We start from the raw sequence: 67,329 nt of genomic DNA, 5'->3' as shown, positions 1-67,329 counted from the left end.
GCCTCCGCTTGCCTGCCTTGTGTGACAGGGAGCTCTCTCTCTGCAAAGGCAGCCTGTGTCTCTGTTAGCTGTTTCTCACGTTGAGAAGAGTGTCCTTGAGTGGTTTTCTACTTGGGTGAAATAATCATAAACACAGGAGAATGATGACTCACCAAGACGTTCTTTGCTATTAGTATCATGGTGAAAAAATCTAACGGGAAATGATCTGAAATACTCGAAAGTAGGGGATTGGTTAGATGATGAAAAAGCCCGTCCAGCTCATGGAACAATGAATAAATAGGATAACTGGAGAATTTATAATAATGTGGAAAGGTGATGCAATGTCAAAGTAAAACAGGATTCAAAATTGCATCTGCAGAATGAGCTTGTTTGTATAAAAATAGATCTTGTGACACAGAAGAAAACTAGAAGGGCATACGTAGCACAAGCTGTTAACAAACTGCAGGTGTCAGGGATTCATCAGACCCTCTCCCAATGATATCTTTCCATGAAGTCTTCTCTTGAATCCTACTTGGCCCCGAGGCCATCAAGAACATTATGGTCAGGTGCAGTGGCTCAGGCCTGTAATCCTAGCACTCTGGAAGCTGAGATGGGCAGATCACCTGAGGTCAGGAGTTCAAGACCAGCCTGGCCAACATGGTGAACCCCCCCCACCCACTAAAAATACAAAATTAGCTGGGCATGGTGGCGGGGAGGCGGAGCTTGCAGTGAGACGAGATCACGCCACTGCACTCCAGCCTGGGTGACAGAGCGAGACTCCGTCTCAAAAAAAAAAAAAGAAACAGCTAAGGTAGGCAAGGGCTTAGTTCACAGCACCTGCCCTGTGGGCTTTGAGGAGGGAGGAGAGGGGCACCCCCACCAGCTAGGGTATTGAGATCCAGCCTTCAGCCCCATTCCTGGGAACACCCCCCTGCCTTCCATGGGGAAATGTATTTCCATGTGGTTTAGGTAGAGCTGGCCTGCCTAGGCCTAGCCAGTCAGAACGCCCCATCCCGGGCCAGGGGATTGCCTCAGAAATGTGCACGTGACCACAATCAGATTAACCAGCATTTCCCCTAGAAACTGTTCTGCTACCGCAGACACAGGTGACTGCCCTTCCTTGGAGGTCACTGTGCAGGGAGGCTGGGGCTGTGGGTACCTGGTGCCCACTGTAGTGAGAGATGGAGCCTCTCTAATAAATGGTATCGCCTGGGTCCAGCTGTATCTCTTGCCTTCCCACTTACCTAAGCCAGAAACATTGTTCCTTTTTGTTCAAGCTAATTTCTGTCTTATAGAAATTAGATTTTTTTTCACTTACAACCGCAAAGAACCCCCACTGATGCAGGAGGACAGTATTGATGTCTTTGTGTTGGGGACCAAGGTGAGGTGGTCGTAGGTAGGGACTGGAGGGACTTTTTAAATTTTTATTGTTGTTTTTGAGACGGAATCTCTCTGTCACCCAGGCTGGAGTGCAGTGGCGCGATCTCGGCTCACTGCAACCTCCACCCCCAGGTTCAAGCAATTCTCCTGCCTCAGCCTCCTGAGTAGCTGGGATTACAGGCATGCGCCACCATGCCCGGCTAATTTTTGTATTTTTAGTAGAGATGGAGTTTCACCATGTTGCCCCAGGCTGGTCTCAAACTCCTGGCCTCATGTGATCCCCTAACCTTGGCTTCTTTTTTTTTTTGAGACGGAGTCTCGCTCTGTTGCCCAGGCTGGAGTGCAATGGCGCAATCTCGGCTCACTGCAAACTCCACCTTCCGGGTTCATGCCATTCTCCTGCCTCAGCCTCCCGAGTAGCTGGGACTACGGGCGCCTGCTCCCAGGCCCGGCTAATTTTTTGTATTTTTAGTAGAGACAGGGTTTCTCTGTGTTAGCCAGGATGGTCTTGATCTGCTGACTTCGTGGTCCACCCGCCTTGGCCTCCCAAAGTGCTGGGATTACAGGTGCAAGCCACCATGCCCGGCCTGCGTTGGCCATTTCTGGGCAGCCTCAGACATGACACTGGCACAAGGTGTCCGTCTGTTTGATGACCATGTTCTCTACCCACCCCCTTTCTTCATTTATCGTGTTTTTTCTCTCACAGAGATTAAAATGCACATTGCAAAATAGAGCCAGGCTGGCATGGTGGCTCACACCTATAATCCCAGCACTTTGGGAGGCTGAGGTGGGGGGATTGCTTGAGTTTAGGAGTTCAAGACCAGCCCATCATGAGACCCGTGTCTCTGTAAACTAAAAAAAATTAGCCAGGCCTGGTGGCATGCACTTGTAGTCCCGGCTACTTAGGAGGCTGAGGTGGGAGGATTGCTTGAGCCCAGGAGGTGGAGGCTGTAGTAAGCCTTGATCATGCCACTGCACTCCAGCCTAGATGACAGTGCGAGACCCTATCTCTTAAAAAAAAAATTCAAACTTTACAAAACTGTGTTTAAAAGGAAAACTCCACAGCAATGCTCCCCTCTGGAGCAAGCTGCTTTAAAGTCTGATTTTGTTGCTTCCAGCAGTACTAAGAAGATTTTACTGAGGACAGTAAATGTCCCTAAATCCTCAAATCTAAAATCTGGTACTCTCACTGTGTGGCTGATGTGCCTTTTTTGACTAAAAAAAAATTTTTTTTGCTGATTATAAAAATAATTCGCTCATTATATAACGTTTTGAAAATACAAGGACACAGACACACGAGAAGATAAAAATCACCCATACTCCCATTACCCAGAGATAAACACTGTTTACATTTTGACCTAGTTCTTCTTGTGATCCTTTCTGGATTTATACAATCTTTAAAAATAAAAATCGGAATCATGCTACATGACAACACAAACACTTTCTGTCTCTAAGCAGCCCTCCCCAGCAGAACTCTTACAGGGCTTCAGTGGACATGTGTCCCCTAAAATTTATGAAAAATTGTGTATTTGCGGCCAGGCGCGGTGGCTCACGCTTGTAATCCCAGCACTTTGGGAGGCCGAGGCAGGCGGATCATGAGGTCAGGAGATTGAGACCACGATGAAACCCCATCTCTACTAAAAATACAAAAAATTAGCCGGGCGTGGTGGCGGGTGCCTGTAGTCCCATCTACTCGGAGAGGCTGAGGCAGGAGAATGGCGTGAACCCGGGAGGAAGGAATTGCCAAGGACACCCCTGACAAGAACTCAAAAAAAAAAAAAGTAAAGAAAAATTGTGTATATGCATATTTTATAGAGTCCTTATTTTCGCTGATTCAGACACTTTTTTTTTTTTTTTTAAATGGAGTCTGGCTCTGTTGCCCAGGCTGGATGTCTGGCATTGGCTCACATCCCTCCCATTCAACAATCTCCAGGGATTACAGGTGCCTGCCACAACGCCCGGATGATTTTTTTGTGTTTTTAGTAGAGACAGGGTTTCACCATGTTGGTCAGACTGGTCTTGAACTCCTGACCTCAGTGAGCCACCGTGCCTGGCCAGGGTTTTACATGTATTTGGCTTTTCTTTTTTCTTTTTTTTTTTTTTTGAGACAGTGTCTCACTCTGTCACCCAGGCTGGAGTGTAGTGGCATGATCACAGCTCAATGCAGCCTCAAAACTCCTGAGCTCAAGGAACCCTCCTCCCAAAGTGCTGGGATTACAGGCGTGAACCAGTGGTATGCCCCAGCCTTGGTTTAGGAAGCTGCCTACATAAAGGATACACTCTGGCCAGTGATAGCACAGCCCTTATCATTGACATTTGTTTGCTTTTTAATTTTCTTATATCTTTCAACATGTAGAAGTTTTAAAATTTTTATGCAATCGGATCTATCAGTTTTTTCCTTTATGATTTCTGGCTTTGATGTTATATGTTGCAATGATCTTTCCCAACCCAAGATTAAATAGTTGCTCTCCCCTTGTAAAATAAATATTATTTTATTTATTTATTTATTTATTTATTTTCTGAGATGGAGTCTTGCTTTTTTGCCCAGGCTGGAGTGCAGTGGTGTGATCTTGGCTCATTGCAACCTCCACCTCCTGGGTTCAAGCAATTCTCCTGCCTCAGCCTTCCAAGTAGCTGGGATTACAGGTGTGTGCCACCACACCCGGCTAATTTTTTTTTTTTTGTATTCTTAGTAGAGATGAGGTTTCACCATGTTGGTCAGGCTGGTCTTGAACTCTTGACCTTGTGATGTGCCTGCCTTGGCCTCCCAAAGTGCTGGGATTACAGGCGTGAGTCACCACGCCCGGCCCTATTTTATTTTATTTTTTGAGACCGGGTCTCTCTCTGTCACCCAGGCTGGAGGGCAATGGTGATCTTGGCTCACTGCAACCTTAACCTCCTGGGCTCAAGGAATTCTCCCACCTCAGCTTTCCAAGTAACTAGGACTATAGGTGCATACCACCATGCCTGGCTAATTTTATTTTATATAGAGACAAGATCTCACTATGTTGCCTAGGCTGGTCTTAGACTTCTAGGCTCAAGTGATCCTCCTGCCTCAGCCTCCCAAAGTGCTGGGATTATAGGCATGAGCCACTGCGCCTGGCCCCCTTTTTATTTATTTATTTATTTATTTATTTTTTTTTTTTTTTTTTTTTTGAGACGGAGTCTCGCTCTGTCACCCAGGCTGGAGTGCAGTGGCGTGATCTCGGCTCACTGCAAGCTCTGCCTCCCGGGTTCATGCCATTCTTCTGCCTCAGCCTCTCTGAGTAGCTGGGACTACAGGCGCCCGCCACCACGCCCGGCTAATTTTTTTTTGTATTTTTAGTAGAGACGGGGTTTCACCGTGGTCTCGATCTCCTGACCTCGTGATCCGCCCGCCTTGGCCTCCCAAAGTGCTGGGATTACAAGCGTGAGCCGCCGCGCCCGGCCTATTATTTATTTTTGAGACAGCATCTTGTGTTGCCCCAACTGGAGTGCAGTGGCACAGTCATGGTTCACTGCAGCCTCGACCTCCTGGGCTCAAGCAATCTTCCCACCTCAGCTTCTGAGCAGCTAGGACTACGGGCATGTGCCACCAAACCCAGCTAATGTTTTTTATGTTTTGTAGAGATGGGGTCTTGCTGTATTGCTCAAGTTGGTCTCAAACTCCTGGGCTCAAGCAGTCCTCCTGCCTTGAGGACTGGGATTACAGGTGTGAGCCACTGGGCCTGGCCTCCCTTTTTAAAGTATATGTTTTTTATTTTTATGCCTAAATCTCTGGTAGTTCAGTTAGAATTCATTTTCAAGTAAGGTAGAAGGTGGAAGCAGAAGGCGTTTCTTCTCCAAGTAGACAACAAATTGTTCTGACATAACTTGTTGTATAATCTATGCTTTTCAATACCAATTTATCAGAAGCGGAATTCTTTTTTTTTGAGATAGGGGTCTCACTCTGTCACCCAGGTGGGGTGCAGTGGCGCTATCTTGGTTCACTGCAACTTCTGCCTCCCAGGCTCAAGTGATCCTCCCACCCCAGCCTCCTGAGTATCTGGGACCACAGGTGCATGAGCCACCATGCCTGGCTAATTTTTTGTATTTTTGCTAGAGATGGGGTCTCCCCATGTTGCCCAGGCTGGCGAAGCTGTGTTACCAATATTTGAACCTGTTTAGGACTTTCCATTCTTTCCCACTGATACACTGTCAGGATGTACATGATACTACACAGTTTTATCTATTGTAGCTTGTGGTTTTCATTTTAAAGGTTGGTATCCCCAGTGCTGCATTTCCCCTTCCCCCTAAAGTTTCCTGGGTTATTTCTGCTTAAGTACTCATTCAGATGAACTTCAGAACCATTTTGTTAAGCTTCCCTAAGAGATCCTGTGGGAATTGCTACTGGAATGGATTATACTTATGGAGCACTCTCGGATAGCTGCTGTCTTTCTGGCATCACATTGTACTTGCTTTGACTGTTGTCATTCAGGGAGCCTCCACCAAGGCGCTGGTGCAACACCTGCCAACTCTACTACATGGGGGACCTGATCCAACACCGCAGGACACAGGACCACAAGGTAGGAGGGCCTGCACGCTGCAGAGGCACCCGCACTGCCGTCTCCAAGTGGAGGCCAGGCAACACAGAGCCCCAGTTGGAAAGTAAACGTTCCTCTTTGCCCCTGCACACCCATAACCCACAATGCAGTTTCTGGATGAGTCAGTCTTGTTTCTTCTTCGGGCTTCAGGTTCCCCATCTGTCCAGTGTAGGCCAGGCCCCATCTCACCTGCCATTCAGCCATGGGGCTCACAGGGGTTATTTGGGCAGCTGCCCTCTCTCTCGTCTTCTCTCTGTGTCTGTCCTGTCTCTGTGTTGCCATCTGTCATCCCATCTCTCAGCCACCCACACCACGAAGAGATGTGTTTGCCCATGTTCCAGTGCAGGGGTGGAGCACAGCCCGGCTTGTTACAGATATGGTGGGCCTGCCCGGGGGAGGTGAGCTGTTGCTGGGCCCCGCCTGGGTGCTAGTCAGGGGGCTTGCACCTGGGGACACTGCTTGGTTGGCCTGCCTTTTTCCAGATTGCCAAACAATCCTTGCGACCCTTCTGCACTGTTTGCAACCGCTACTTCAAAACCCCTCGCAAGTTTGTGGAGCACGTGAAGTCCCAGGGGCATAAGGACAAAGCCAAGGAGGTAACCTGAGCTCCCTCAGAGGACATGGGCCCAGAGAGGTACAGAGCCTTGGCCAAGGTCGTGCAGCAAGTTGAGGTTTATCCCAGCCCAAACTCACAGCGGGTCTGGAGGGATTGGGACTCTTGTGGGGTGGGGGGGGGCGGGGAGTGGCGTGGGTAGGGCATGGCCCCTTGGCTGTTCAGAGCTGACCTGAGCCCCTTGCCTACTCCCTGGGCAGCTGAAGTCGCTTGAGAAAGAGATTGCTGGCCAAGATGAGGACCACTTCATTACAGTGGATGCTGTGGGTTGCTTCGAGGGTGATGAAGAAGAGGAAGAGGATGATGAGGATGAAGAAGAGATCGAGGTTGAGGAGGAACTCTGCAAGCAGGTGCTGGGGGGAGGGTGTGGGAGGCGGGCTCGGTGCTGGATTCCCAGCCCAGGACAGACCTCATCCCACCTCCCGGAGGCCAGACACTGGGCTGGCATCTGTGAGCACTAATGCTTGCCAAAACTGATTATTACTGTCAACTGCCTTCTGCATGACTATGTAATTATGCATGATGACTAGAGAGTGGCAGTTAAAATATGCAAAGCCTGACTGAAATTTGGACCTGTGTGGAGGAAGGGAAACGGAACAGCATCAGTAAAGGCACGGAGATGGGAAACTATGTAGTGTGCAAAGGAAAAGTCAGATGATGGTGATGATAATGGTGAGACTGACAGCAGCAGACGTCTTTTTGAGCACTTAGTGTGTTCCAGGCGTGTGTACCAAGCACTATCCTGGCTGAATCTCATCAGATTAGATGGCAGGAAGTAAAACTTCAGAGTCCACGTTTCCAATGCCACAGCTACCCTGTCTCCCATGAATGAGGAGCTGGAGGAGCTTGGATTCTTTGCAGTTTTTTTTTTTTTTCGAGACGGAGTCTCGCTCTGTCGCCCAGGCTAGAGTGCAATGGTGCGATCTCGGCTCACTGAAACCTCCACCTCCTGAGTTCATGCGATTCTCATGCCTCAGCCTCCCAAGTAGCTGGGATCACAGGTGCCTGCCACCACGCCCGGCTAATTTTTGTATTTTTAGTAGAGACAGGGTTTCACCGTGTTGGCCAGGCTGGTCTCGAACTCCTGACCTCAGGTGATCCACCCACCTCAGCCTCCCAAAGTGCTGGGATTACAGGCGTGAGCCACCATGCCCAGCCAGATTCTTTGCAGTTTAACACGTTTCCACAGAGTGTGTTCTAGGTCAGGCCCTGGTGCTGGACGCAGGGACCCATGAGGGCCAAGGCCTGGTCCTTGCCCTCAAAGGCTGACCCAGTTATAGTTCAGGGTGGTGAGGGGCCAACTGGGGCTGCCCATAGCCTCTGGCAGCCAAAGTGGGGTATTGAGGGGCTGGGGAAGAAGCGTTGTGGGGGTGGCCTGCAGTCCTAGGCAGGGTAGAATGAGGCCCAGCTTCGTTGCTCAGTAGTTACATCATCTCAGGCAAGCCACTTGGCCTCTCTGAGCCTCAGTCACCTCTGCTCAGAAGTAACAATCTGAACTTGGACTATAAGGGAAGCCCAGGGCCCACAGCTTGGTCCTAGGAAGGGCTTAGCAAACTGGGGTGGTTGTCCTTCTTGGAAGCCACATTTGTTTGCCTGGCGAGTGGTGGAGGGCACTGCTAGGCCTGCTAGGGCTGACACAGCCAGTGTCAGATGACCTCATCTAACATCCAGCAGGTGAAATGCAGAGTCTTTGATCCCTTGAAACCCACCCCCTAGGACCAAGGTCACGCAGTATTGGATAGGACCTCAGGGAGTTAGCAGGGGGCTCATGGTTGAGTGTGAACTATGGCTTAGACCTACAGGGTTCCCTGCCCAGCTCCTCCACAAACCAGCTGTGCAACCCTAGACAAGTGAGTTAATGTCCCTGGGCCTCAGTTTCTTCTTAGTAAAATGTGTGTAGCCATAGAGGGCTGTTATGAGGATTCAGTCAGATGACACATGATGTCTTGGGCACACCTGGTGTGGATTATGGTGCCTGTAGGAGCAGGAGGGCTTCCTGGAGGAGGGGGCTAGTTGAACAGAGTCTAGAAAGTATAGATTGGGAAGAGCACTCTGGGAGGCAGGATCACCACATGCAAAGGCTCAGAGAACGCCACCCACTACCTCCTGGAAATCAAGGGGATTCTGTATGTCCAAGGGCATTGGTGGTCTCTAGGCCCCTGACCTGTGTCTGGGAGGTGTCAAGGGGAAGCCAGATCCAAGGCCCACACTTGCGTGTTTTCAGGTGAGGTCCAGAGATATATCCAGAGAGGAGTGGAAGGGCTCGGAGACCTACAGCCCCAATACTGCATATGGTAAGGCCCCAGCTCTGAGCTCACCTGCAGGAGCTTCGGCCCTTGGGCCCAGCCTCCACATGACCCTCCCATATCCCAGCCTTGGCATTCTAGCTGGGAAGCCTTCTCTTCTGCTCCTGCCTAGAGGGTCAGGGAGCACACGGGCCCCTAGAGAGGGAGGGACACCTCGCTGGTACAGGGATGTGAGTGCAGACCCTGCTGTCCCGTCCTACAGGTGTGGACTTCCTGGTGCCCGTGATGGGCTACGTCTGCCGCATCTGCCACAAGTTCTATCACAGCAACTCAGGGGCACAGCTCTCCCACTGCAAGTCCCTGGGCCACTTTGAGAACCTGCAGGTGAGCCGGACATCCTGCCCTGTCCTCCCCTGGCCACAGACTTAGTCTTAATCCAAGCTGATCCGGGTGGCTAGTGGCCACCCCGTCTTGTGCTGGGCCTCAACCCCCAGTCACCAACCCCTGCACCAACAGGGAGAGAATTAGAGCTGGGGTGGGGTTGGGCTCTTATTGTTCAAGGGGATGTTGAGTGCCAGGCTGTTAGCTCCAGAGCCTTGGCCCAGAGAGGCCGAGTGCATCCCGCAGGGTCACAGAGCACACTAATACTGTCTCAGCCAGAGCTGGGGAAGTAGCTGCTGGCCAGGAGCATACCATGTAGGGAGGAGACCCTGACCTTACCTGCACCTTCTGTATCCAGAAATACAAGGCGGCCAAGAACCCCAGCCCCACCGCCCGACCTGTGAGCCGCCGGTGCGCAATCAACGCCCGGAACGCTTTGACAGCCCTGTTCACCTCCAGCGGCCGCGCACCCTCCCAGCCCAACACCCAGGACAAAACACCCAGCAAGGTGATGGCTCGGCCCTCCCAGCCCCCACTACCTCGGCGCTCAACCCGCCTCAAAACCTGATAGAGGGACCTCCCTGTCCCCGGCCTGCCTGGGTCCAGATCTGCTAATGCTTTTTAGGAGTCTGCCTGGAAACTTTGACATGGTTCATGTTTTTACTCAAAATCCAATAAAACAAGGTAGTTTGGCTGTGCAGTTCCCACCAGTACTTCTGTCTGGGTGGATAGGGGAAGGGGAGCACCCCAGCCAGCATTCAGCCAGCACCCAGCCTCTCTGGGCCATGTGGTGGCAGAACCAGAAGGCCAGACAGGCTCCCTGGGAACCAGGGACTCTGGATCACGAGGCACTTCACCTGTCTGAACTTCGGTTTCCCTCTTTTAAAAAAATGTTTAGGCCGGGCGCAGTGGCTCACACCTGTAATCCCAGCACTTTGGGAGGCTGAGGCGGGTGGATCACCTGAGGTCAGGAGTTCAAAACCGGCCTGGCCAACATGGCGAAACCGTCTCCACTAAAAAATACAAAAATTAGCTGGGTGTTGTGGCAGGCGCCTGTAATCCCAGCTACTCGGGAGGCTGAGGCAGGGAGAATTGCTTGAACCCAGGAGGTGGGGGTTGTAGTGAGCCGAGATCATGCCTGTGCACTCCAGCTTGGGCAAAAGAGTGAGACTCCATCTCAAAAAAAAAATTTAATTTTTGAGCCAGGCGTGTTGGCTCATGCCTATAATCCCAGCACTTTGGGAGGCTGAGGTGGGCGGATCACCTGAGGTCAGGAGTTTGAGATCAGCCTGGCTAACATGGAGAAATCCCGTCTCTACTAAAAATACAATTAGCCGGGCATGGTGGCGCACACCTGTAATCCCAGCTACCCGGGAGGCTGAGACAGTGAGGCAGGAGAATCGCTTCAACCTGGGAGGCAGAGGTTGCAGTGAGCCAAGATCATGCCATTGCACTCCAGCCTAGGTGACTCCATCTCAAAAAAAAAAAATTAATTTTAATTTTTATTTATTTTTTGAGATGGAGTCTCGCTGTGTCTCTCAGGGTGGAGTGCAATGACCCGATCTCAGCTCACTGAAACCTCCACCTCCCAGGTTCAAGTGATTCTCCTACCTCAGCCTCCTGAGTAGCTGGGATTACAGGCACACGCCACCATGCCCAACTTTTTGTATTTTTAGTATAGACAGGGTTTCACCATGTTGGCGAGGCTGGTCTTGAACTCCTGACCTTAAATGATCTGCCTGCCTTGGCCTCCCAAAGTGCTGAGATTACAGGCGTGAGCCACCGCACATGGCTAATTTTTATTTTTTTGAGGCAGGGTCTGGCTCTGTTGCTCAAACTGGAGTACAGTGGTGCCAATCTCGGCTCACTGCAATCTCTGCCTCCCAGGCTTAAGCCATCCTCCCACCTCAACTTCCCAAGTAGCTGGGACCACAGGCGTGTGCCATGACGCCCGGGTAATTTTTCTTATGTTTTTGGCAGAGATGGTGTTTCGCCATGTTGCCCAGGCTGGTCTCAAATTCCTGGGCTTGAGCAATCCGCCCACCGTGGCATTCCAAACTGCTGGGATTATAGGTGTGAGCCACTGTGCATGGCCGTTTCCCTCTTAATAACGTATCAGAACTGGGGAAGTTCCTTTGGCTGGAGGCCTAGCAAGGTCAAGTGACTTGCTGAAGGCCACGCAGTTGGTAAGTGGTTGGGATTTGACCTGGGCCTGAGCTCTCTGACCCGTGCTGGCCTGTCTCTCCAGCTGCACCCTTTGGAGTGCAGGAGTGGGGTCCTTGCTGCTCAGGCCCTCTGGTTCTCTTCTTGGTTCACTAGTAGGCCCCCGCCCTCCTGGTCAGGCGACCCTAAGATGAATCATGGGTGGATGGGGCCTGGGCTGAGTTGACCCTCTACTTCTGCTATTTCCTCATTAGAAAGACCCATAGAGATAAACGACCAGACCAACTCTGTTATTAGGGAGATAGGCCAAGAGTGGGAGGGCAATGCTGAGGCTGCATAGCATGTATAGCATGTCTTAGCATGTTGGCTATCTTGGTGAAAGGCCCTAGTACCCAGAGAGGCTGAGAGCATCACATAAGGTCACACAGCATGTCCAACAGTCTCAACCGGGCTTCTGGGCTAGGAAGCAGCTGCTGGCCAGGAATGTACCAGGTAGGGAGGAAGCTCTGCCCTCACCTGCACATTCTGTGTCCGGAAGTACAGGTGACCAAGAACCCCAGCCCCACCACCTGGCCTCTGAGCTGCCAGGACGTGATCAACACCTGAACACCTAGACGGTCCTGTTCGCCTCCAGCAGCTGCTGGGGTTCTCGTCCTGGGATACAGAGGAGAGAGGCACAGCGGTGTGGGAGACCCATTTAATGTGGACACTCAAGGCCTGGGCAGAGTGGGGAGTGCCCAGGAGTTGGGTGGGCAGGCAAGTGGGTAGGTTGCAGGCCCACTCTTGGCCCCAGGAGGGCATGCCAGGCGGTAGGGGCTGGCTCAGGTAGGCCAAGGGGAGGCCCAGGCAGGAAGGGTGGCCCAGGCAGGCAGACCCACCAGGGGGCCCTGAAGGCCAGCCCTTGAGAAGGTGTCTAAGCCAGGGGGTGAGTGCCCAGGCCAGAGCCTAGCCCAGGGAGGCAGGGTTGGGTCCCAGTTGGGGGCTCTTGGAGCCTAGGGGCTGGCATCACTGGGGGCCTCCCCGAGCTGCTGCTGGAACTCCAGGCGTGTCTGCCGGTTGGACTCCAGCAGCTCCTGGAGGCGGGCGTGGAGGTGGTCGTTCTTCTCCTCCAGGTGGTCCAGACAGGAGTTGATCTGGTCCAGCATGGAGTTGATGGCAGCGTATTCTGGGAGGAAGGCGAAAGACAGAGCCCAGATCCTGTGTCTCCTTGGGGCTAATGGACACCCTCCCTCCACCGTTTCCCAGCCTGCTTCCCAAAGGGCTTTGTGCAAGTCCCTACTGCTTCCTGAGCCTCAGTGTCACCGTCTGGAAAATGGGTGGATACCAAAAGAGGAATGGCTTTGAATGAATGACACCTTAGTACTGCATCCTTTTTTCTAGGGTTAGGGTGGTCACAGGGTGGCGAGCCAGTGTCCTACATGGGAAGTCCTGCCAGGTGCCAAGTCTCTGCACTTCCTGCAGCAGGTGCTTAGTGGCCAGAGCCCACATTCCTGAGTTGGGCATTCAAGGCCTCTGTCCCCAGATGGGCCCTGTTCTCTAGCCCTTCTGTGGCTCCCTCAGGATAAAACACCCAGTGGAGTCTCCAGCCCCTGCCTCCTAGCTAGCCCTGCCTCCCTGCCTCTTCCTTTCCTCTCTCACACCTGCCTTTACCTACCTCAGGCCCTTTGAACATGCTGCTGTCTCTGCCTGGAATGTGCTGGGTCCTCCCATCTTCCTTCCCTCTTCTCCTCCTGGATGAGTCCCACTCATCCTTCAAGTCTCAGTATGGATGTCACCACCGGGAGCCCACCCAATGCCCCAGACTGGATCAGGCCTCTATGCTGAGCCCATAGCCCTCCTCAGCCCTCCACGACCCTCTCTCCAGGATTGACTGCTGTGCTTATCTGAGTGCTGTTCTGTTTCCCCATGAAAGGTGAACGGTCTTGTGTTCGCTGCTGGCTCCCTGGTGCCCTCACAGTTTTGCGATAAGCATTTGTTGAATGACTGAGTGAGTGAATGAATGAAGCCTCTGACTTTCCAGCCTCTCCGCCATTGCTCAACTATCCCTGCAACCTAGAATGCCTCAACCACAACAGCCCTTCAAGGACCAGCTCAAAATGCCTCCTCCAAGAAGTCTTCCCTGGTCTCCACTAGAAACCATCACTCCCGCCGAGCGTGGTGGCTCACGCTTGTAATCCCAGCACTTTGGGAGGCCGAGGCGGGCGGATCACGAGGTCAGGAGATCGAGACCACGGTGAAACCCCGTCTCTACTAAAAATACAAAAAAATTAGCCAGGCGTGGTGGCGGGCGCCTGTAGTCCCAGCTACTCAGAGAGGCTGAGGCAGGAGAATGGCGTGAACCCGGGAGGCGGAGCTTGCAGTGAGCCGAGATTGCGCCACTGCACTCCAGCCTGGGCGACAGAGCGAGACTCCGTCTCAAAAAAAAAAAAAAAAAAAAAAAGAAACCATCACTCCCTCCCCTCCACGCCTCCACGGCCACTCCAGAGCTGCCTTGCTCAGCAACACAGTGTCCCTGAGGACTTAAGGTCTGGGCCTGTGCCCACTGCGGGACCCAGTTCTGAGCCAGCCCATGACTCAGATACACTCGGCTGCCAGCTTGAGACCAAGGGGGAAGCAGCCGGTGGAGGAGCTGGAGGAGCGTATCTGGGTTATGGGTGCACATGTGCCTGTGTTCTGGGAAAGGGCACCCGTTGCCTAGAGTCAGCCACCCTCACAGACGACAGAGTCCTGGGAAATCGGCTGCATCTTAAAGTCCAACCCCCTCATGGTATATAGCTACGGAAACCGAGGCCTCAGAAGGAAGGAGCCTGCCCAGGGTCCTCCAGGTTGGTAACAGCCAAAACTCAGGATTGAACTTGGGGGTCAGGGGCACTTGGGTTTGAATTCCAGCTCTGCTTTACCCCAGCAAGTTGTACCTTTCTGGAAAAAAGGGAAAATAACTGGGTGGTTGTGAGGATTCAAACATATCAAGAGTTCAGACAGTGGCCGGCGTAGTGGCTCACGCCTGTAATCCCAGTACTTTGGGAAGCCAAGGCGGGTGGATCACCTGAGGTCAGGAGTTCTAGACCAGCCTGGCCAACATGGTGAAACACTCTCTACTAAAAATGTATAAAAATTAGCCAGGCGTGGTGGCAGGCACCTGTAGTCCCCACTACTCGGGAGGCTGAGGCATGAGAATCGTTTGAACCCGGAAGGCGGAGGTTGCAGTGAGCCAAGATTACGCCACTGTACTCCAGCCTGGGCAACAGAGCAAGACTCCGACTCAAAAGAAAAAACAGGATCTGGCCACAGCAAGTACTTAGTGGATGGTCATTATTATCAATATTTCGAATTCTGTGTCCATACAGGCTGGGAGGAGGAATTGGGGAGGCAGGTGCCCCATACGCCTCCAGGCCAGGCTTTATCTGTGTCAAGGGTACTTCCCAGTTCCAAGCCTTTGCTTCTGCCTGGGACACCACCCTCCTCCCCACTGTTCTAAGTACTGTCTGCCAACATCCACTCAATGTGGCCTCCTGGGAAGCTCTTCCTGATGCTCCCAACAGCATTGCCCAATGCAGAGCTACCTAAAACTATTGTGGTGATGGATGCACAACCCTGGGAATACACAAAAGCCCACTGAACTGTACAGTTTAAATGGGTAAGTTGTATAGCTCAATAAAGCTGTTACCCCAAACAAAACAAAGAGCATGCGCCATACTTACACCACATTTACTAAATCCTCAGTGTATGTTAACATGCCAATCTTTACTATACCAAAGAGAATAATGACAATAACTATTTACTGAACTCTTGCATGCTAGAACCTGCTAAGGATTTTCCTTTTTTTTTTTTTTTTTTTTTTTGCATTTAATTCTGACACATCCCAGTGCAGGAGACACTAATGGTTATTCCTATTTTATAGAGGGGGAAACTGAGGCTGAAGAAGGTGAGAAGGGAGCTGATGGTTCTCTCTCCACACCCCACCCCTGCACTCGTAAGCACGCAAAAGGCTGCTCTGTAAGCTGCTTACATTTGGCAAGGCCGCGAGGCTACACCAGCAAAGCCAGGTGGCTAGGGATGCTGAATCCGCAGAGCGACGCCCCCGCGCCCCCCACTCCACGCCCGGGCCCGGCCCCTCCGCTAAGCTCAACCCTGCCTCCCTCAGGTGCCTCGGTCTCCCCCAGGACTTAAGGAAGTAGTGGAGCAAGGCCCACAAGGGCGAGTGTCCCCGAAGCTGCCTTAGTTTCCCCATCTGTAAAACGGGACTGGTGACCTGCAGCTCTCACGAGGCTGGCGACCGGCTCGCGGGTGCTCGCGCTGCATCCGAGACAGCACCTACAACTCCGGATCCACTCGGGACGGAATGGGGTGGGCTCTTTGTTCCCTTCTGAGACCCCATCCCGATTCCCCTTCCCGGTAGGGCAGCCCTGAAAATGCAAGGTTGCTCCAGCAGCCCCCTCGGGTCACCTGCTTCCCCGAAGCCGTCCTCCTCGCCTTCCGCTCCCGCCTCCACCGGCATCCCCAGGTCTCCATTGGGGCCCGACATTGCGGGCTCGGGCGCCCGAAGGGCCGCGCGACGATGGAACGCGGCGACCGTCGCGCCGAAAGCCGGCGCCGAATGGAAGGTGGAGGCGGCGGATAGAACACCGGGCCGGAAGGGTAGAACGCGGCAGCAGATCTCCGCCCAGAGGCCGGTGCCCCGCCCCTGAAGCCGGAATCCCGCAGCTCCCGCTCCGCCCCGCCCCGCCCCCAGCCGGAACTCCGCCCCCGTCCCGTTCTGGCCCCGCCCCACCTCCAGACTCCGCCCCCACCGCCGGACTCCCGTCTCCACCTCCCTCACAGTCGAACTCCGCCCATTCCGCCGCCGGCCTCGGCCCTCTCCCGGGCGCTGGGCGGGGCCGCCACGGGGCTGCCCCTGGAAAAGCCCAGAAGTAGGGAGGTCCAGGAGGAGGGGCGGGAGACCGTCCAAGCCCATCTGCTGCTTCGGCCCCTCCGCGTGGGCGAAATCGAAAACGGGATTTCCTTGATATTTTTTGAGATTAGGGTCTGGCCCTGTCTTCCAGGCTGGAATGCAGTGGGGTGATCTCGGCCCACTGCAACCTCCGCCTCCCAGCCTGAAGCGATCCTCCCACTTCAGCCTCCAGAGTAGCTGGGACTACAGGCTGGCTATTGTATTTTTTGGAGACGGGAGGTTTCGCCATGTTGCCCAAGCTGCTCTCGAACTCCTGAGCTCGAGCCATCCACCCGCCTCAGCCTCCCAAAATGCTGGGATTACAGGCACGAGCTACTGGGCCCAGCCTTGGAAACGGGGTTTCCACACCTCTTGTGGCTTCCGGATATACCTCTTCACAGCCTCGCTGAGAGTCACGAAGGGTCTCCTTCCTCCTCGCCTCTCTGCCTGCACCCCATTGAAGAGGACCCAACACCCCTACCCCTGGATCTGGCCCTTCCTGGTCTTCAGCGCTTCTCTTAGGGCTCATTGGTTACAACCTGTGGGTGGGAATCAGGCTGGACTCCAGCTCTAGACAAGAGAAACAGGAACATTAGCTAGGAGGGGTGGCTCCCACCTGTAATCCCAGCGCTACGGGAGGCCGAGGTGGGAGGATTGCTTGAGCCTAGGAGTTGGAGACCAGCCTGGGAAAAATAGTGAGACACCCCACTCCCACCCCGGCCCACTCAGCTCCCCCCACCCCCGTCTCTACAGAAAGTACAAAAAAAACTAGCTAGACCTGGTGGCATGCACCTTAGTCGCAGCTGCTTGGGAGGCTAAGGCAGGAGGATCACTTGGGCCCAGGAGTTCGAGGCTGTAGTGAGCTATGACTGCACCACTGCACTACAGCCTGGGCAAGAGTGAGACCCTGTCTTTAAAAATAATAATAATAAATTAATTAATTAATTAAAAATAAAATGTTTAATTAGCCAGGTGTGGTGGTACATGCCTGTAGTCCCAGCTACTCGGGAGGCTGAGGCAGGAGAATCACTTGAACTGGGAGGCAGAAGTTGCAGTGAGCAGAGATTGTGCCCTTGCACTACAGCCTGAGTGACAGAGTGAGACTTCATCTCAAAAAATAAAAATAAAAAAAATTAAATGTGAGGCCGGGCGCGGTGGCTCATGCCTATAATCTCAGCACTTTGGGAGGCTCAGGCGGGCAGATCACGAGGTCAGGAGTTTGAGACCAGCCTGACCAACATGGTGAAAACCCGTCTCTACTAAAAATACAAAAATAAGCCGGGTGTGGTGGTGTGCGCCTGTAATCCCAGCTACTCAGGGGGCTGAGGCGGGAGAATCACTTGAACCTGGGAGGCAGAGGTTGCAGTGAGCTGAGATTGCACCACTGCACTCCAGCCTGGACAACAGAGTGAAACTCCGTCTCAAAAAATAAATAAATAAATAAAAAGTTTGGCCTGGAGCAGATCTACCTTTGTTTGTTTGTTTGTTTGTTTGTTTTGAGACAGAGTCTCGCTCTGTTGCCCAGGCTGGAGTGCAGTGGCATGATCTCAGCTCACTGCAACCTCTCCTTCCCGGGTTCAAGCAATTCTTGTGCCTTGGCCTCCTGAGTAGCTGGGATTACGGGTGCATGCCACCACACCCGGCTAATTTTTTTTATTTTTAGTAGAGATGGGGTTTCACCATGTTGCCCCAGCTGGTCTCAAACTCCTGACTTCAGGTGATCCACCTGCCTTGGCTTCCGAAAATGCTGGGATTACAGGTGTGAGCCAGCCACCATGCCCGGCCTGGACCTACCTCTTTTTTTTTTTTTTTTGAGACGGAGGCTCGCACTGTCGCCAGGCTGGAGTGCAATGGTGCGATCTTGGCTGACTGCAACCTCCACATCCTGGGTTCAAGCGATTCTCCTGCCTCAGCCTCCCGAGTAGCTGGGACTACAGGCACGCGCCACCATGCTCAGCTAATTTTTGTATTTTTAGTAGAGACGGGGTTTCACAATGTTTGTCAGAATGGTCTCGATCTCTTGACCTCGTGATCCGCCCACCTTGGCCTCCCAAAGTGCTGAGATTATAGGTATGAGCCACTGCGCCTGGCCCCTGGAGCTAACTTTTTAAGTTGAACTTTGAGAAGCCAAAGAGAAAAAAAATTAAATAAAAATTTAATTTTTTTTTTTTTTTGAGACAGTCTCACTCTGTCACCCAGGCTGGAGTGCAGTGGTGCAATCTTGGCTCACTGCAACCTCTGCCTCCTGGGTTCAAGTAATTCTCCTGCCTCAGCCTCCCGAGTAGCTGGGATTACAGGTGTATGCCACCATGCCCGGCTAATTTTTGTATTTTTAGTTTCACCATATTGGCCAGGCTTGTCTCGAACTCCTGACCTCAGGTGATCCACCCGCCTTGGCCTCCCAAAGTGCTGGGGTTACAGGTGTAAACCACCATTCCTGGCTAGATTTAATTTTTTTTTAATAAAGAGAAGTAGGAATAGTTCATTTTAGGGAGAGCCCCTTAACTGGGACAGGGGCAGGACAGAGGTGAGGCTGCCCTTAGTTCAAGCTCACCTCAAACCCACCCAGGACTGTGTGTCACATTCTCCAGTAAAGGAAAGGTTTGTTGCCCCCGCCTGTGGGTGCTGCAGTGGAGGATGGAGGGCCGTGGGCAGAGTGCTTCATGGACTGCTCATCAAGAAAGGCTTCATGATAATCAGCCCAGCTGCTGTCATCCCACATTCTACTTCCCAGCTAGGAGAGGGCGGCTTGCCCACAGTCACCCAGCCGGCAAGTGTCACCCCTGGGTTGGACCCAGAGCTATGATCTTGCCCAGGGGTCCAGCTGAGAATCAGGCCCGAGTTCTAGGCAGAGGGGCCCACCTACTGGGATGCCAGTGGCTGTAGTGCATGGAGGCCTCATGGCTGCAGCAGCCTGGACCTGGTCTCACACTGGCTGTCCCTGTGGGCAGGCCATCCTCAATGCTGGGTCAGGCCCAAGCATGTATCCCAGACAGTGACAATGGGGTGGAATCCTCTCTTGTCCCAGAAGCCACCCTCACTGTTCTACCTGAGGAAGGCAGGGGCATGGTGGAGTCTGAAGCCTGCTGTGAGGGTCTCCACCGACTTGCACATGGTCAGCCCTGTCTTCTCCTCCCTGAACTAGATTGAGCGAGAGCAAGAAGGACACTGAACCAGCACCCAAAGAATTTTGGGGAACAGCCTCTCATCCAGGTCAGGCTCATCTCCTTTTTAAAATTTAATTTTTTTTTTTTTTTTTAGGGACAGGGTCTTACTGTGTGGCCCAGGCCGTAGTGCAGTTGCACAATCATAGTTCACTGCAGCCTCAAACTCCCCACCTCAGCCTCTGGATTAGCTGAGACTACAGGTGCACCACCACACCCAGCTAATATTTTTATTTTTGTAGAGAGAGGGTTTCACCATTTTGCCCAGGCTGGTCTCAAATTCCTGGGCTCAAGTGATCCTCCCACCTCAGCTTCCGGATTAGCTGAGACTACAGGCATACTACCACCACGCCTGGCTAACATTTTCAATTTTGTAGAGACAGGGTTTCACCATCTTGCCCAGGCTGGTCTCAAACTCCTGGACTCAAGTGATCTTCCCACCTCAGCCTCCCCACATGCTCAGATTACAGATGTGAGCCATGGTGCCCAGCCCAGCCTGCCCTCCTTGGCTGAGAGTGAGGCCTCAGCAGAGAAAGAGATTTGCTGATGCTCCACTGCCTTTGAAGGAGGAAGGAGCCACAGGCTAAGGGGTGCAAGGAAGATAGCATGAGAAGCTGGGAAAGGCAGGGAGCAGCTTCCCTGAGAGCCTCTAGAGGGAGCACAGCTCTGTGGACACTCATTGCTGCCCAGTGAAACTGATTTCAAACTTCTGACCTCCAGAACTGAAAGCGAATATATAGGTCTTGTTTTAAACCCACAGTTTCTGGTGATTTGTGATAGTGACACAGGATTTTTCTTGGTCATTCTGCCAACCGGAGAACCCCAGCCAGTGACACCCCTGCCCAGGCATGATGTCAGCCCTGTTACCCACTCTGGCCTGTGGCTCCAGAGCTGGCTCGACCCTATCACTGTTACAGCTTTCTTTGTACCCTCACTTGGTGGGTCCCAAGCTCTTGTCTGGAGTCCAAGAAGAATGAGGATACGCTGACAATCAAAGGATGAGGAGGATAGAGAATAATTTTGTTGAGTGATGGAACAGCTCTCAGCAAAGAGGGGATGTGAGGGTGGTCCCGCACCCCAAATTGGGCAGTCTCTCCCTCAGTGTGGCTGGGTCTTTTCTGGCTGGGTCTTTTTCAGTGGGCTTTTCTGGACTCAGAATGGGGAGTGCATGCTGATTGGCTTGTGAGTATGCCAAAAAAAGGCTAAAACAAAGGCACCACTCAAAGGTGGGCGTGACAGTGTAAAAAACCAATTAGGTACTTTGGGATGCCAAGGCGGGCAAATCACGAGGTCAGGAGTTTGAGACCAGCCTGGCCAACATGGTAAAACCCCGTCTCTACTAAAAGTACAAAAAAAAAAAAAATTAGCTGGGCATGGTGATGGGCACATGTAATCCCAGCTGCTTGGGAGGCTGAGGCAGGAGAATCTCTTGAACCCAGGAAGTGGAGGTTGCAGTGAGCCAAGATCATGCTACTTCACTCCAGCCCGGGTGACAGTGCAAGACTCCATGTCAAAAAACAAAAAAAAACAACAACAATTACGAATGGGGAGGTATATGTAAAATAGGTGAAGGGTGAGGATCAATCAGAGGAAAGTGTGCCAAATCTGGTCCATGGATTTGAGTTGTAGCGCGGCTTTCAGGCTTTAAACTGTCTTTGGCTTGGAGGTGGGGTTTCACTGGGGACTTGCCCCTACCTGTCAAGATATTTGTCTGCCTCCTCCTGCCACTTTTCACTTTTTTCTTTTTCTTTTTTATTTGAGATGGAGTCTTGCTCTCTCTGTTGCCCAGGCTGGAGTGCAGTGGTGCAATCTCAGCTCACTGCAACCTCTGCCTCCAGGGTTCAAGCGATTCTCCTGCCTCAGCCTCCTGAGCAGCTGGGACTACAGGCGCACGCTGCGACGCTGAACAATTTTTTTTTGTATTTTTAGTAGAGACGGGGTTTCACCATGTTGGCCAGGCTGGTCTCGATATCCTGACCTGGTGATCCGCCTGCCTCGGCTTCCCAAAGTGCTGGGATTACAGGCGTGAACCACTGCGCCTGGCTATCCTGCCTCTTTCAATAGTGGCAATAAGAAACTCAAACCTATGGCGACCTGGAAGGAAACACAAAGCCATTCTAGGCCCTAGGATTTGATCCTCAAAGGCTTAGCAGGCCCAGGGAGTGACAGGAAGCTGCCTTGCTTGGGCCAAGCTAGGAAGCTGGATCTGCTGCCCCACTTGGAGCCCAAGGGCCAGGCGTGCTGGGTGCACTTTCCACCCCCTCGGCCAGCTAGCAGTCCCTGGGTGCCTTTCTCAGCCTAGAGCCTCTCTGGGCTTGGGAACAGTCCCATCCCTCTCTCAAAGCCCAGGCTGCACCAAGCTGGCCTCTTCCAGGAGTCTGGACCAGACTTCCGAGGCTTTGGCAGCATTTGGTGGGCCTGGGTCTCAGGCCTCTCCTGCTCCTTGGGGTCCGAGGCTGGAGCCGGTTCACAGTGGCAGCATCTCTCCTTGGCGCAGCCGAGGGTGAACGGGGTGGTGTGTCTGTCCATGGTGTTTCCTCAGAACCCCACCCACTCTGGCCTCTGACTTTGCAGATGGAGAAGGGCCTGGGGAGGGAGTGCCTGTGCGTGACGCGGACCTGGAGAGGTTGCCTCTGCGGCCAGTGGGGGACCAGGGGCTTGTCAGGCCTGACACAGGCAGCCAAGTGATGAGTGCAGGCCTGGAGCCCTCTGAGTCCTGGGGAATTGGATTCTTGGTGGCACAGCCCCTCCTCACTTCCCCCTGGCACTGCCCCTGGCATCAGAATGCACCCCAAGGTGGCCTGGATGTCATCAGGCGGGGAGGTGTGGGGTAAGGGGCAGCGCGCTCTGAAACGGCGTTAGCATGGACATGGCCCCTCACCCACGGGGCCCACAGTGGGCTGGCAGAGGGGCAGGGGACCACCCCCGCCGAGCCGATCCTCTGCCTGGAACGGCCTCCAGCTGTGCATACCCCTGTCACACTCTGATGGGGTGTGGCCCACCGTGTCTGCGATGGACTGGGCACCCTCCTGGGCAGGGGAATGTGAGAACTGCTGCTGCTCTGGGGCTGGGCTCCATGTCACAGCAGGAGGGAGTACAGTGTTACACCACATGGGAAGGACTCAGGGCAGTCAGCCACAAAGCTGCTGGTGATGACTGGGGGCTTGTGTCTTCACTCTGCAGCCCTAACACCCAGGCTGGGTTCGCTGGGCTCCATTCTGGGGGTGCAGACCCTGAGAGTGACGCCAGTGGGAGCTCCCCCACCCCTTCCCTTCCTTGAAGGCCCAGGGGTCAAAGAGTGTAGACTCAGAGGCCTGGGGGCACATGTTTATTTAGCAGACAAGGTGGGGCTCCATCAGCGGGGTGGCCTGGGGAGCAGCTGGGTGGGTGGCACTGTGGGGAGGGTCTCCCAGCTCCCTCAATGGTGTTCGGGCTGGTGCGGCAGCTGGTGGCACCCTGGACAGAGGTGGATATGAGGGTGATGGGCAGGGAAATGGGAGGCACCCGAGACGGGGACAGCAGAATAAAGACAGCAGCAGTGCTGGGGAGCAGGGGGAAGAGCAAAGGCAGGCCCAAGACCCCCAGCTCACTGCACCCTGGCCTCCCACAAGCCCCCTCGCAGTCTCCCAGCCACACTCACTGTGCACTCAGCCGTCGATACACTGGTCTGTTGGGGAGAAAGTCCGTCAGAACAGGCAGCTGTGTGTGTGCGTGCGTGTATGAGTGTGTGTGTGTGATCCCTGACTGCCAGGTCCTCTGCACTGCCCCTGGGCAGCCCCTGCCCCACCTGGCCCAGCTGCAGAAGATGTGGGGGTTCCTTTCAGAGATGGGGCAAGAGAGGGGCGGATGGCAGGGCAGGGGATGTGGGAGAAAGTCCTGGGGAGGGGCTGCCCTGAGTGAGGCCCAGCTCCCAGGCTCCTCGGGCACCCAGGTCTCCTGCCTGTTTACCAGTCCAGGCAGCCTCTCAGCCTGGGGGAGGCCAGTGGCTCTCTGAATGGTGTGGCTGGAGCCTCCTGCCCAAGCCAGGCTCCCTGGAGTCAAGGACAGCTCCCAAGTCAGTGGTGAGCAAGTCCCCAGGGGAGAGAGGACAGCCAGGACAGCAAAACCCAGGGTGATGAGGCCTGGGAGGGTGGGGGGAGATGGCCCAGAACAAGGGGGCCTGGGAGGGTGGCCAGAGGTGTCAGGCCAGTGAAACTGAGAAATGGATACTCGGGCCTGGGTCTGGAATCCTCGTCTGGGCAGACCCCGGCTAAACTGCCAGGAAAGAGCACTTGCGGCCCAGGTCCCTGGGAGTCCCGTAGACCCTGGGGTGGGGCACAGTCTTCCTGGGCCCAGAGTGGCTTCCAAGGAGCTCCTGGACCGTCCACTGCTCCAGTGACTGAAGCTGAGGACGGAGTCTCTCCTCTCCCTGAACCCTGGTAGGGAAGCATCCCGCCTGAACAGTCCCCATGTCCCCGTCCCCTCATCCAGACTGGCCATTACCGATTGGGACAGGGAAGACGATGTGGTTTTCAGGGAGGCCCAGAGATTTGGAGAAGCGGCTGAAGTTCTCCTTTAGTTCCGAAGTCAGCTCCTTGGTTCTCCCTGTGACCAAGATGGCCAGTGAATGGCCGGCAGACACCACATAAATATTGTTGAATGAGTGGATGAGGCCTCAGATCCCTTCCTCATGGGAGACCGGCCTCCCCTCCCGCTAAGTGTGATCAGGAGCCAGTCCCCTAGGGGATGGGAGAGGACCCACCGTAGAGGGTGATCTTGAAGTACTCCGTGTTTTGAGAAACTTTCTTGAAGAACACCATGGCATACTGGTTGTAGTTGGTGCTCACCACTCGGACGAGGTAACTCGTTAATCCAGGGTAACCTGCAGGCGTGGACGGTGAGGGGTCAGCCCTGCCCTGGATGGGAGGAGGGAGCTGTCCCCTCCCTCCCCAGCCCATCAGCATGGGCTTCTCCCCATACAACACATCTGTGTGGAGGGGCAGGAAGGTCTGTGCCCCTACCCAGCCCCCCGGAGCCCCAACTCAGTGCCCCACCTCACTCAGGACTCACTCTTAGCGTTGCCCAGTGTGAACTCGCCGGGCTGGGAACCTGGAACAAAAGTCCTGATCCAGTAGTCACACTTCTTTTTCCTTGGGAGGGAGAGATGGGTGGGTGAGAGGGGAGACAACCCAGGCTTGGGCCTTCTGTGCTGGACAAGGTGGGGCCAGGGCAGCAGTAGGGTTCTGATGCTCTCAGTCAGGCCTAACCCGTGACGGCTCATCCCCCACTACCTGGAGGGGCCCTACCCCACCCAGCCAAGATGGGCCTGGGCCTTGTCCCTGAGCCGACCCCAGGCTGTCCCTCCTGGTCTGCTGCCTGGGGCCCCTGGACCCCGCTCAGACCCTCCAGCACCCGATGTCCTTCTTTGCTTTGGCTGCCTCCCTGGGTGGCTTTCCCCCTACCCACAGCAACCCCACATTTCTCCCCTGCGCTCAGCTTGCTGCTTCCCTTCCTATACCCTCTCCCGGGGATCCACCTCTGTACTTCCAGTCTGCTCCATGCCAACTGTTCCCCTAGCTCTCGGGTCAAACCTGACCTCATCCTTGAGTCCTCCCACTTCCCATCCCCTGGCACCCCAGGGCTGAGCTCCCCAACCTGTCTGTATTCTGCTCCTTGCTCCACAAATGCCCTAATCCCAATCCACTCAGCTGCCAGAGTCAGAAACCCACTGGGGGCGGCTGATCCCTGGCTCCCTGCCCCTTCACCCTGCGCCTGTTCTCTCACACCAGTGACGGCCCCGCTTCGCTTTCGCTGGTCTCCCGACCTCCCAGGCTGCACCCCACCAAGTCTCCCCACCCTGCAGCCCAGGGGCCCTGCTCTAAGCCACTCCGCAGCAGATCCGCTGGGGCGAGGCCTGAAGACCGTGCTAGATGCTAGCGTGGCCGCCTGTCCCTCCAGGCTGTTCAGCAGCTCTGCTCAGGGTGACCCTGCGACGGCTTGCTCCTTCCTGAAGGGGGGGCTCTGACTCCAGCCCCTGCTGGGAACACCCCACACTTCCTTTTGAAGCAGTTTGGCTCTTTTAAGGCCACTTCCATGAAGGCACTGGGTGGGGTTCCAGGCTGGATCCAGTGTCCCCTCCTCCCGCTCTGGGGCAACCCTCCTCTCTCCATCTTGTTTTCTAATGACTGTGCGTGTCCATCCCCACCCTGTCTGTGTGTCTGCACAGAAATGCGCTATAAACGTTGCTCTAAGGAACAGAGGAAGGATGAACACAGATGAATTCCGGGCAGAACAGTGAGGTGAACGACAGGATCCCTCAGCTTTGGCCTGGCCATCCCTTGCCTATGATATCAGTCTGACTCTCACACCCTCAGGAGATGTCAGCCCTCACCTGAACAGGATGGAGGTGACGTTGTAGCTCTTGTCTTCTTTCAGCTCATAGATGGTGGCATACATCGGGTCTTTGTCTTCTCTGCGAATTGCATTCCCTGCCAGGCCTACCACATACCACTTCCCCTGGAACTGCAGGGGACTGATGAGAGGCACAGCCCAGGAATGGCCCTAGGAGCCACCCCTCCAGCTCTGTCCCTGTGGCACCTCTGGGCAGCCCAGCCTGGAACCATGAGCCCCTCTAGCTGGGCAGCAGGGCCCAGGCTGGGCCTGCACTGGTGAAGGGGCAGGAGCAGGAGGCCATCAGTCTAGAAGGGAGGCCTGGGGGAAGAGGCGGTGCTGAGTCTGGCAGGGAAGAGGGTGACCTTCTCACTGGAGGAGGCACGTGGCTGGTGGGCCTTTCTGAGCCTCAGTTTCCTCATCTGTGCAGGGGGACTAAAAGTGTTCCCATGTTCCTTGGACAATGGGGGTTATGAGGAAGGGGATGTGGACCTGGGGGAGTCTGTTCAGGCTGAGATGGGGTGGGGATGGGGGGAAGGGTCATGGTTTCCATCAGGGGACACTGGTGGCACAGAGTGAGCTGAAACCTGGACCCTGGACTCCTACAGTCCTGCCCAACGTTCTTCCTGAGTCTCTTCACCTCTCCTCCCCTCTGCTCCCACTATTCCCCGGGCCCTGCCTGCAGGTGCACTTCTTGGCCCCTTACCTGGTTGTCCTGGAAGTTCTGCTGCAGAGGGACCTTGCTCAGAGGTGGGGCCGGGATCAGGTCTGAGGTGGAGTCCTGGGCCTGGGCATGCAGAGCCCCCAACAGGGCTAGGCCCAGCCACAGGAGACCTAGGGGCATGATTTCAGGGCTGAGGAAGCAGGCGCTGTGGTGGCTGCTGGGCCTGGCAGGGGTGGAAGAGGAGGTGGCGAGTGAGAGGCTCACGTGGGTGGCCCTATTTATGGGATCTAGGGTGGGCTGATTCATTCTTTGCCAAGACCAGGAAGGTGAGGCAATTGCCAGCAACTCCTGCGGAAACACTTGGCAAGATTTCTGCACCTGGTCAGGATTGGGCAAGACAGAGGGACGGGGAGAGTTAGGGACATTCCCGGAGTGCTGCACCTCTGGCAGGGACAATGACTCCCTCTGTGCCCTCCTTGTGCCATTCCCTTCTTCTGATTGCCCTGTATGTGGGCCGGTGGCCTGTGAGCCGGAAGAGCTGTCATCTCTGACCCCCCTGCTCAGCTGGATCCCCGGGTGGGGTATGTGCCCTGTGGTCCCCTCCCCATCCCCACAGAAAGGAAAGAATGAATACCTCCTTCCCACAGATCATGTGCTGTTTCCTGGTTCTTTTAAGGGCCAGGGAAGGGTGGGGTGGCTGACAGTGGACAAGGAAAAACAAGGCATCTGCTCTGAACTCATGGAGCCCAGAATCATGGCCCTCCCAGGAGCCCCAGGCCAGTACCTGCATGTGCTCCAGAGGCCTTGAGACAGCTCCTTGCTCCTCTCCTTGCCCCATTTGCAGGAGGGGACCACAGCGGACCCCTGAGGGACCCTGTCTCTCCTGTGAGTGCAGTGGGAGGAGACCCCACGCAGGGCACATGGGTTGAGTGCTGAGGCTATAGTCCCTGTCCTGGGTGAGTTGGACTGATGGGTGGGGGCGTGAAGGCGCCACACTGCTCCTCTGGATACCTGTTGCTTGGGGTCACTGAGAGTGCAAGGATCTGGCCTTATCCTTGAGGTCACTGAGACCATTCCCCTGACTCTAGTCACAGCCTTTGTCCATTGAACCCAGCAGCCCAGGCCAGAGGTTCCGGAACTGTCACTGAGATGGCTGGTCCCAGCCTTGTCCAGCAGGGAAGCAATTATCTCAACGGGGGCCTGGCTGGCATCCTTGGGAGGCAGTGATGGATCATAGGCCCTGCGCAGTGTCCACAGAGGTGGGTCACCCACGAGGGCTGAGGCCGTCCTGGATGCCTGACCTGAGGCTGGACTGAGGGTTCGCTGGTTTTAGAGCTTTCAATGGGACTAACGGGGACCTCACTGGCTCTGCCTATGTGCTGCTTGGGATCCCCAATCTGGGCTCGGGGGCAGCAGGGCCTCAGGGAAGGGGCTCTGGGAGTCCTGAGCTGGGGTTAGTCTAGAGAGGCCCCCACTTGATCCCTGCCCCCTCAGGCCCTGTCCTGCCTGCCCGATTGGATGATGAAAGGGCAGGAAGCAAAGATGAGCAAAACTGCAAGGGAACGATGTTGCACCAAAGCCTTCCCTCTCTAGAGGTAGCCAGTGGCTACTCCCTCCCTCCGAACCCCCTCTTCCCCTCATGACCCTGTTCCCAGGAACTCCACCTCTGCTACTGTCTTTGACCTTAAAAAGCATCCTCGGCCAGCCGGGCGTGGTGGCTCACGCCTGTAATCCCAGCACTTCGGGAGGCCGAGGCGGGCAGATCACGAGGTCAGGAGATCGAGACCATCCTGGCTAACACAGTGAGACCCCGTCTCTACTAAAAATACAAAAAAATAGCCGGGCGAGGTGGCGGGCGCCTGTAGTCCCAGCTACTCAGGAGGCTGAGGCAGGAGAATGGCGTGAACCCTGGGGGGGCGGAGCCTGCAGTGAGCCGAGAACGCGCCACTGCACTCCAGCCTGGGCGACAGCGAGACTCCATCTCAAAAAAAAAAAAAAAGTATCCTCGGCCAGGCCGGGTGCGGTGGCTCACACCTGTAATCCCAGCACTTTGGGAGGCCGAGGCGGGTGGATCACGAGGTCAGGAGTTCGAGACCAGTCCGGCCAACATGGCGAAACCCTGTCTCTACTAAAAATACAAAAATTAGCAGGGCATGGTGGCAGGCGCCTGTAATCCCAGCTACTCAGGAGGCTGAGGCAGGAGAATAGCATGAACCTGGGAGGTGGAGGTTGCAGTGAGCCGAGATCACGCCTTTGCACTTTAGCCTGGAACAGAGAGAGATTTTGTCTAAAAAAAAAAAAAAGTATCCTCGGCTGGGCGCAGTGGCTCACGCCTGTAATCCCAGCACTTTGGGAGACTGAGGCGGGTGGATAACCTGAGGTCAGGTGTTCAAGATGAGCCTGACCAACACGGTGAAACCCTGTCTCTAGTAAAAATACAAAAATTAGTTGGGCATGGTGGCACATGCCTGTAATCCCAGCTACTCGGGAAGCTGAGGCAGAAGAATTGCTTGAACCTGGGAGGTGGAGGTTGCAGTGGGCCAAGATTGCACCATTGCACTCCAGCCTGGGCGACAGAGGGAGACTCCATCTTGGGGAAAAAAAAAATGTATCCTCAGGGACCAGCCTGGCCAACATAGCAAAACGCTGTCTCTACTAAAAATACAAAAATTAGCCAGGTGGGGTGATGCACGCCTATGATCCCAACTACTCAGGAGGCTGAGGCAGGAGAATGGCTTGAACCCGGGAGGTGGAGGCTGCAGTGAGCCAAGATCGCACCACTGCACTCCAGCCTGGGCGACAGAGTGAGACCCTGTCTAAAACAAAAAACAAAAACAAAAAAACACGTATCCTCGGGGAGGCTGAGGTGGGAGGATCACTTGGGCCCAGGAGGCCGAGGCTGCAGTGAGCTATGATTGTGCCACTGCACTCCAGCCTGGACGATAGAGTGACCTGACTCTAAAAAGTACCCTCTAGTCTATAGTGACTGCTTCATGTAGCTGAGGCCAGTGGGTGGAGCCCCAGAGAATTTGAAGTCGGGGGTGGGGCAGCGTCATGGATCTCTGAGGACCCAGGACTCCAGGTATGAATGTGGTGGGTGAGCAGGGCACTGGGTCCACAGCGGAAAGACACCAGAGCCAGGTGCAGAAGGGGAGATGACCCCGCTCGGGGGTCCCCCAGGCCGTCTTGAAGCCTGGCTCTTCCACATGCATGCAGATCTCTGCCTAGCTCCCACCCAAATCAGGCGCTCCTCCGAAGAGAGCGGCTCTGCGCTTCTGTGAGGTCGTGCACGGACAGCACCGGGCCCCAGGGTGTCCCTACACAAGGCTGAGTTTCTGATCAAACCCATGTAGGGCTCATTCCTCTCTCTGCACCAGCTCCAGACCTGTCTCCTACCCACTGGCCTTGGCTTTCTTCAGGGTCCAGCAGGACTGCAGGAAGGAGGTCAGCTCTACACACACCCACCACACAAGCTTCAGGACTCAGCACTAGGAAGGCTGGGTAAGGACCGTGGTGTAGACCTCCTATTCAGATTTGACTGACTCCAAGGGCTCCAGGGTCGACAGGACACTGGAGCCCCATTCCTCACCCGCCCCCTTCCCACTGGGCCCCATTCATTGGGTCCTGGCCAATGAGGGTACACAAGGGTTCACACTGCTCAGCGCTTGGGGCAGTCCCTGGGCCCCGGGGCTCTTGGGACAATCTCCACAACACATGTGGCACCATGCATGGCATGCCAGGCACCCACCCGCCTCCCCTCGGCCCTTCCTATGGTTTCCACCGTGGCCCCTGGACTGGTCCTGCCTTCTCTCAAGGAGCTGCAGGTGCCTCTAGTGAGCCCTCAATGAGCCACACAGAAGCATTGGGGCCAAGCCTCTCCTGAGAGGAGCTGGGCCGGGCTCCCAAGTTCTGCTGTGCAGGTCGGTTTAGCAACAGCAGGAGCTTAAAGACAGGTCCCTGCCTGGGTTTCCTGTGGCCAGAGACCAGAAGTACTCCGGCTGCTCCCGACCCTCCCGCAGTCTCTGGCAGGCAGCTGTCCCCACTCTCCATGCCCAAGAGTGGGTGCTCCCTGGAGACTGCAGCAGCCTGTCCTCCCACGGAGAGGCCCAGGTCTCATCCATGCATGAAGGCAGCAAGACGCTTCCTGGCAGTCCTTGCATCTCAGGAATCCAATCTGACACCCCGTTCTGGTTTCCGGATCTTGTGAGTAGTGTTCAACGTGGCCATGAATGGTTAGCCCTCTGACGTGTTTGAAGGCTGGGCAGGAGGTGACTGGCTGGGCTTCTAGGAGCCAGGTAGCACACCTGGAAGGAGTCTACAGTCAAGATGCCCCCAGGAGGCCCAGTCACGGACGCAGGAAGTCTTGGTGTCTGCAGATCAGCCCTCCTCGGTCACGGCAGGTCCAGGCTGGGCACCCGACTCTCAAACACCCAGGAACGGGAGGGGCTGTTTAGTGTGAGGAGCTTGCCCTGCCAGGGCCTTGGGCTGAGTCTCCTCTTTCCAGAAACAGTTTTCCAACCCCCATCCTCTCTCATGCCAAGGCTCACCAAGGGGCCTTGAGGCCCTCCTGCCCCTTCTACCTGACAGGGACCCTGCCCGCCTGTGAAAATCCCCTCCCAACCCTCCCCCAAGTACACCCACTGGATTCCTCCCTCTGATGAACCCCTGGGGTCTGCCAGACATGGGGAAGCAGGCCCTGCTGCTTGAGGTCTGGGCCCAGGGCCCTTGCTGGTTCCATCCCTAGGTGCCTGGCCCAGGCATGCTGCTTAGATGGGTGCTCTGCCTTTTACTCCACAGCCTGGACTCCCATGCGGGTGAGAGGGCCCACAATGATCATAGGTGGCAGCGGAGTGGATGTCAAGGCTCTAAGCAGGGTCTAGGGTGGACACAGGCAGCGGCAGATAGTGGTGGATGCCAGCCTCCCGTGGAGCTGGGCCGAAGTCCCTCTGTCATAGGCCTCTGTCCCACATGGCCCTGGTGCTGCTCAAGACCAATGCTCCTCCCAGCTCTGCACCCCTCCTGCCTGGACTGCAGCCCCCAGCACCCCAGGAAAGGGGCATCTCCACGGCGGCCACCCCTGCGTTACCCCACATGCTCCCGTGCTCCCTGCTCTCCAGGCCCTTGGCTGGGCCTCCGCTGGCACCATCAGAGGTGGCTGGGTGAGAGGACCAGTCTGGCTCTCCTGAAAGCTGATTCTCCCGAAAGCCAGGACAGGCCAGGAGCGTGCCCAGCCCAGGGGGCAGGGTAGTAGGTTCCGGAAGGGTCAAATGAGACCAAATGTCCTTGAAGACATCCCTAGCTCCAGAAGCACAATGCACAGCTTCCTGCCTGGGGCCCCTCTGGTGCCCTGCGGGGGCTGAGGATGGAGTGGGCTGCAGCCTCTTACGCCCTCTGCTTCATCCCAGTGGTGGAGGGAGATCGCAGACAGGGCCCCACTCCTCCCTGGCAGCACGTGTTTATTTCAGCTGAGGGGATGGGTTCTGTGGCTGAGCCTCCCCCTCCGGGGGAGGGGGACATGAACAAGGCTGTGACAGGCAGTGAGGACCAGGTCTGGCTCCAAAGGGAGAGCGTGTCCAGCTTCAAAAGAAGAGGCCAACTTGGACCAGTGCAGAGTGGGGTGAGGGGCAGGAAGGGCAGTGCCAGTGGCAGAACAGCAGGAGACGCCAAGAACACCCAGAGACCTTGGCCTTCACCTGGCCACTGTCCTTCTCAGCCCGATTCTCAGAGGGCCCAGGTCAGAGGTCTGGGGGGGAAGTGTAAGTTTCTGGGTACAAAGCTTGGTGCCCCAGACCTTGGGCCAGAGAGAGGACCACTCCCTGCCCCCTCCTGTGACTCTCAGAATCACCTGTCAGGAGGGGGAGCCCTCTGCGTTGCCACGACGGGCAGACCCAAGGCCGCAGGGCACAGGTCTGGGTGCCTTTCCCGGGACCCAGACTCCCTCAGGCCTTGGGTGGGCACTGGCCTCTCCCAGGTCACTGCAGTCCCAAGCGCCCCTCCCTGGGAGCTCAGCCTGGGTCTGCCCCAACTGGAGTGTCTCATGGTTCTCCAGGTTCTGCCTACAATCCGAGGTCCCCCTGTCCTCGGCCACCTCCCCACACCGCTGGGTCCCACCTCCTCCTGACACTCTTGGGTCCCCTGTCCTGAACTACCTCATCCCACACTGCTGGGTTCCCTTGATTCAGGTCCCTTCCTTCTCATACCTCTGGGGCCCCCGGCTTGGCCGCCTCTTCCCCACTCCACAGGCCACACCCTTGGCTTTCTCTCAAGAGTTTGCTTTCTTAACAGTGAATTTCCTATTGTTAGCATCTTCTGCAATCTAGAGAAGCTGAGAATTTCCCAAATCATCAAATTACTACAGCAAATTACCACAAAGTTGCAATGAGCTGTTATCACACCACTGCACTCCAGCCTGAGCGACAGAGCGAGACCCTGTCTCAAACAAACAAACAAACAAAATCCAAAAGGAATGAGAACATTGCTGCTCTTCAGGAAAGGAAAAACATCTGGGCCACACCACCACCACTACCACCAAAAAATAGCTTATGTGTCATTTGCCTTTGAGTAATGTACGTACGTCATTCATTCTCCTTAAAAATCAGGCATTAGGTACTGTAACAAATGTGCACCAAGAAAAGAACAGGCATTAGGATATTAACCATTATGAAATTTAAAAAATAATAATAAAGAATAAGATCCTTAATCATTTGCAAATACTTTTTTTTTTTTGAGACAGAGTCTCGCCGTCAGCTAGGCTGCAACGGCGCGATCTTGCCTCACTGCAATCTCCGCTTCCTGGTTCAAGCGATTCTCCCACCTCAGCCTCCCGAGTAGCTGGGACTACAGGTGTGTGCCACCATGCTTGGCTAATTTCTGTGTTTTTAGTAGAGACGCACTTTCACCATGTTGGCCAGGCTGGTCTCGAACTCCTGGCCTCAAGTGATCTGCCCACCTCAGCCTCCCAAACAAAGTGCTGGGATTACAGGTATGAGCCACCACGCCCAGACTTTGAAACTTTTTTTCTACATAAAGTTACATTTACATTATTCATTTACATGGATATATTTTGGGGGACCATTTTCCAGCCAGCATAGTCTCCTTGACCCCATAGACCCCTTCTCCCCACACCCCAGATTCCTCTTGTCCTGGGCCACCTGCACTACAGACCTCTTCACAAAGGGACTTGGACTCCCTTCAGGAGGGGACCCGGGTCGTGGGCAGCCCCGCCTGTGTAGAGAGCTGCAGCTGGGCTGCTCAGAGAGCCCCCAGCCCAGGGCTGAGGAGCTTCAGGGCTCAGCTGTGTCCCAGGCAGGTGCTGGGGCTGGGGGGGTGGGAGCCTGGCCCTTCTCCTACCGTCTCCTGCTCTTCCTTTTTTTTTTTTTTTTTTTTTTTGAGACTGAGTCTAGCTGTGTTGCCCAGGCTGGAGTGCAATGGCATGATCTCAGCTCACTGCAACTTCCGCCCAGATTCAAGCAATTCTCGTGCCTCAGCCTTCCTGAGTAGCTGGGATTACAGGTGCGTTCCACCACGCCCGGCTAATTTTTGTGTTTTTGGAAGAGACGGGTGTTGCACCATGTTGGCCAGGCTGGTCTCCAACTCCTGACCTCAAGTGATCCTCCTTCCTCCACCTCCCAAAGTGCTGGGATTATAGGCATGAGCCACCACACCCAGCCTGTCTCCTCCTCTTCCTGCCTCCCCCCACCCTGCCTCATCCCCTTCCTGTGTAGCTCAGGGTATGTACAGGCTCCGAAGTGCACACCCAATGTGTCCCCCGCTACTAAATGTGCTGTGAGCATTACAATCCACCCAGAGGGCCTTGCCTCCTATGCAAAGGGCTCAAAGGTCCTTCCTTCCTGACCTGAGTCTCTCTCCTTCTAATTATCCTTACTAGGAGCAGGCACTAGGAGAGAGCCGCTTCTCTGCCTCCTGCCCAAAGAGGGCCATTTCAGAGAACCACAGTAGAAGAGGAGCTGACTGCCAGCCTTGGAGCTTGTGGACTGGGGTCCAACTATTGCCAAGAAAAGTCTAAAGGCAAGGGATGGGCTGGATCTGCTCTTGCTGGTGAGTGGAGAGGAGGCTGTCCAAGGTCTACCACTCCCCAAGGGCAGGCAGGGGTGTCTGGTCTTCCTGTGGCCTGAGCGAACCTTGGGGAAGATCCATTCAAAAGCAATCCTGGCCGAACAGGAGTCTGGAAACTTTGAAGACCCCCTTCTACCAGACAACAGGATCAATTAAGAAACAGACTCTGAGGCCGGGCACGGTGGCTCACGCTTGCAATCCCAACACTTCGGGAGGCTGAGGCAGGCGGATCACCTGAGATCAGAAGTTCCAAGACCAGCGTGGCCAACATGGTGAAACCCCGTCTCTACTAAAAATACAAAAATTGGCCGGGTGTCATGGTGCGCACCTGTAATCCTAGCTACTCAGGAGGCTGAGGCAAGAGAATCGCTTGAACCCAGGAGGTGGAGGTTGCTGTGAGCCAAGATCGTGCCACTGTACTCCAGCCTGGGTGACACAGCAAGACCCTGTCTCAAAAAATAATAAAATAAAATATGTTTAAAAAGAAGGAAAGAAAGAAAACAATCAGGAGAAGAAATCAAGAAGACAGAAAGATCTTCCTATTTTATGGGAATATCAAAGCCAAAAGTTGACTCTTGGAAAAGACTAATCGGATAGAAATTTGGAAAAATTTCTCATGACAAAAGGATATAAGACACAAATAAACAACTGTAGAAATAAAAAAGGAACAGAACTAGAGAGTTCTAGAGCTATTAAAAAGATAATGAGCTGGGCGTGGTGGCTCACGCCTGTAATCCCAGCACTTTGGGAGGCCAAGGCAGGCGGATCACGAGGTCAGGAGATCGAGACCATCCTGGCTAACACGGTGAAACCCCGTCTCTACTAAAAATACAAAAAATTAGCCAGGAGTGGTGGCAGGCGCCTGTAGTCCCAGCTACTCGGGAGGCTGAGGCAGGAGAATGGCGTGAATCCGGGAGGTGGAGCTTGCAGTGAGCTGAGATCGTGCCACTGCACTCCAGCCTGGGTGACAGAGCGAGACTCCATCTCAAAAAAAAAAAAAAAAAAAGATGACGAAAGAATGCAATAAATAAGGAAATGAGAAATTTCCCAGAAAATTATAACTTACAAAAGAGATTCAAGAAGAAAAAAAAACATCTGAGTTATCCTCTGACCGTTAACAGAAATTGAATCAGATGTTAACAAATCTTCCCATAATGACAACACCAGGCTGAGTGCTGTGACTCACATCTGTAATCCCAGCACTTTGGGAGGCCAAGGCAGGAGTATTGCTTGAAGCCAGGAGTTTGAGACCAGCCTGAGAAACATGGCAAAACCCCATCTCTACAAAAAAAATTAAAAATTAAAAAAAAAAAAATTAGCCGGACGTAGTGGTACGCACCTGTAGTCCCAGTTACTCGTGAGGCTGAGGCAGGAGAATCACTTGAACCCCAGAGATAGAGGCTGCAGTGAGCCATGATCTCACCGCTGTACTCCAGTCTGGGCAATAAAAATAAAAAAATAAAATGCCAGGCTTGGCATGGTGGCTCATGCCTGTAATCTCAGCACTTTCGGAGGTAGAGGTGGGTGGATCACCTGAGGTCAGGAGTTCGAGACCAGCCTGGCCAACATGATGAAACCCCATCTCTACTAAAAATACAAAAATTAGCCAGGCATAGTGGCATGTGCCTGAAATCCCAGCTACTCAGGAGGCCAAGGCAGGAGAATCGCTTGAACCCAGGAGGCGGAGGTTGCAGTAAGCCAAGATCGCGCCACTGCATTCCAGCCTGGGCGGGCGACAGAGCGAGACTCTGTCTCAAAAAATAAAAAAATAAAAATAAATGCCATCTTTGCATCACATCCTATTCAAGGGTACTGACATCAACGTGACTTATCACCATGGATGTTGGCCTTGATCACCTGACTGAGGTACGTTGGTCAGGTCTCTCCACCAGACAGTCACTCTTCTCCTTCTCCCCCTTACCATACTCTACTCTTTGAAGGACGTCCCTATACACAGCCCACACCTAAGAAGTAGGGAGTTTTGCTCCACCTCCTTGGGGGGCTGAGTATCTGCAGAAATTATTTGAAATTCTCCTTTGATTTTTTATTTACTTATTCTTTTAAAAAATTTTTTTGAGATGGGGTCTTGCCCTGTTGCCCAGGCTGGAGAGCAGTGGCGCGATCTCAGCTCACTGCAACCTCTGCCTCCCGGGTTCAAGTAATTCTCCTGCCTCAGCCTTCTGAGTAGCTAGGATTACAGGCGCCCGACACCACACCCGGCTAATTTTTGTATTTTTAGTATAGATGGGGTTTCACCACGTTGGCCAGGCTGGTCTCGAACTCCTGACCTCATGATCTGCCCACCTTGGCCTCCCAAAGTGCTAGGATTACAGACATGAGCCATTGCGCCCAGCTATTTATTTATTTATTTTAATTTAATTTTTTTTTGAGATGGAATTTTGCTCTTGTTGCCCAGGCTGGAGTGCAGTGGTGCGATCTTGGCTCACTGCAACCTCCGCCTCCCGAGTTCAAGCGATTCTCCTGCCTCAGCCTCCTGAGTAGCTGGGGTTACAGGCACCGGCCACCAAGCCTGGCTAATTTTTTGTATTTTTAGTAGAGATAGCGTTTCACACTGTTGGCCAGGCTGGTCTCAAACTCCTGACCTCAAGCGATCTGCTCTCCTTGGCTGTTGGGAGCAGGCCACCCAAAATCTGGCCATAAACTGGCCCCAAAACTGGCCATAAACAAAATCTCTGCAGCACTGTAACATGTTCACAATGGCCCTAATGCCCAAGCTGGAAGGTTGTGGGTTTACGGGAATGAGGGCAAGGAACACCTGGCCCGCCCAGGGCGGAAAACTGCTTAAAGGCATTCTTAAGCCACAAGCAATAGCATGAGCGATCTGTGCCTTAAGGACATGCTCCTGCTGCAGTTAACTAGCCCAACCTATTCCTTTAATTCGGCCCATCCCTTCGTTTCCCATAAAGGATACTTTTAGTTAATTTAACATCTATAGAAACAATGCTAATAACTGGTTTGCTGTTAATAAATACATGGGTAAATCTCTGTTTGGTGCTCTCAGCTCTGAAGGCTGTGAGACTCCTGATTTCCCACTTCACACCTCTATATTTCTGTGTGTGTGTGTCTTTAATATCTCTAGCGCTGCTGGGTTAGAGTCTCCCCGACTGAGCTGGTCTCAGCACTCAGCCTCCCAAAGTGCTGGGATTATAGGCGCGAGCCACTGCGCTTGGGTATTTATTTTTAAGACCAAGTCTCGCTCTGTCACTCAGGCTGGAGTGCAGTGGCATGATCTCAACTCACTGCAACCTCTGCCTCCCAGGTTCAGGTGATTCTCCTACCTCAGCCTCCCGAGTAGCTGGGATTACAGGCACCCACCATCATGCCTGGCTAATTTTTGTATTTTTAGTAGAGATGGGGCTTCACCATGTTGGCCAGGCTGGTTTGGAACTCCTGACCTCAGGTGATCTGCCCACCTCGGCCTCCCAAAGTGCTGGGATTACAGGCGTGAGCCACCGCGTCAGGCCAATTTTTGTATTTTTAGTAGAGACGGGGTTTCACCATATTGGCCAGGATGGTCTCTATCTCTTGACCACGTGATCCGCCTGCCTCAGCCTCCCAAAGTGTTGAGATTACAGGTGTGAGCCACAGGGCCCAGGCTATTTATTTATTTGAGATGTAGTCTCGCTGTGTCTCCCAGGCTGGAATGCAGTGTCGCGATCTTGGCTCACTGCAACCTCTATCTCCCAGGTTCAAGTGATTCTCCTGCCTCAACCTCCCGAGTAGCTGGGACTACAGGCATGCACCACCACGCCCAGCTAATTTTCTGTATTTCCTTTTTTTTTTTTTTTTTGAGACAGAGTCTTGCTCTGTTGCCCAGGCTAGAGTGCAGTGGCCTGAGCCACCACGTTCGGTCCCGAGATTATTTGGAATTCTTCTGCACAGATTTGTTTTTTGTCCCTCACTTACTTATTCAATCATTTATCTATGTAAGTGTGGACTTGTTTGATAAAATGTATAGGAGCCCATTGGTTTGGACTGCGCTCCTGCACCAGGCCCAATAGACCGAACCAAAATGGAGTCACTGATGCTGCAGCTCCAGGTCACCAGCCAAAACTAAGTTGTTTATCTGACCCTCCTTCCTAGAAATCAGGAGAGTGACAGATCAGATAAAAACCAGATCCCCACACAAGCCAGTTTTAGCCAGCATGATAAGGAAGTCCTTTTTGCTTTATTTAACCTTTACAAGGAAAGTAACTTTGAAATGATCAATCTGCTCTTTGTTCTCTGACCCTTCTTTCTTCAGCCCTTTTCTGTCTATAAAATCTCTGCCCAGCTCATGGGAACACTCATTCAATTTTATAGAATGAGATATCATCTGATTTTAGAGTAGCAAATAAAATCCAATTAAGATCTTTAACTTTGGCCAGGCATGGTGGCTCACACATGTAATCCCAGCATTTTGGAAGGCCAAGGCGGGAGGGCTGCTTGAGCTCAGGAGTTCAAGACCAGCCTGGGTAATACAGTGAGATCATATCTCCACAAAAAATTAAAATAAAAAATTAGCCAGGCGTGGTGGCGGGCATCTATAGTCCCAGCTACTTGGGAGGCCGAGGTGGGAGGATTGCTTGAGCCCGAGAGGTTGAGGCCGCATTGAGCCATGATTGGGCCACTGCACTGCAGCCTGGGTGACAGAGAGAGACCCTGTCTCAAAAAATAAAAATAAAATAAATGTTTTGTAATTTTGTCTTCTGGCTGACTCATGGATGTTTATTTTATACTTTGGGTTATAATCCAATCCCACCTTATTTTTGTTGCTCAAATTGTTTCAGCTTTGGTCACTGGGAGCTCCTGAGACCTTCTGACATACTCCTTTCATTGTGTTTTGTTTTTTTTGGGGGGGGGGATGGAGTGTTGCTCTGTCACCAGGCTGGAGTGCAGTGGCAAGATCTTGCCTCCCTGCAACCTCTGCCTCCTGGGTTCAAGCAATTCTCGTGCCTCAGCCTCCCAAGTAGTTAGGATTATAGGCTCCTGCCACCATGCCCAGCTAATTTTTGTATTTTTAATAGAGATAGGATTTCACCATGTTGGCCAGGCGGGTCTCAAACTCCTGACCTCGGGTAATCCGCCTGCCTCGGCCTCCCAAAGTGTTGGGATTACAGGCATGAGCCACCGCGCCCGGCCCATTGTGGTTTTTGAGAAATTTGGTAAGTAGTGACATACATAAATGCCCCCAAAACCACCACCACAACCCAGATGGTGAGCATATCCCTCACCACCGAGTCCTCCCGCCCTTGGTAATCCTTCCCTCCAGTTCTCCACTGCTCTTCGCAGCCCCTGACCTGTTTCCTGTCACCGTAGATGAGTCTGCATCACCTCTCTATATGGGACCATATAGTAAATGCTCTTTATTGCCTGGCCTCTTTCACTCAGCATAGTAATTTTGCAATTCATCCCTTCAGCAGGTTCTGGATGTGATGAGGGGCAGTAGGACACTCAGGGAGAGACCCCCTGGGTGGCAGAGAGGGGTAATTGGTGGGTCAGCAGAAGTGGCAGAGCGGGGCCAGGGGGTTGTGGAGAGGGCAGAGGCTGGCAGGACTCCTGGGTTCCCCGCTGGCCACTGAGGAAGGGCAGGTGAGAAAGATAGCAGGTTGGGTGGCTGGGTCTCCATGGTGGGGGTCCCTGGGGGGCATGCCAGCTAGCTATCCCAGAGGCAGGTATAAACCCAGGCCTAAAGTCTGGATAGGGCTGACCTAAAGCCACAGGCTGGAACTTTCATGACACATGTGTGACAGAAACCAGGGGAGGGAAGAGGTGGCCAAAGGTATGTGTACCAGGCCCAGAGGGGACATGACTTAACCTAATTCTTTTATTTTTCTTTATTTTTATTTTTATTTTTTTTTGAGATGGAGTTTTGCTCTTGATGCCCGGGCTGGAGTGCAATGGCGTGATCTCGGCTCATCGCAACGTCCGCCTGCCAGGTTCAAGCGACCTGCCTCAGCCTCCCGAGTAGCTGAGATTACAGGCATGCACCATCACACCCAGCTAATTTTGTATTTTTAGTAGAGACAGGGGTTCCTCTATGTTGGTCAGGCTGGTCTCGAACTCTCGACCTCAAGTGGTTTGCCCGCCTCAGCCTCCCAAAGTGCTGGAATTACAGGCGTGAGCCACCGTGCCCAGCTTTTTCTTTCTTTCTTTTTTTAGAGACTGGGTCTCACTCTGTTGTCCAGACTGGAGTGCAGTGGCGTGATCCTAGATCACTGCAGCCTTGACCTCCTGGGCTCAAGCGATTCTCCCGCCTCAGCCTCCCAAAGTGCTAGGATTACAGGCATGAGCCACTGCATCGGGCCCAGAGAAACCTAAATCTTTTTTTTTTTTGAGACAAAGTCTTACTCTATCACCCAGGCTAGAGTACAGCAGTGGCACGATCTCGGCTCACTGAAACATCTGCCTCCCAAGTTCAAGCGATTCCCCTGCCTCAGCCTCCCAAGTAGCTGCTGAGATTACAGGTGTGAGCCACCGCACCCAGCCCCATTTTTGTATTTTTAGTAGAGATGGGGTTTCACCATGTTGGCCAGGCTGGTCTTGAACTCCTGACCTCAGGTGATTCACCCGCCTCAGCCTCCCAAAGTGCTGGGATTATAGTCGTGAGCCACGATGCCTGGCTTGGAACCTAATTCTTAAGAGGCAGGCTGCAGAAGAGGCAAGGGCAAGGGAGGTAGGGAAGTGCGTCCAGAGAGGCTGAAGGAAACCCAGGGACACTAAGGTCACAGAGCCGTAGAGGGGCACATGTCCATGAGACTGGCCACTGGTTCAGACACCAAGTGCAGGTAATAGAAGTCATGGCCCAGAATGGGGCTTGTAGGCTGGCAGGATCCGGGTTCTGCCTGGACGGAGGCTCCCTTCTCTCCTGGCTGTGAGACTCCTGGGTCCTGGCCACCCCGGGAAGAGTACGGCTGTCTTAGTGTGTTCCTGTTGCCATAACAAAATACCACAGGCTGGGCAATGTATGAAATAATAGAAGCGTTACAGCTCTTTTGGAATTTATCCAGCAGGTTTTCCAGTTTTCACCCCTAAAAAGAAAGAAAGAAAAGAAAAGGGCCGGGCATGATGGCTCACGCCTGTAATTCCAGCACTTTGGGAGGCCAAGGTGGGCGGATTACTTGAGGTCAGGAGTTCGAGACCAGCTTGGCCAACATGGTGAAACCCTGTCTCTACTAAAAAATACAAAAATGAGCCAGGCATGGCCGGGAACGTGTCTCACGCCTGTATTCCCAGCACTCTGGGAGGCCGAGGTGGGTGGATCACGAGGTCAGGAGTTCAAGACCAACCTGGCCAAGATGGTGCAACCCTGTCTCTACTAAAAATACAAAAAAAATCAGCCTGGCATGGTGGCAGGCGCCTGTAATCCCAGCTACTCAGGAGGCTGAGGCAGGAGAATTGCTTGAACCCGGGAGGCAGAGGCTGCTGTGAGCAGAGATCGTGCCACTGCACTCCAGCCTGGGCAACAGAGACTCCGTCTCAGAAAAAGAAAAAAAAAAATTAGCCAGGTGTGGTGGCGTGTGCCTGTTGTAATTCCAGCTACTGGGGAGTCTGAGGTAGGAGAATTACGTGAACCCAGAGCCAGAGGTTACAGTGAGCTGAGTTCGAGATTGCACCACTGCACTCCAGCCTGGGTGAAGAAGCAAGACTTCATCTCAAATTAAAAGAAAAAAAAAAAAAAGGAAATGAAAGGAAAAGAAATCTATTGCTCACAGCTCTGGAGGATGGGAAGTCCAAGATCCAGTCACCAGCAGGTTCGGTATCTGATAGGGGCCTGTTTCTCACAGATGGTGCTGTCTAGGTGTCCTCACATGGCAGGAAAGATGGAAGGGCAAAAAGGGCCTAGCTAGTTCCTTTAAGCCCTTTTATAAGACTACTAATCCATTCAGGAGAGCAGAGCCCTCATGACTTAATCACTTCCTAAAAGCCTCATCTCTTAATACGACTATGCTGAGTCTTGAGTTCCTACATATGAACACATACATTCAAACCACAGCAACAGCCATGCCTAGGATGGGACACTCTGCCCCTTCACCAGGCTGTAGGGGAAGAAGACTGTGCCCACTTGCTCAACCCTCAGATGAGGAAGGGCTGGACTAGGATCAGGGCAAGGTCAGGGAGGAGGCCACGAGCACAGGGAGGTGGAGGCAGAGGAAAGGGGTGAGATGGGGCAAGGCTGGGATAGAGGATGGGGTTGGGACTGATCAGAGATAGGCTGGGGCTGAGATGGGGAGGAACACGGGCCTCACAGCCCAGGCTGGCTCGGTGCCCCGACTCCCATATGAGCCTCTGAGATGTGCTCAGACTTGGGCCTAGAGCTCCATCTAGCTCTGCCACAGTGGGCTGCTCAGCCCTGAGGTTCCCCTGGGCATTCAGCAGGGCTGTGCTCAGTGCTGGCCGCAGGTTGGAGGTCTCCGGTGGAGTGAATTAAGGAAGAGGCAGTGCAGGGACCAAGGGCAGTGAGGCAGAAAGAACACTGGACAGCAAGCCAAGCAGTCTCATGGCCAAGACAAAAGAAAAAGAACTTTGGGTTGGGCGTGGTGGCTCATGCCTGTAATCCCAGCATTTTGGGAGGTCAAGGCGGGCAGGTCATTTGAAGTCAGGAGTTTGAGACCAGCCTGGCCAACATGGCGAAACCCCGTCTCTACTAAAAATACAAAACTTAGCTGGGTGTGGTGGCGCACGCCTGTAGTCCCAGCTACTTGGGAGGCTGAGATGGGAGAATCACTTGAACCTGGGAGGCGGAGGTTGCAGTGAGCCAAGATTACACTGCTGCACTCCAGCCTGGGCGACAGAGTGACTCTGTCTCAAAAAAAAAAAAAAAAAAAGAGAGAGAAAGAACTTCGCCAAATATTTTGGCTGAGGGGCTGGTCATTGAGTTTCCTTTCTAGATTTGGCAAGAGATGAATCCTCTTGTGCTAGGGTGGAGCAGCCCCCAGGTAGGCCCTCCCAGGCACCAGCCTCACTAGTTTCCAGCCTCTCCCCACTCATTTTTCCATTTAATCCTGATAGGAATCATTATTCCTATTTTATAGGTGGGCATCTCCGGGCTGGAGAAGGTGGGAAGGAAGCCGATGGTTCTCTCTCCACACCCCACCCCTGGACTTTTTTTTTTTTTTTTTTTTTGAGACGGAGTCTTGCTGTCGCCCAGGCTGGAGTGCAGTGGCACGATCTCGGCTCACGGCAGGCTCCGCCCCCCGGGGTTCAAGCCATTCTCCTGCCTCAGCCTCCCGAGTAGCTGGGACTACAGGCGCCCGCCATCTCGCCCGGCTAAGTTTTTTTGTATTTTTAGTAGAGACGGGGTTTCACTGTGTTAGCCAGGATGGTCTCGATCTCCTGACCTTGTGATCCGCCCGCCTCGGCCTCCCAAAGTGCTGGGATTACAGGCGTGAGCCACCGCGCCCGGCCCCTGGACTTTTTTTTGTGAGACAGGGTCTTGCTCTAGCCCAGGCTGGAGGACAGCGGTATGATCACAGGTTCATTGCAGTCTCCAACTCCTAGAGTCAAGCCATCCTCCCGCCTCAGCCTCCCAGTAGCTGGGAGCACAGACGTGTGCTACCACACCCAGCTAATTTTTCCATTTCTTGTAGAGACAGGGTCTCTCTGCTGCCTAGGGCGGTCTCAAACTTCTGTCCTCAAGCTATCCTCCCAAAATGCTCTACCTCCCAAAATGCTGGGATTACAGGCGTGAGCCACCACGCCCTGTGTCACCTCAGCAGCTTAAGCACGTACAACTGGTTGCTCTGTAAGCTGCTCACATTTGGCAAGGCTGCGAGGCCACACCAGCAAAGCCAGGTGGCTGGGGATGCTGACCCAGCAGAGCATCGCGCTCCCCGCCCCGGGCCAGCCCCTCCTGCTAAGCCCAGCAGGCCAAACTCGGACCCGCCCCCCTCAAGTGCCTAGGTCTCCCCTGGGCCTGAACACATCAAGTTACATTTTGATGGAGTTAGAATCTGGAAAATCAAGAGTGTGGAAGATCAGGAGCAATTAATGTAAACAGGAGGAGGACGAAGCTGGGTCCCGTCTAGCAAGCAGGAGCGTGAGAGTGGCGCTGGGAGAAGGCATGGATAGCGACAGAGTAGAGCACAGAACATGGGGCTCACCCTTAACCACTCCTAAACACTCTAAGCTCGAGCGGTCCCTGAACTCCTGGTCTGTAAAGTGGCTGAAGGAAGTGGGTGGAACAAAACCCATATGGGCGAGTGTCCCAGCAGCTGCCTCAGTTTCCCCATCTGTAAAACGGGGCTGGGGACCTGCAGCTCTCACGGGACTGGTGACCCGCTCGCGGGTTCTCGCCTTGCATCCGAGACAGCACCTACAACTCCAAACCCACTTGGGGCTGGTCGAGGTGGGCCCTTCGGTCCCTTCCAAGCCAACGTCCCGATTCCCCTTCCCGGGAAGGCACCGCCGGAAACGCAAAGGTCGCTCCAGCAGTCTCCTCGGGTCACCCGCTTCCCCGAAGCTGTCGTCCTCGCCTTCCGCTCTAGTCTTCACCGGCATACTCAGGTCCCCGCTGGGGACTGACACTGCAGGCTCGGTCGCCGCAAGGACTGGAAGGAAGATGGAAGATGCGGGGCGAAGGCGGAGCGAGAAGAGTGGGACACGGCGGAGCAGCAGAGCCAGGACTCGGAGCTCCTCCCCCTCCCCGCCCACTCTGCGAGTCCCGTCCAGGACCCCGCCCACTCCACGACCCCCGCCCCTCTCCCGGGTGTCGGGCGGGGCCATCCTGGGGCTGTCCGCGGAGACGCCTATGCGGTGGAGGCTCTGGGCTTCAGCTAGGGCGGGCGAGCCCAGCAGAGGGGCCGGGCAGCCTGGCACCTCACTTTGCCATCCTGCGCCTGGAAACCTCGGGGTCTGCGGGCCGGCCGCTCCGCGTGGGCGAAATCAGAGACGCGTGGTTTCCAAGGCCCCCTCGGGTTCGGGAAAATTTTATGGTTCGGATCACAGTAGGAAGCGGACAATGAGGCGGGAGGGCAGAGAGAACCGGACCACCGCCGCGCACCTGGTGCCGGATCTGGCCGTTTCAGGGGCCTTCGGTGGCCGGAAGTCGCGTCCCCTGTACTGACTCTAGAAAGGACTGGATTTGTTTCGAATGGGCGCTCGCAAGAGAAGTGGTCAAGTACGTGTTACAGACGGCCACGCCGCCCCTTAGGCGGTCAAGGTGGGGCGAGCAGGGAGTCGCCCCCCGCAGTCGACCGGGTCACCACCCAGGGACCTTTGGAGGCGGAAGCATAGAGCGGTCTGCAAACGTTCCCGAGCGTGCCTCTGCGGCTCTGGCGGGCGTTTCGAACCTGGGCGCCGGGCACACGCCCAGTCCCAAGAGCGCTGAGGGTCCTCTTGGCGCCGCCGTCACCCCGGGCAACCCGCGGGGCGTCCGAGTCCTGGCCCTTTAAGCGCCGCGCGTGCCTCGGCGTCTTCGTTTCGCGCGCCCGCCCGCGGCGCCGGCGGAGCGAACATGGCCCCGGCTGCGCGGGTGGTGCGGGCGCTGTGGCCTGGCGTGTGCGCCTTGGCCTGGAGGCTGGGCGGCCGCCCCCAGCCGCTGCTCCCCAAGCAGAGCCGGGCTGGCTTCGCGGGGGCGGCGGGCGGCCCGGGCCCCGTGGCTGCAGCTCGTAAGGGGAGCCCGCGGCTGCTGGGGGCAGCGGCGCTGGCCCTGGGGGGAGCCCTGGGGCTGTACCACACGGCGCGGTGGCACCTGCGCGCCCAGGACCTCCACGCAGAGCGCTCAGCCGCGCAGGTAAGGCCTGGCCCGGCCGGGGATGGGGATGCTGATCAGCGCCGAACTCGGGACTCCTGGGACCCCGCGGGGTCAGGAGTTGCCTCTACCCGCTTGTGACCTTGGGCGAGTGACTTGGTCTGAAGTCTCCGAACCCTCGGTGTTCTCTTCTGTAAAATAGGGGCACCCCTGATGCCTTCTACCTGGAATTGTTCTAGTTCTCATAAAATCGTTCTTCTACTGTGTTTTTTTTGGGGGGCTTATTTATTTATTTGTTTATTTTTTTTGAGACAGGGTCTCGCATTATCGCCCAGGCTGGAGTGCGATCGCGGCTCACTGCAGCCTCCGCCTCCCAGGTTCAAGGGATCCTCCTGCCTCAGCCTCCCGAGTAACTGGGACTATAGATAGGCTCACCCCACTGCGCCCTGCTAATTTTTGTATTTTGTTGTAGAGATAGGGTTTCACCATGTTGCCCAGGCTGGTCTCGAACTCCTGGCCTCAAGTGATCCGCCCACTGTGGCCTCTGAAAGTGCTGGGATTACAGACGTGAGCCGCTGCGCCCAGCCTCTGCCATGTTTTAAGGAGACTTTTTTTTTTTTTTTTTTTTTTTAGATGGAGTTTTTTTGCTCTGTTGCTCAGGCTGGAGTGCAATGGCGCGATCTCGATTCACTGCAACCTCCACCTGGTGGGTTCAAGCGATTCTCCTGCCTCAGCGTCCCCAGTAGCTGGGATTACAGGCGCCTACCACCAAATTAGCCCGGCTAATTTTTGTATTTTTAGTAGAGACGAGGTCTCACCATGTTGGCCAAGCTGGTCTCAAACTCCTGACCTCAAATGAGCCACCCACCTCGACCTCCCAAAGTGCTGGGATTACAGGTGTGAGCCATGGAGCCCGGCCTCTACCGTGTTTTAAAGAGACTTTTTTTTTTTTTTTTTTTTTGAGACGGAGTCTCGCTCTGTCGTCCAGGCTGGAGTGCAGTGGCGCAGTCTCGGCTCACTGCAAGCTCCGCCTCCCAGGTTCACGCCATTCTCCTGCCTCAGCCTCTCCGAGTAGCTGGGACTACAGGCGCCTGCCACCACGCCCGGCTAATTTTTTGTATTTTTAGTAGAGACGGGGTTTCACTGTGGTCTCGATATCCTGACCTCATGATCCGCCCGCCTCGGCCTCCCAAAGTGCTGGGATTACAAGCGTGAGCCACCGCGCCCGGCCGTTAAAGAGACTTTTTTGATTAAGAGATGGGAGATCACAGGAAAGGGAAAGCCTTTTTCACTGTCCAAACGTTTGTCATCCTCTCTCCCCACTGCCCCCAAATCCTAAGGCTGTGTATTTATTTAGTAGTAGTGGTGGTGGTACTTTTATGGAACTGATGACTTAGACTCCAGGCTGAAACAAGAAGAGGTAGGAAGGTGTCCCCCCACCAAGTGGTGGCCCATCTGTCTTGAGACACTTTATACCTACCCCGCACCTTCCAACTCTTTATTGCTTGACCCCCCCCTCCACCCGCCCACAGATGCTTTTTTGCTGGACCAGAGGGAACAGAGGTGGGTGAAAGGGGCGTGGAGTACTCTGTGTCTCCCTTCCTGCCTCCACGGTCCAGCTTCCCCTCTGAACACAGGGAGGTGGTCTATAATTGTGGCTTTCCCGCATGAACGTGCAGCAGGCTCCCCTGGGGGCTTTCCTGCGGAGCTTGCCACACGCAGGCCATGGCCCAGATACCACCCTCCCCCTCGGATATTTGAGATAGGCTGAGGCTGGAGGATCGCATGAACCCTGGAGTTCAAGGCTGTGGTGAGCTGTGATCAAGCTACTGCACTCCAGCTTGGATGGCAGAGTGAGACCCTGTCTCCAGAGGAAAAAACAAGAAAGAGATTGGAGGTAGACCCCACTGGTGAACATGAGCCTGGGTGGTAGCCCGGCTCTGCCCCTACAGGTCCCTGGGGTTAGAGGAGTGGGAGTGAACAAGCAAAGTTGAAACAGTTGTTCCGTGTTTGTGGGAGTGGGGTGTATACCCTGGGGCTGTCTGGTGTCCCCTTGAGACTGGAGTGAGAAACGGGGTCTGTCCAGTATGGGACAGAGACTGGAAGATTCCTCCTACACAACCTCACAGCAAAGGGTAGGACTCCCGTAGGGACCGTGCTGGCGGGGGGCTTAAACCTGGGCTGCCATCCAGTGCCTCCCTTTCCCCTTACCACCCCCTTCCATCTCTAGTTCCTCTTCCCGATGTTCTAGCGTCAACTCAGAAGACTCCTCTGGAAAACATACTTGCTTGGGGGCAGGGCCTGGGCCTGGGGGTGCCAGGTCTAGAAGCCCCTTCCGTCTGCTGCCCGCAGCTCTCCTTGTCCAGCCGCCTGCAGCTGACCCTGTACCAGTACAAGACGTGTCCCTTCTGCAGCAAGGTCCGAGCCTTCCTCGACTTCCACGCCCTGCCCTACCAGGTGGTGGAGGTGAACCCTGTGCGCAGGGCTGAGATCAAGTTCTCCTCCTACAGAAAGGTGCCCATCCTGGTGGCCCAGGAGGGAGAAAGCTCGGTGAGCCCCAGGGAACCCCCTGCATCCTTCCTCCTTTCCTGGGTTGTCCTGGAGCGCCCCCTAGCCTGGCCTGGCTTTGTAGCCTGGGAAGGAACTTGTGATCCTTGTGCCTCTAAGGACTGTGGGGAAAGTAGCTGCATACAGTGGATGCTCGATAAATGTAGGCTCTCTCCTTCCGTACCAAAACCAAACACCTGCTGGGTCTCAGGGAGGCAGAACACCACAGCTTAACAACATAGATTCTGAAATCAGCGATCTGGGTTTGAGGTGTGATTCACCCCCTCACTAGCTGTGTGACTTGGGGCAAGTCACTTAGCCTCTCTGCACTTGCTTGCTTCATGAGTCAACAAGCGGCCATATTCTGGCTTGCAGGGACAGCAGATATGAAATGCCTGGCACAGTGCTTGGGGTCTAGTATGTAGCTTCCAGAACCCACCCTGCCCCTCTACCTGGGAGGCTAAATTGGTGAGTGGGCTGGGGCTTAGACCCCACGGCTTTCCCACACCTTCCTCCCCATTAGCCACAACCGCGTCTCCCTACTCAGGATGGGTGCCCTGAGGGCAGGGCGGGGAGGACTCTGGGCATGTCCCCAGGAATGGATAAACAATGCCCAGAGCGTCTTGTTGTTAAAGAGCCCCTGGTGACTCCCAGTGGCTGGGTTGCAACCTCTGATTAAACCACCCTTTTCTCTTCTAGCAACAACTGAACGACTCCTCTGTCATCATCAGCGCCCTCAAGACCTACCTGGTGTCAGGGTAAGGAGCCCCTCGGAGACCAGGTGGCCATTGCTTTTGGTGGCTTCTTCCTCCAGGGAGGCCTCCCCGAGTTCCCTGGTGGGAGCAGGTGGAGCTGCTGCTTAGATTTCCAGAGTACGGAGTGGCTCGCACCTGTAATCCCAGCACTTTGGGAGGCCGAGGCAGGCAGATCACTTGAGGTCAGGAGTTCCAGACCAGCCTGGCCAACATGGCGAAACCCCATCTCTACTAAAAATACAAAAATTAGCCAGGCATAGTGGCGAGTGCCTGTAGTCCCAGCTACTCAGGAGGCTGAGGCAGGAGAATCGCTTGAACCCGGAAGACAGAGGTTGCAGTGAGCCAGGATCGTGCCGCTGCACTCTAGCCTGGGTGACAGAGCGAGACTCCATCTCAAAGAAAAAAAAAAGATTTTCCAGAGAAGCCTGTGGCCATCCTACTCCAAGCCCCCACTTTGTCCTCCCCACACCTCCCTCTCTTGGGGAAGTAGCCCTGGCATCTACTCCAAATCCCTCTTACTGCAAGAGTCCGGAGAGCCTTTGTTGGTCCTGGCTCCACTTTGAGGCTGGGGCAGCGGGGTTGGTCGGCCACAGGGGACAGGAGGGGGAAGGAGTTGGGGTGAGATTGTGGCTCTCTCCGAAGGCAGCCCCTGGAAGAGATCATCACCTACTACCCAGCCATGAAAGCTGTGAACGACCAGGGCAAGGAGGTGACCGAGTTCGGCAATAAGTACTGGCTCATGCTTAGTGAGAAGGAGGCCCAGCAAGTGTATGGCGGGAAGGAGGCCAGGACGTGAGTGGGGCTGGGGCTGGCGGGGGACGGTGGTGACGGCAGGGGTCTTCTGTAGAGTAGGACCAAGCTGAGCAAGATGGCGTGAGCCGGGAGCAGCATGGGAGACCAGCGGGGCTGGGGCCAGGCCACGCCGGATTTCAGTAGAGACCTTCTTGCGGCCGGGCGTGGTGGCTCACTCCTGTAATCCCAGCATGTTGGGAGGCTGAGGCAGGCAGATCACCTGAGGTCAGGAGTTCAAGACCAGCCTGGCCAACATGGCAAAACCCCATCTCTATAAAAATACAAAAATTAGCTAGGTGTGGAGGCACACCTATAATCCCAGCTACTAGGGAGGCTGAGGCAGGAGAATCGCTTGAACCCAGGGGGCGGAGGATGCAGTGAGCTGTCATGCCATTGCACTCCAGCCTGGGTGACAGAGTAAGAGTTTGTCTCAAAAAAAAAAAAAAGACCTCCTGCTCAGGCTTCAGCTTCCCACCCATGCAGTGGGTATGTTCTAGAGAATGCAGCCTGCTCCCGACACAGCCTAGGTCCTGGCTTAGGACGTCCTTCCCATTCCCACAGGGAGGAGATGAAGTGGCGGCAGTGGGCGGACGACTGGCTGGTGCACCTGATCTCCCCCAATGTGTACCGCACGCCCACCGAGGCTCTGGCGTCCTTTGACTACATTGTCCGAGAGGGCAAGTTTGGAGCCGTGGAGGGTGCTGTGGCCAAGTACATGGGTGCAGCGGCCATGTACCTCATCAGCAAGCGACTCAAGAGCAGGCAAGTGTGTGTGCACATCCGGGGCCTGCTGTCCCCGAGCCTCCGGTGCCACAAGCAGTGGTGATCCCATCACACCCCTCAGGAGACCAGCGGGAGGCTGAGGCCTAGGGCAGGTGGGAAACGCGTTATGGATTATGGGTCCCTTGGCCAAGATGGGACTTGGACCCAGAGCTCCTGCTCACCTCCCCCCGGGGACAGCAGGGCTGGCCTTGAAGCCGGAAGCCTGGGCCCTGACTGGCGCCTCCTCTGTGGCTGTCTCCCTGGCCTGGTCTCTTGCCCTTATCACAGCCTCCCCGTCTGGGACAGATGCTCCCTGAGGCACCTGCAGATGTGATGCTGTCACCTGGGGTGCCGTCCTGGCTTCCACACCTCCCCCCTCTCCCCAGAGGAGACCCCTCTTCCCTGCTGGGCTGGGAGTAGGGGCTCCCCTGAGGGGCTTTTCCCTTCCCCGCCCAGGCACCGCCTCCAGGACAACGTTCGCGAGGACCTCTATGAGGCTGCCGACAAGTGGGTGGCTGCTGTGGGCAAGGACCGGCCCTTCATGGGGGGCCAGAAACCGAATCTCGCTGATTTGGTGAGTGTGGTGGTGGCAGGTGGTGCCTGGACTGAGGGTTCTGTCCTCAGAGTGGGGGAGGTTTGCAAGGGAAAGCTTGGGCGGTGCCTGCATCTTGCCAGAAGAACCTGCCTCTCTCTGCCATCACGGACAGAAACTTGCCTTGAAGTGGCTCCAGGAGAGAAACCGATGACCAGGAACCGCCTTGGTTCACATAACTGACAAGTTCAGGGAAAGGGTTGGCTTCGGGCCCTGCTGGATCCAGAGGCCCGGGTGGGCCAGCTCTACCTGTCGCCATCAACACTGCCCTCCCTGGAGTTGGCTTCAGCCTCAGGCGGGCTGGGTCTGGTGCTCCAGGCTTCTCCCAGCAAAACCCCTGGGATGACGTCTCACTGGCCTGGCTTCGCTGCCTTGTTTCTTTTTTTTTTTTGAGACCAAGTCTCATGCTGTCACCCAGGCTGGAGTGCAGTGGTACAATCTCAGCTCACTGCAACCTCCGCCTCCCAGGTTCAAGCAATTCTCCTGCCTCAGCCTCCCGAGTAGCTGGGATTACAGGCCTGTGCCACCATGCCTGGCTAATTTTTATATTTTTAGTAGAGACAGAGTTTCAGTATGTTGGCCAGGCTGGTCTCAAGCTCCTGACCTCAGGTGATCCACCCACTTTGGCCTCCCAAAGTGCTGGGACTACAGGCGTGAGCCACCGTGCCCGGCCCACTGCTCATTTTTAAAACTGTCCTGCCCCTGGGTGACCTAGGTCTTGAAACTGGGTGGTGGGGTCTCTTCTCCCCAATCTCAGGACCTGAGATGGGGGAGGGCATTTATCCCAAGGAAACTTGTGGGGGAGGGGTCTGTGGCCCAGAAAAGGGGGTACAGGTGTGAAGCAGATGAGACCTGCAGCCACCCCACACGCTTTGTTCAAACCCTCACCTGTGCTGCTGGCCCTTGAGTGGGTCACGAGCTCCAAGCGGGGAGGGGACGGGACCTGGCCACACAGCTGGCAGGGAACAGAGGAGGTTTGGATGCCTGTCAAACCAGCCGTGGTGACACGTTTCTGTTTCGTGCCCCAGGCGGTGTATGGCGTGCTGCGTGTGATGGAGGGGCTGGATGCATTTGATGACCTGATGCAGCACACGCACATCCAGCCCTGGTACCTGCGGGTGGAGAGGGCCATCACCGAGGCCTCCCCAGCGGACTGAATGTCCCCGCGCAGAGCAGGGGGAAGGCAGTGGAGGACGCCAGCTGCCAGGGCCTGGGGCCACTGGGCCAGCACCTGGCGATACTGGTGGGGGGCAGGATCATTCTGCCCCTTGTCCACCCACCCCCACCAGCCCTTTCGCTTCTAACACAGGGCACCTGCTGGGGCTCAGGGATGTTAGGGACGAGTTCCAGCCCTGCCACTGCCCTGGGGTGACCCCTCCCTGTCCCTGCCTCCCTGCTCTGCCGCCCCTCTCCCTGGTCCCTCAGTGGCTGTCCCATGGCGACGTCCTGTGGGTGGGGGACCCTCAACAGGACAGCAGGACGGTTCATTTTTGGTGGAATCCCATCCCTGGGTTCCCCTGGTTCCCACTCTTCCCAAGCCTCCCGGGACTGGGACATGTTTGCAATAAAGGAAAGGTTTGTGGCGCCTGTGACGGCAGGCATCTCCTGGAGCTCTGTGTGGCTGAGTGCTGCGTGGGGCTGGCGGTCAGGGGAGGCATCAGGCTTGGGCTGTGCCAGCCCTGGCGGTAACTAACCGCTGGCCTGGTGCTTCCCAGGTGGCAGGCACGGTACGGCTCTGCAGGCTTTGTGTGGCATCAGCTGGGCCATGGAGCCCAGCAGCCAGGGTGCAGTTTGGGGCCTGCCCCTACCTACGGTGGGGCTCTGCAGTGGGGTCCCTCATCAAGCCTCAGTTTCTTCGTCTGTCCCCGCCTTGTGGGAGAGTTCAGTGATAGGAGCAGGTCCAGCGCACAGAGCAGGGGCACCTGGTCCAGGGCACCAGGCTATTCAGACCCCTGCTCTACAGACGGGACCAAGCCCTCTCAGTGGCGGCCCGGGGCTTCAGCTCCAGGCTGGGCCAGGCTTTATGGGAGAAGAGGCTCTGCCTTCCAGGGTGAGTGTGGGTTGTGGGTGGGACCCCTTTCCTGCACAGAGTACCCAGGATGGGGCTCCCCAGTCCCGACGTAACTGAGGTGGGGTGGCCTGCTAGGGGCCCTCCAGAGGCCAGTGAGCCCACCTCCACCCACTGGCCCTTCTGATGGATTGGGCAACGCCCCCATACCCTCTTGAGAAACTTTTTTGTTTTGTTTTCTATTTTTTGAGACAGGGTCTCGCTCTGTCACCCAGGCTGGGATGCAGTGGCGCGATCATAGCTCACTGCAACCTCAATCTCCTAGGTTCAAGTGATCCTCCCACCTCAGCCTCCAAGTAGCTGGAACTGCAGGTGCACACCAACATGCCCAGCTAATTTTTTGTTTTTTATATTTTGTAGATCCTGGGTTCTGCCGTGTTACCCAGGCTGGTATCGCACTCTAGGGCTCAAGGGAACTGCCCGCCTCAGCCTCCCGAAGTGCTGGGATTGCAGGCGTGAGCCCGCACGCCCAGCCAGGAAACTTTTTAAAGTTTTATTTTCTTTATTAGTATTTAAAAAAAAACAAAATAACTCATGTTCCTGTAATAGCTAACATTTGAGTAAGGTAGAAGTGAGCGCTCAAGGCAGGCAGTGTGACGTTTGGAAGCAGGTGGCTGTGCGGTTGGTGACTTTGGTTTTTCCCACGGGGCTGGTCTGCCACTGGCTGTGTTCTCGTCCCCATCCTGGGCGTCTACCTGTCGGCATATGTCACATTGGCTTGTTCTCACGGCTGCATAGTGCCCTGCCGCCTGGATGCACCACAGTCCTTCAGCCGGCCCCCACTGTGTGCCCTCTGTGGGTGTTAACTCCAGGAACTTGGGCTGCAGGGTAGAGGAGGCAGCCAGGCCTGAGGCTGTGCCCATCTGTGGCCTTAGGAGTCACAGCAGCCGCCTCTGAGAGGCCAACAGGTGTCAGGGCACCCAGAGCCACCACTGTGTCCAGAACGGCATTTCCACTTCACTGGCCAGGCCTAAAGTCCTGAGGGGCCTTTGCTCCAGGGACCCAGGGTGCCTCCCTCAGCAGGGCAGGAACTAGGCCGGGAATACCATGGGGCACTGAAGGAGGACCCTCCATCCCTGTACCCCTCCATCCCTGCACCCCTCCATCCCTATACCCCTTTATCTCTCCATCCCTGCACCCCTCCATCCCTGTACCCCTCCATCCTTCCATCCCTGCACCCCATCCCTCTATCCCTGCACCCCTCCATTCCTGTACCCTTCCATCACTCCATCCCTGTATCCCTCTGTCCCTCCATCCCTCCATCCCCGCACCCCTCCTTCACTGTACCCCTCCATCCTCCATCTCTGCATCCCTGCACCCCTCCATCCTCCATCCCTGTACCCTTACATCCTCCATCCCTCCATCCCTGCGTTCCTCCATCGCAGCATCCCTCCATGCCTCCGTTCTCTGCATCCCTCCACCCCAGTATCCCTGCACCTCTTCATCCCTCCATTCCTGCATCCCTCTATTTTTCCATTCCTCCATTCCTGTATCCCTGTACCCTCCATCCTCCATCGCAGCATCCCTCCATCCCTGCTCCCCACTCTCACTTCCCTTCCCTTCACAGACAGGCTTTTCCTGCCGTCCTCAGACCCCGCCCAGGGTTACCTGATGCCTTTCCAGCTGCACACGGAGACTGACTAACCTCTCTCTTTCTCAGTCCCAAAGTCCCGGAAGAGAGCATCTGATGTGGCCAGCTTGTGACAAGGCTGTCCATGACACGGAGGCCAGGGGAGGGTCTCACTGCCCAGAACCCCACCCTGTGCTCCCAGGCCTTTTGAATGTTCCTCCTGCTCAGCCCAGTGACTGCGGGGCTGTGGCTCCTCCTTCAGCCTCCCCTCGAGGTCCTGGTCTTACTTAGGAGGCCCCGGGTGTAGATCCGGCCCCGCCCACCAGGCATTGCCCCTTTTCCTGGCTTCACAGACTCGGGAATAAAGTTTCCTTCCGTTTCCCCTCTTGCAGAAGGAGATCCGGTTGGCAGCTAAACCGCGCTGGGAACAGGGGCCTGAGTCCTGGACCAGGGCTGTCCCCGGGGCTGCTGCAGATGGGGAGGAGCCTACACCCTCCTCCCGAGTGCTCACCTTGATGAAAGGACTGTGCTAACCAGACCTGACAGGCTGGAGAATGGCCAGTCAGCCTGAGGCCACCGCGGGACACCACCTAGGCCCAGCTTCTCCCCGCGAGTATCTCTCTCCCAAGAGGTAACAACTCTACCTCAGTTTCCCCAATGTTTCTCCGTCAGACTTCTTGGCGTGTTTTCCCACAGCCACCAGAGGGCGCCAGAGCCCGCCAAGCCTCGTAGGAGATTGAAACGAGGCCTGCTGCTGCCACCTAGCGGCCAGTTCTAGGAATGACTCTCGGCACCCTCATTCCCCAGCGACTCTGCACATCTGTAAAATGGGCTTAGCTGTAAGGGTCCGAAGATGAGTGGCTAGGAAAAAACATGTCTCTTGAGGTTGGGCACAGTGGCTCATCCCTGTAAACCCGGCACTTCAGGAGGCTGAGGTGGGAGGGTCACCTGAGCCCAGGAGTTTTAGGCTGCAGTGAGATTGATTGCCCCACTGCACTCCAGCCTGAGTAACAAAGTGAGACCCTCTCAAAAAAAAAAAAAGAAAAAGAAGAAGAAGAAGAAATGCCTCTTCTTACCTTCTTAGGAATGGGCCCCAAGCCAGGATTCCATGCCCCATTAGTGCCATCCTCAGGTCACGGCATGGCCCCTGTGGTCTTTTTTTCTTTCTTTGTTTAAAAAATAGAGGCCGGGAGGCCGGGCGCGGTGGCTCACTCTTGTAATCCCAGCACTTTGGGAGGCTGAGGCGGGCAGATCACGACGTCAGGAGATCGAGACCATAGTGAAACCCCGTCTCTACTAAAAATACAAAAAAAAAAATTAGCCGGGCGTGGTGGCGGGCGCCTGTAGTCCCAGCTACTCGGAGAGGCTGAGGCAGGAGAATGGCGTGAACCCGGGAGGCGGAGCTTGCAGTGAGCCGAGATCGCGCCACTGCACTCCAGAGCGAGACTCCGTCTCAAAAAAAAAAAAAAAAAAATAGAGGCCGGGGAGGTTGCAGTGAGCCGAGATTGCGCCACTGCCTTCCAGCCTGGGCAACAGAGCAAGACTCCGTCTCAAAAAAAAAAAAAAAGAGGCCAGGAGCGGTGGCTCACGCCTGTAATCCCAGCACTTTGGGAGGGTGAGGCATGTGGATCACTTGAGGTCAGGAGTTTGAGAGCAGCCTGCCAACATGGCGAAACCCTGTCTCTACTAAAAATACAAAAATTAGCCGGGTCTGGTGGTGGATGCCTGTAATCCCAGCTACTCAGGAGGATGAGGCAGGAGAATCGCTTGAATCTGGGAGATGGAGGCTGCAGTGAGCCAAGATTGTGCCACTGTACTCCAGCCTGGGCGACAGAGGGAGACTTCATCTCTAAACAAATAAATAATAAAACATAGAGACAGGTTCTTGCTACGTTGGCCAAGTTGGTTTTAGATTTCTGGCCTCAAGCAATCCTTCCGCTGTGGCCTCCCAAAGTGCTAGGATTACAGGTGTGAGCCACCATTCACGGTTCCCTGTGGTCTTCATGGCTTCAGAAGGCCCGAGTTCAGGACCTGGCCACTGCCCACTGTGCCCTTGGGCAAGCGCCTTCCTGACTGGGAAATGGCATTAGTAAACCTCCATGGGCGGGTAAGGCCAGGGCTGGGAAGGTGTTTTGGATGATACGCAGAGTCAATATTCGAGGGGTGTATTTATGAAGCCGGTAGGTAGGGTCCGCTGTCTGTTCTCAGAACACATGCCCTGCTGTGTTCCCCACTGGCTTAAAGACCTCCAGGTCAAGGACTCCAGGAAGTAAGAATGGAAAGAGTCCTGAGAACAGCAAGCTCCGTCCTCCCTGGGGAGAGTGAGCTCATGGGGAGGGTGCTGGTTTGCTTTTGTGTGTCTGTTCATTTTTTTTTTTTTTTTTGAGACAGGGTCTTGCTCTTTGTCCAGGCTAGAGTACAGGGGCACGATCATGGCTCACTGCAGGCTTGAACTCCTAGGCTCAAGTGGTCCACCCACCTCAGCCTCCTGAATAACTGGGACTATGGGCACGTGCCACCATGCCTGGATAATTTTTTTTTTTTAATGTTTTGTAGATACAGGGTCTCACTATGTTGCCTAGGCTGGTCTCCAACTCTGGGCTCAAGTGATCCTCCGGCCTCAGCCTCCCAAGTAGCTAGGACCACAGGTGTGTGCCACCACATCTGGCTAACTTTTGTATTTTTTGTAGAGATGGGGTCTTACTATGTTGCCCAAGTTGGTCTCCGACTCCCAGGTTCAAGTGATCTCCCTGCCTTAGCCTCCCAAAGACTTGGGATTACAGGCGTGGGCCACGGCTCCCAGCCATTTGTGTTGTTTGAAATCACCAAGTGTGTGGTTATTGGTCGCAGCTGCCCCAGGACACTAATACATAGATTTAAGCCAGGTGTAGTCAGGGAAGAGAAACAGCAACGGGGCATGTGGTGACTTAGGGAAGTCCCAGAGTTTCCAGCCTGTGCCAGTCTCCTCATCTGAAAGATGAGGGGGTGGGAGGCTGGGCTCTTCGGTTCAGCCAGGGGTGCCCCGTACTGACTAGCGTGGGTGGGGCCAGCTCCGTCTCTCATCAGCCTCAACAACTGCCATGGGAGATAACAGCTCCTCCTGGGCCGTGGGGCTGTGCTGGTGGGTGATAGCAAATGACCAAGAGAGACATGTCCTGCGGCTGTTCCCTGGCCAGCCCCTGTGTTCAGAGGAGCTGAGAGCAGGAGGCCTAGGTTTATCTTGCCCCTCGGGGAACTGGGGCAGGCCTGGGGCCCTCCCTGGCCTCAGTTTACTCATCTGCAGGATGGAGGTGCTATCATACCATGCCCTCCCTGCTGCCCGCTCCTGGCCAGCCCAGGTCACGTGGCCTGCTGCTGCTGCTGCTGTAGGGAGCAAGGTCCGCACCTGGGCGGCTCGGCCCAGCACACCCGCCCCACCTGTTCCCAACCTTCCCCTACTTTCCAATGCACTCAGACCAGTGAAATCTGGACTAGAGCGGCACAGGGCAAGCCCCAGGTGAGAACAGGGCTTCCGTGTCAACAGAGCTGGTTTGAATCTGTTTCACAGTGACCCTTTATGTGAACCAGAACAGTCGCTTCCCCCATAAGCTGTCAGAAGGCGTCGTGCCTGTCTTGCTAGTGAGGAAACTGAGGCTCAGAGAGGCACAAGACTTGCCCAGGATCACACCACCGGGACCCAGGATTCAAGCGCAGGTCTGCCCAACGCTTCCCAGGGCAGCAAGGGACCAGGTGCCACCCTTCTGAGGTGAGGCAAGGAATGCCCGTCCCTTGGGCACGTCTAACTTGGTGAAGGTCCCACGGGTGGGTTGTGGCATGGTTCCAGCTTGCCGGGTCTGGTGTGGGCAGCAGCTCTCTGCCTTGCCCCAAGTTCCTGGTGGGTGGCCCCAGCAGAGCCCACTGCAGCTTCACTCCCCTGCGTGCCGCCTGCCAGTCGGGGGTCCACTGCATCCTAGGACTGGGCAAGTCCCCTCCCCTCCTGAAACCTTAGTTTCCTTGTCTGTGAAATGGGGACGTGGCGGTGGTGGCACCTCCTACACCTGCTGAGAGCTACGTGAAGTCGTGCGCGGGCAGCGCCCCTGCGAGGAGGACCCACCGGACCACACGGCCCAGGTGGCTCTGCATTTCCTCGCAGGCGCCTGAGATCCCAGGCCCGAGAGGATTAAGGCGGGATTACCGCGAGCGTGTCTGAATGCTGGAGGAAGAAGGGCAGCTGGGAGATGAAGCCGTTAGGACGGGCCACATCCCATTTCCCGCCTCGTTTCAATTCAACTTTCCAACAGCCCTCCCTGGCTCGTCTTGCTCTCCTCTAGTGGACAAACAGGCTCAGAGAGGTGGTGTGACTTGCCCAAGATCACTCAGCTTGGATGCTGTGGAACAGGGACGCCTACTGTCCCAGTCTGTTTATGGGAAGCCGCTCTGCAGCTGCCCTGACCCACCACATGCCCCGCCGCTGTTTCTCTTGCCCTGACCCCTCGTTCCCTGGACCAGGGTGGCACAGCTCCAGGCTCTTGGGCCCTTCTTGGAGGGCAGGCACCTGTGACTGTGTCCCCAAAGACCTGAGTGGCTGAGGGGGCCCACTGTGCTTGGGCTTCCTGGAGGACGAGGAGGGGCCTGCCAGCCACCCACACCACCCCCGCCCCAGGGCTCCCTCCCCTGGAGCTTCCATGCCAGCCGGACTCAGGTGGGTCTGGGGGAGCACCATGCCTCCAAGCAGACCTTGAGATGTGCCCCCTGCCCCAACCGTGCCCTCCCCAGCCCAGGACTCTGGTTGCAAACCCTGACTAAGGTGATTTTATCTCCACCAGGGGGCCAGTAGGTGGGAAGTGGCTTAAACAATGCAGGTTTATAATCTCACAGTTCTGGGGATCAGGAGTCTGAAATGGGTCTCACGGGGCTAAAATCAAGGTGTCTGCAGGGCCGTGTTCCTTCTGGAGGCTCCAGGGGAGGAAGGGGAGTATCCACTTCTGTGCCTTTCCAGCTTCTAGAGGCTACCTGTGTTCCTTGGCTCGTGGCCCCTTCCTCCACCTTCAAGCCAGCAGCGGAGGCCTGAGTCCTTCTCATGCCGTCTTTCTGTTCTCTCTCCTGCCTCCTCCTTCACACTGAAGGACCCTTGTGATCACACTGGCCCCCCCGGGTGGCCCAGGATAATCCATCTCCCTGTTCGAAGGTCGGCTGATTAGCAACCTTCATTCCATCTGCCTCCTTCATTCCCCCCGGCCATGTAATGGGATTCACAGCTTCTGGGGATTAGGACATGGACATCTTGTGGCGCGGGCATAATTCTGTCGATGACACCAAGAAACACTTGGATGCTAAGGATTCACTGAACACTGTTCAGGCTCCAGGTGCTGGGAGCAGCAGTGAACAAAGCCAACAGACACCGCCACCCTCAAGGAGTTCACGTTCATGGGCGAGGGAACAGATGAGAAACCCAGCAATGAAAATAAGTAGCGTAATTGACTTGAAAAATGCAGGGGGGAAAGAGAAGACGGATGGAGAATGACACCTGGCCCCTTCTCTATTTCTTTATTTTTTTCACTCTTGTTGCCCAGGCTGGAGTATAATGGCACGATCTCGGCTCACTGCAACCTCTGCCTCCCAGCTTCAAGTGATTCTCCTGCCTCAGCCTCCTGAGTAGCTGGGATTATAGGCGTGCACGCCCAGGTAATTTTTTTTTTTTTTTTTTTTTTTTTAGTAGAGACGGGGTTTCGCCATGTTGGCCAGGCTGGTCTTGAACTCCTGACCTCAGGTGATCCACCCGCCTCGGCCTCCCAAAGTGCTGGGATTACAGGCATGAGCTACCGTGCCCGGCCCCCCTTCTCTATTTCTAAGGTGACCCAGACTCCTTTACTGCTTTCTGGAAAATCCACCTCTGGCCAGGCAGTAGGCTGGTGATGCAGGGTTTGAAGGCCATAATGGGGACTTTTGTCTAATGGTTAGAAAAGAAACACTGGAAGGTTTTTGCTTCCCTTTTTAAAAAATTCAGGTATGGCCGGGCACAGTGGCTCATACCTGTAATCCCAGCACTTTGGGAGGCCGAGGTAAGCTGATCACCTGTGGTGAAGAGTGCAAGACCAGCCTGGCCAACATGGTGAAACCCCATCTGTACTAAAAATACAAAAATTAGCTGGGCGTGGTGGCGGACACCTGTAATCCCAGCTACTCAGGAGGCTGAGGCAGGAGAATTGCTTGAACCTGGGAGGCGAAGGTTGCAGTGAGCCAAGACGGCACCATTGCACTCCAGCCTGGGCAACAAGAGTGAAACTCCATCACAGAAAACAAACAACAAAAAAATCGGGTATAATTACATACAGTGAAATATATGGTGACTCAAGTACACAGTTCAGTGTTTTTTTTGTTTTTTTTGAGACGGAGTCTTGCTCTGTTGCCCAGGCTGGAGTTCAGTGGCGTGATCTTGGCTCACTGCAACCTCTGCCTTCCAGGTTCAAGCAGTTCTCCTGCCTCAGCCTCCTGAGTAGCTGAGACTACAGGCATGTGCCACCACACCCAGTTAATTTTTTGTATTTTTAGTAGAGATGAGGTTTCACCGTGTTAGCCAGGATGACCTCAATCTCTTGACCTTGTGATCTGCCCTCCTTGGTATCCCAAAGTGCTGGGATTACAGGCGTGAGCCACCGTGCCCGGCTGAGATGGGGTTTCACCATGTTGGCCAGGCTGGTCTGGAACTCCTGACCTCAGGTGATCCACCTGCCTTGGCCTCCCAAAGTGCTGGGATTACAGACGTGAGCCACCATGCCCGGCCAGTTCTATGAGTTTTGATGAATGTGTTCTGCTTCTTCCCAGGCTCCGCCATCTCTTCCCCTAAAGGCAACCACCATTCTGATTTCTCTCACCAAAGACTGGAAAAATATCCCAATACCCGGGTGTATGCCTCACGTGCCCCGCTGGCCCCAGCACCCAGGTACAGTTACTGCTATGCCTAGCTTCTCTCTTTTGTTTTTTGTTTTTGTTTTTGAGACATAGTCTCGCTCTGTAGCCCAGGCTGGAGTGCAGTGGCACAATCTCAGCTCACTGCAACCTCCACCTCCCAGGTTCAAGCGATTCTCCTGCCTCAGCCTCTTGAGTAGCTGCGACTACAGGTGTGCACCACCACGCCCAGCTAATTTTTGTCTTTTTAGTAGAGATGGGGTTTCACCTTGTTGGCCAGGCTGGTCTCGAACTCCTGACCTCAAGTGATCCGCCCGCCTCAGCCTCCCAAGGTGCTGGGATTGCAGGCCAGCCTTACCTGGTATGGTTTTTAGGTTCATGTTAATGCCTGGAGTTTCAGTAATTCCCTCCCATTCGTTGCTGAGTAGCACTGCAACGCATGCAGGCAGCCGTTTGGGGATCTTTTCACCTGTTGATGGGTGTCTGGACTGTTTCCAGTTTTTGGCTGTTACAAATGAAGCCTCTGTGAGCCACGTACAAGTTCTTCTGTGGATGTTTTCATTTAGAGAAAGGGGTAAATAGGAGTGGAAGTGCTGGGTCACAAGGCAAATGTCCATTTGACCTTATTAGAAACAATTCTCCAAAATGATTGGCATTTTACCTTGTACTAGCAGAGTCTGAAGAGTGTGGCTGCTCTCCGATTCTCATCAAACTACAGTGCTGACATTTTTAGTTCTAGTCCTTCTAGTGTGTATGCACTGATATCTTATTAAATGCCTTTAACTGTTTTGGTAGAGATGGGGCCTTGCTGTATTGCATAGTCTGGTCTTGAACACCTGGCCTCAAGTGATGACCAGCCTCACCCTCGGGAAGTGCTGGGATTACAGGTGTGAGCCACTGCTCTGGGCCTTATTCAGTGTTTTGCTTCTCCCTGACAACTAATGGAGTTAAGCTCTTTTTCATGTTTATTGGCCATTAAGTCATCTTGCTTTTGGAAGTGCCAGTTGTTAACTGGCTTTTCCTCTTCTTTTTGCCTTACGACAGTTAATACATGCTGGAGATTACACGTACTGCAAAGATTTTCTCCCAGCCTGTGGCTTGTCTTTTTCGTTTTTGTTTCTGTTTTTTTTTGTTTTTTTCTGAGATGGAGTCTCGCTCTGTCGCCCAGGCTGGAGTGCAGTGGCATGATCTCAGCTCACTGAAACCTCTGCCTCCCGGGTTCAAGCGATTGTCCTGTCTCAGCTTCCCGAGTAGCTGGGATTACAGGCATGTGCCACCAAGCACAGCTGATTTTTGTACTTTTAGTAGAGACAGTTTCAGTATGTTGGCCAGGCTGGTCTTGAACTCCTGACCTCAGGTGATCCGCCCACCTCAGTCTCCCGAAGTGCTGGGATTACAGGCGTGAGCCACCGCGCCCGCCCAGCTTGTCTATTCATTGGAGGATTTGAGTGACATGAGCAACTTAGGTTTTCTTTTTTTGAGACAGAGTCTTACTCTGTCGCCCAGGCTGGAGTGCAGTGGCATGATCTCGGCTCACCACAACCTCTGCCTCCTGGGTTCAAGCCATTCTCCTGCCTCAGCCTCCGGAGTAGCTGGGATTATAGGCACCTGTCACCACGCCTGGCTGTCCACTTAGGTTTTCAAAGGGCCCCTTGGGCTTGGGGTGGAGAGTGAAGGGAAGCAGGGGGAAGAAGTTTAGGTCTTGCAATCGTCCAGGTGAGACATGACATTGTCTTTGACCGGTGGCAGGGGTGGAGGTCGGGAGAAGCGGCCAGAGAGCAGATCTATTTGGCGGGTGGGGCTGAGGGTTTTGCTGGTGGACTGCCCTGGAACCAGAGGGAAGTACGGAGTCAGGTTGACTATAAGGTGTTTGGCTTAAGTTCATAGAAGAAAGGAGTTGCCATTTGCTGGCATGAGGAGAATGGAGAAGCAGATTTTGGGAGGAAAATGAAGGGTTTGGCTTCTGACATGCTGAACTTGAGGTGCTGTTTAAGTGGATGTGGATTTCACAGTTGTACTGATGAAGCTGGAATTCGTTCAAGTATAAAAGGGTGTCATCTAAATATAGATATTGAAGGTAATCCTCAGTGAGATGAGGTTACTGAGAGGGTGTGGGGAGGCAGGAGCGGGGTGAGGCTGCGAGGGGCAGCTGGGGGGAGGGGAGAGAAGCCCAGCGATGTCCTCGGCGTCTCTGTGAAGATGGCACTTCTGGGGGAGGGAGAGATCCCCCCACACCCTGCCTGAGACAGGCTGAGGAACGACCCTACACAGCAACTCAGGGCACCCCAAATCGAACACACACCCATTAAGGAGGGAGTGCCTCTAAGAAGCCGAAAGGGGGCACCACCCAGGCTCCAGAGGGGAAAACATGGGCTCATTTTCTAACATGTCACCACCCCCAGACCACCCAGGCCCCTGTCAGAAAAATACTGGCTCCATGATCAGCTTTGAAACAACTTTATTAGAAGGCTGCTTTAAATGACAACTTCTAACTTCCAATTCTTTCTTAATTTGCTTTTTGATGACTCCAGTTATAACTATATATTCATATATAACAATAATTTTTGCATTGATCTTTGCATCCTATTGAAGATTTCCTCATCAGGTCATTCTGGTGGAATGGAAGTGCAACCGTGGCGTCGCCAGTTGGCCAGCATTGTTAAGCAAGGGCAGCAGAAGGCTGGGAGGGAGGGAGCCAGCCCCCCACCCTCTCCTCCAGCCCCCGCCCACCACAAATTCACAGTGAGAGGCACCTCACTGCCTTGACATTCAGAAAGAGTGAAATAAAGAAACCCTCGCAGTGCAGGTAATAACTGGATTCCACCTTCAAGGTTATTGAGGTTCCTCCCTCTCTCTCCACGCCCCCAAGTCAAACCCTGAAATCCTAAGGCTCGGGGCAAGCCCTTCCCCAACCTGCCAAAGGAAAGGAGCCACGGCTGCTGCCTTCTGGCCGCTTGGCTGCCTCCAGTCCCAAAAGGAATTTCTCTGGACAGATGTGACTGCAGCGGCCCAAGGCCCCCCTTCTTCTCCTCTTCCCACCCCACTGGGCGGGCTTGGGAAGGTACAATCGACCATGAACATAAATATGAATAAAAAATGAACTTGAAAATGACAAGCTATTAAACAAATCTATAAAAATAGTTAGGACATAACTCTGTTCAAATAAATACAAAATAAATAAGTTCCAAGCAGTGACACGAGAGGAATGTGAGGCTGGTCCAGCTGCGCCCCTGCTGGGGTTGGACAGGAACCCCCAGGGCGTCAGAACAGACTCTGAGCAGTCAGCCAAGCTCCCTGCTCCCTCGTCTTCCTCTGGAAGCACAGGATCGCTCATTTGTCCGGCTTGTCTTTCTGGACAAAACCCTTTTCCCAACAATGCATAATTAAGGCCTCCAACACCTTTTCCTTCCCTCGCCAGAACACACAAACACTCTGCCCTTCGCCCTCAAACACGGTGCTCCACTGCCCTCATGCCACAGTGGGGACAGTGAGTTTGGTTCTGAGGTGGTGTCCGTCCTGACAGGGTCCGGGCCAGCTCAGAGCACCATGAGCCCCAGCACTTGCCTTCGGTGCAGCCAGGCCAGGCAGCCCGAGCCCCCTGCACTCCCACGCATGCCCGGGAGCCCCAGCCATCAGCAGGGCTCAGATGCCAGTGGCTGCAAGGCCAGATCCTTTCCTCTTCCTTGCACAGCCAAGTTGGCGCTGATGCTGTAGGTTGGGAAGTCAGGCCTGGGAGGCCACGTGACCTCACCTTTCACCATGGATTATGGGATTGGACGAGGGGGTGGGATGTGGGCTGTAGCCCTCCTCCCACCTTACATCAGCGGACAGGCAGGAAGCAAGAGGGCACAGGGAGATGCACGGCAGGCCAGAGGGCAGGGGCTGTGGCCAACAGCTGGCCGCAAGGATGAAATGGAAGAACTAAGCCGGCCTCCAAGCTCCAAGCTCGCTATTGGCAGGCACTGCAGAAAATGTCCTGTCCCTACACATGTGAGCCCGGAGCCTGCTGAACCTGGACCCTAAGGAATGCCTGTGGTCTTCCCTGGAACCAACAGGAGGGTCTGCTGGGGTCAGCAGGACAAGCCCTGGGCCTGCCAGCTCTCCCCACCCTCCCTGCGGGTGCGTCTAGGGTTTTCACAGCTTGGCTCGAGACAGCTTAGTGTTGGCACATTCACAGAATGAGATGGCTGCATACCCTGGGCTGCAGCCCAGGATCAGCGAGTCCACCGCGGGGTGGCCCTCCCCCAGTCACCGCGACTTCACGCCCAGGGTGATCTTGAGGTTCTCGTAGACTACGTAGCTGATGCTCACTGCTGGGATGACCTTCATGAAGTTGGGGGCCAGCCCCCTGTACAGCCCGAAGGCCCCCTCCGTCCGCAGGATCTGTTTGAAGAGGCTGCTCATGGTCACCTCCGGAGCGCCCTCAATGGAGGCTGCAGGACGGAGGCCACCAGTCAGATGCTTCTGTCCGCACCCCCCGACCTCCCAGGGGACCGCCCAGGGCCAGCCTTACCTTGCGCCTGCATCCGGGTCCTGACTAGGGCCAGGGGGTAACTGGCCAGCTGGCCACAGGTACTGGACATGGTGCCACAGGCAAGGAGCACAAACACGCCGGGGTCCGCACTGTTCACTGCATAGCGCTGCAGCCAGGCATTCTTGAGCGTCTAGAAGGGGAAGGGAGCATGGGATAAGCCCTAGGAAGGGCTAGTGAGGCAGCAAGAGACAGGGGGCTGTTACTGGATCCTCAGGCCACTGGAACCCGACTGCCGGGCCTGGGGCCTGGCTGCCCTGTTTCTGCTGTCACTGGGAATTCCAGGACAAGGTAGAGGGAACACCTCCTTCCCCACACAGAAGGGCTGACTTCTGGGGTCTGTCTGGAGTGTGCTGGGGCCTGTGAGCCCCTGGGGGCCACCCTGCTCTGGGTATCTGCCTGCTGAGCCCCTGGGGATGCAGAGCCTGGGTGCAGGGCTCACAGGAGGTGCTGGGGGCTGCCAGGGGCAGGCAGGGTGAAGGAAAGCTCTGCAATAAACAGGAGAGCGGGAAAGAGACGCTGTCTTTGATGCAGTTTCCTGCACTAACCATGCGTCCATCAGGGAGGGAGACAGTAGGCGGAGGTGTGCTGGGAGGGGGTTTCTA

At 54.9% G+C, this 67,329-nt stretch overlaps 5 protein-coding genes and 1 pseudogene across 19 annotated transcripts in view; 3 read left to right on the top strand and 3 right to left on the bottom strand.

Annotated features, from left to right (window-relative positions):
• Positions 1–9,926, top strand: part of CIZ1 (CDKN1A interacting zinc finger protein 1) — a 37,201-nt gene extending 27,275 nt beyond the window's left edge. For 2 of the 8 annotated variants that reach the window (XM_032165259.2, XM_032165261.2), the window contains exons 12-17: positions 5,816–5,903; positions 6,404–6,517; positions 6,735–6,884; positions 8,759–8,828; positions 9,043–9,164; positions 9,520–9,920. In XM_032165259.2, the coding sequence (XP_032021150.1) occupies positions 5,816–5,903; positions 6,404–6,517; positions 6,735–6,884; positions 8,759–8,828; positions 9,043–9,164; positions 9,520–9,729 (754 nt within the window). In that variant the 3' untranslated portion in view covers positions 9,730–9,920. Of the gene's footprint in view, positions 1–5,815; positions 5,904–6,403; positions 6,518–6,734; positions 6,885–8,758; positions 8,829–9,042; positions 9,165–9,519 lie in introns of all 8 variants that reach the window. The other 6 variants (XM_032165262.2, XM_058445401.1, XM_032165265.2 and 3 more) reach the window with 6 other exon arrangements.
• Positions 9,927–12,007: 2,081 nt separating this feature from the next.
• On the bottom strand, positions 12,008–16,041 carry BBLN (bublin coiled coil protein). The gene is made up of 2 exons (XM_032165242.2): positions 15,771–16,041; positions 12,008–12,489 (listed from the first exon to the last, which is right to left on the bottom strand). The coding sequence occupies exons 1-2, from the start codon at positions 15,847–15,849 to the stop codon at positions 12,317–12,319; spliced, it is 252 nt and encodes an 83-aa protein (XP_032021133.1). The 5' UTR covers positions 15,850–16,041; the 3' UTR covers positions 12,008–12,316.
• A 6,690-nt stretch (positions 16,042–22,731) lies between these two features.
• On the bottom strand, positions 22,732–26,704 carry LCN2 (lipocalin 2). The gene is made up of 7 exons (XM_032165241.2): positions 26,494–26,704; positions 25,789–25,919; positions 24,468–24,547; positions 24,160–24,279; positions 23,901–24,002; positions 23,059–23,085; positions 22,732–22,874 (listed from the first exon to the last, which is right to left on the bottom strand). Exons 1-6 carry the CDS (start codon positions 26,629–26,631, stop codon positions 23,066–23,068), a joined length of 591 nt encoding a protein of 196 aa, XP_032021132.1. The 5' UTR covers positions 26,632–26,704; the 3' UTR covers positions 22,732–22,874; positions 23,059–23,065.
• A 14,802-nt stretch (positions 26,705–41,506) lies between these two features.
• LOC116476013 (U7 small nuclear RNA) lies at positions 41,507–41,560 on the top strand (annotated as a pseudogene).
• Positions 41,561–45,305: 3,745 nt separating this feature from the next.
• Positions 45,306–53,296, top strand: PTGES2 (prostaglandin E synthase 2). Of its 3 annotated transcripts, XM_032165239.2 has the most exons (7): positions 45,306–46,261; positions 48,572–48,769; positions 49,466–49,524; positions 50,164–50,313; positions 50,875–51,075; positions 51,532–51,649; positions 52,696–53,296. In XM_032165239.2, the coding sequence occupies exons 1-7, from the start codon at positions 45,983–45,985 to the stop codon at positions 52,822–52,824; spliced, it is 1,134 nt and encodes a 377-aa protein (XP_032021130.1). In that variant the 5' UTR covers positions 45,306–45,982; the 3' UTR covers positions 52,825–53,296. The 3 variants fall into 3 exon arrangements, with proteins under 3 accessions (XP_032021130.1, XP_058301231.1, XP_058301232.1); XM_058445248.1 differs by lacking the exon at positions 45,306–46,261 and having other exon boundaries at positions 48,729–48,769; positions 50,168–50,313; XM_058445249.1 differs by lacking the exons at positions 45,306–46,261; positions 48,572–48,769 and adding an exon at positions 49,203–49,234 and having other exon boundaries at positions 52,696–53,295.
• An 11,338-nt stretch (positions 53,297–64,634) lies between these two features.
• Positions 64,635–67,329, bottom strand: part of SLC25A25 (solute carrier family 25 member 25) — a 48,029-nt gene continuing 45,334 nt past the window's right edge. For all 6 annotated transcript variants that reach the window (XM_032165233.2, XM_032165234.2, XM_032165235.2 and 3 more), the window contains 2 exons: positions 66,707–66,857; positions 64,635–66,626 (listed from right to left, as the gene is read on the bottom strand). In XM_032165233.2, coding sequence (XP_032021124.1) covers positions 66,442–66,626; positions 66,707–66,857 — 336 coding nt within the window. In that variant the 3' untranslated portion in view covers positions 64,635–66,441. The remainder of the gene's footprint in view (positions 66,627–66,706; positions 66,858–67,329) is intronic.

The sequence above is a fragment of the Hylobates moloch genome, unplaced genomic scaffold (assembly GCF_009828535.3).
Source record: "Hylobates moloch isolate HMO894 unplaced genomic scaffold, HMol_V3 SCAFFOLD_10, whole genome shotgun sequence".
Classification (NCBI taxonomy): Eukaryota; Metazoa; Chordata; class Mammalia; order Primates; family Hylobatidae; genus Hylobates; species Hylobates moloch.
This window is presented reverse-complemented; position numbering and strand designations above follow the sequence as displayed.

Bases quoted from the DNA above. Each gene is read 5' to 3' on its own strand.
- BBLN (XM_032165242.2), bottom strand. From the start codon at position 15,849: ATGTCGGGCCCCAATGGAGACCTGGGGATGCCGGTGGAGGCGGGAGCG. The intron at 12,490-15,770 runs GTGACCCGAGGG...CCTTCCTCCCAG, and splicing joins GGACGGCTTCGGGGAAGCAG to AATACGCTGCCATCAACTCC.
- LCN2 (XM_032165241.2), bottom strand. From the start codon at position 26,631: ATGCCCCTAGGTCTCCTGTGGCTGGGCCTAGCCCTGTTGGGGGCTCTG. The intron at 24,548-25,788 runs GTGAGGGCTGAC...CTCCCTCCCAAG, and splicing joins GTCACCTCCATCCTGTTCAG to GAAAAAGAAGTGTGACTACT. The intron at 24,280-24,467 runs GTGAGTCCTGAG...CCACGCCTGCAG, and splicing joins CACACTGGGCAACGCTAAGA to GTTACCCTGGATTAACGAGT.
- PTGES2 (XM_032165239.2), top strand. From the start codon at position 45,983: ATGGCCCCGGCTGCGCGGGTGGTGCGGGCGCTGTGGCCTGGCGTGTGC. The intron at 49,525-50,163 runs GTAAGGAGCCCC...CTCTCTCCGAAG, and splicing joins AAGACCTACCTGGTGTCAGG to GCAGCCCCTGGAAGAGATCA. The intron at 50,314-50,874 runs GTGAGTGGGGCT...CCATTCCCACAG, and splicing joins GGCGGGAAGGAGGCCAGGAC to GGAGGAGATGAAGTGGCGGC.